Genomic DNA, 72,089 nt, shown 5'->3' with positions numbered 1-72,089 from the left:
TTACCACTCACGAAATTAAATCACCAAGAAATCACAATATAAATATATTTAAACATATTTTTCCTTAATAAACTTAATAATTCTATTTTAATTCAAATATACATCCGTATATTAAAATTTTTATCTTATTTTTTCGTAAAAAATAATCAACATAATGCATTCATTTTTCATTTACTGCTAAAATAATATACATATGCAGAAATTTTAGTTCTCAAGCAATCGTATCCTTCAATAAGATCCACTATTTCGCTCGAAAAAATAGTCACGAGTCGCTATTCGCGGTATCGCGTGAAAGCGATCGCAAGGTCGATTCTGTGAGGGCTAATCTGAGTAACGAATTTACGGCTTCGAAAATCCTCGAAGGGATAAGGGAGAATATATGAGCAATCGCGGAGGGTAAGGGGGCGGAGAAAGAGCAAGGAGGAGGTAGTGGCCGCTTCTTATTTCGTGGCCGAGGACACCCCGCTGCGCCTGGGGTGGAGGTGAGCCCTCTTTAGCGTCTCGCGAGGACCCTTACGGCAGCCTTCGGATGCCGTTATCAATTTGCGTGATTCTCAGGATTTATAATGAAGACGCAATACACGTTTCTTTCTTACTCCTTGCGAAACGCGCGTTCGTTCTTTCTCGCTCTTCCTCTTCCTCCCTCCCCCGCCTGTCCCTGCGCCGCGTCTCTCTCTCACCCTCTTCATCTCTCTCGCGCTTGGACGACACAGAGAGCACGCAGGTACCTTCGTCATCGTCGCTTCGATCGGCCAATCGGCGGATGAGCTGATGTCTCACGATGGTAATTATTGCCGTGCCACCCAGGACGATGTCCGCAGTTTTGCGAGGAAGGTGACAACAGCAACCGTAGTTTCGTACGTCACTATGAATCTGCACTTAGCGCATGATAAACGCAAATATGGAAAATGCGTATTCACGTATTATTTCAATATCAATCTGCCAACAAAATCAAATCATTCAAACATAAAAGCTGATAATGAAGAAATATCTGTTTTAAACTTACAGTAGAAAAGCTATTCTAAATAATTTTATTATTTCTTTGATATAATAAAATCAATCGTGTGAACTTCGTAAAGTATTTATCAAATTTGCTTGTCTTGATTTCAATTATATATAATATACTTTATGAGCAAAACTGCTTTTTTAAATAAACTTTGATGTAGGATATAAAAAAAGTTACCAATTTATTAAAATATAGCCACAACATAAAACTATTAGAATCTAATAAAATAATTATCAAAGTATACAGGAAACTATCAAATATATACCTAAAAGAATAAGCAGCTAAAGATTTCATGAGATTATAGCACGATAAGATAGGCAACTTGAGTTTCTTCGAACTATTCAAACATATACATAATACATTATTGGATGTCATTCCCGATAATTATATCGCACAACCAGATATACCGATCCTTAAGCTAGAAAGTACACAATCGAGGCGATAGGCACAAAGAATACACTCGCGAGTGTAAACGTCAGGCCACCGCTGCCCGGCTATTCCGGCTATTTCTCCACCAGACCAGATGCCGGGTTTGTGCCGGACGGCATTGTGTTAAGCGCGACCTAAGACAAGGTGTTTCGTTTTCTCGCCCGGCTCGACAAAAGGCGGCACAAAGAAGTCCTTCGCGTCAACCGTGAGGGAAAGACGTGGGGAGAGTTTAGGAGCCACCGCGCGGACCCGTCTTCCGCCCCCTGTCTCTTTCTCTTTCTGATTCCCGCCTCTCTCCGGGGTCCTCCTTTCCACCCCGCCGCCGCGCCGTCCTCGCTTCCGTCTCGTTCCCTCGGCACGGCGGCGTGCGCGTAAAACCTTTTTTTCCTCCATGAGATGTCACTTATTAATTCTTTCATTCTCTCAGAAGGCAAAATGAATAGCGGGAGTCGGCGCGGGAGTTGGCGCGACTCCGCCTCCCCTTGAATCGCCTCGTCTCGGAGGAATTCCTTCGGCGGAGAGAAAAGACAGAAGGTTCTCGACAGGAACGAGACGTATCCCGCGGGACAAGGCGGTGGATAGGTCAAAGGATCCGGCTACCTGAGCGTCCTTACTCGGTGCAGGTAGGCAGATAGGGAGTCGCGGTCATCTTCTCCTCTCATCATCCTCGTCGTAAGGTCTTTTCACGGGTCGCGCTGCGATTAATAACAGCCTCCTTTTTTTTCCCTCTTCACAAAGGGGTAAAAAGCGTGCGACGGAGATAATGCGAGGGAGCTGTTGTTTGAGGAAAACCACAAATTTCGGGCATCCGAAGCGGAGCGGTTAAAATATGGTAGCGCGCGGACCGCACCAACTTGCACGGGACCCCCTGGCGATTACTCTTGGGAAAACCCTCGAACGGGGCGTGGCGCCGGGAGACCGTGCGTCCGATCTGTCTATTTCAACGAAATTTCATTGGAAACGAAAGGCGCTTTATCCCATATAGATTTGGTTTCCCAGTAAAGGATATATAAGTCATTGTATTGTATATGTTACTTGGAAACGCACAAGAAAAGTATCGATTATTGCATTCTCAACGCCTTTGTTATACAAGAATATGATGACACAATTTGCTTATCATTAAATTTGTATTCGTGAGAAACTCTGTTTACTAATATCATTTCGCAAGTCAAGCCTTAAGTTTCCTTTTTTATTTTAATTAATTTTTTAGCCATACTCGGTTAAGACAATTGAAAAATCGTATAACAAATTGTTTTACTATCCAATCGTAATTTTGTAATCTAGCAATGTTGTAAATAACATATTGTGTAATTAATATGTAGAAAGGATCACAGGATAAATCCCCAAATTAGCAGACCGCGTGAGTTTTCGACATGGTATGCATTAGTTACTTACCATCAAATATTTGAGATAATTCATTTCATCGCGTACTTCAATTAGTCCTTGTGAGTACATTGGTATAATTGAAATAAATGACGATTATTTCAGTTCATTTGAATATAATGATTTCTTACGAAATGAGAGACCGCATGCGTAAAGAAGAAAGAGATATACTTCCCTCGGCACGTTTGCCGACGCATCTGAGATTAGCGGCGTATAATCAAGAAGCAGGTAGTTGTATATATCGGTGGTGGATGAGTAATTTCCAGGGTCTCGTGATCGTGTCCGGGAAGAGATGCATCCGCGCAGAGGATAAAAAGACGAGGCGCGGGAGGGTGGTGAACGAGAGAGGGAGGGAGGGCGAGGGTGTCGCGATTCCCCGCTGAGCGCTGATGGGGCCCTGGGTCCTAGGGGTCTCGGGTGCACGATTTTGGTAATTAGCTTTTTCGTTCAGTGCCAATTACGCGGCGACTGATTTACATAAGCCGGCCGACGGCGTCCGCTCTTAGATTGTGTAGAACAGGCTAATGAAGGCTGCAACTTTGCATCTCGAAGGAAACGCTACCTTTACGTATACGCATTGTGTGCTGCTACAAAGTTCGAGCGAGCTTGTGCGCCGCACATAAAGAACACGGCGAATTTTTTGCCGCGGGCGCGATATTATAATTCACGATAGTTAAATTTGTATCCGAATAATTTCGCGTTTGTCAGAGCTTCGTGAAGAAGTTTCGAGAAGTTTCGTATCCTTTTGTCTTGTCATTTGATGTGTTACAATTATACATGTAATAAGTCTTTATGAATACATTCAATTCTTTGAAGACTATAAGTTTCGATTGTATTTTATTTCTTTGGCATATAAATTTATATTATACATATTATTGCAAGAGATTAAGACGTAAAGCGTTAATAACGTTCCTGCCTTTCATTCGTGTTTTACTGCTATTAATAAAGAAGTTGTAGAAATTCAGGTCAGTTTATACATTGTACACTTCAATGACACTTCAAAGCGCCATTGATCTCAAAAAAATTAAAGGAGGATTATTCGAAAAGAAGCACACGTTTCTTCGAAATAACATATGGACGTATAAAGCAGACTAATGAATCGGGTTTGACCTTTGATGGATATCTTCCTGCGTCCAAGGTGACCAGTCAGGCCCGCAGCTGTCGATTCCGTGGGGCAAATAGTTACCAGAAAAGGAGGCTGCCACCGGATCGCCAGGGACGATGGTGTCCCGCTGCGTAAAATTGTCTTTTGCCTTCCGCTGACCGCGACTCTCTCGGGTCGAGACTGAACCGTGTAATTATTCGAAGGCTCGTAACTTATATCCATGTCATGCGGATAGTGAATAGCCGTGGAAGAATCGAACATAACGGATCGCCCGCTCTTTCCCCGCTTTCGAACAGAAATTATTTAGCGTATGATCGCGCGGTTATCTGCCTATTTCGTTCCCTTTGATACTTCCGAAAGAGTACCGAAATTTATCGATACTCCCTTCGCAGAGAGGAAAGATTGCTTAAGTGTAAAACTGCTTGTTGTAATTTCTAAATATTCTATTTACATCAAAATTTTGTGCATAATTTATTTATATAATTTTCTTTAAAAGATAAATCTTACTTATATAAATACATAAATCGAGATGTATATAACGTAAAATAAATAAATATTAATATTTTCATTGGGCAAAAAATTAATAATGTTTAGCTAATAATAATTTTTGTAAATTTTATAAATTGTTAATCAAAATTTGATGACGTGATATTATATTTCCAGCTTTGGTGACATCAAACTACATTTTAAGATCGAATAATTGGCGTGGATCAAAAGCAAATAAGACGATGTGTATAATTCACAAAAATTACTATCCAGACATAACATTCTGCCATCCCGATTCAAAGTGTCAATATTTATTTATTCTATAGAGGTTTTACTTATTGTTAAGCCTCTACAAATAATGCTCTGCTATAAGACAAATCTTCCATTAAGTCGCATATCGTTTGCGATACAATCCGGTAAACGCGCAGTAAAATAAAAGCTGTTAACAGCTTTGCATCTAAAGCGGAGTGTCCGAACAAAAAAAATGTATATCAGCGGACCAAACGACAGGGAAGAGTTCGACTCCCCACGGTGCATTAAAGGGCGCGTGGTTAATTTGCATGCGACACGATTTTCTCGGATTCGTCCATGTAACGTCAACAAAACGTTTCAGTAGCGAATAAAAGATTGCGGGTGTCCGGGACGGTCGGTGCACCATGAAACCTCGTTGGCGTCGATCTGAAGAAAAGGTAATTACCGATGAATTCTCGAGGACCTCTAGGCTAGATGAGGCCATCAACGCACAGCGGGGAATCGCGACACCCTCGTCTACCTCCTTGGCTCTTCGTCCTCGTAAGAGCCAGGGAGAGAGGAACCCATATTACTCATCCATATTTGCTTCCTCTCTTTTTATCCCCCCCGGTATCCTCTCTCCACCTATTCGCGCGATCGTTTTAAGCCCAATTTTCACAAAGCTTTTCAAAGCATGCTTGTTAATCGATTTAATTTTCAGCTATCATCTATTTATTTGTTGATAATAAATTAATAAAACTAAGTGTTAAAAAAATAAAGTTTGAAATCTAGAAATTCGTAACTTATTAGCATAAATCTACTTGTAGATTTACGTTTATATGATAGAGAAATATGTATGGTGTTTAATTAAGCGACGAAGTGGGAAAATTCTTTTCTTTATACGCTATGAAATGGACAACAAATGTTCACCGCGCGTTACAGGCGTATGTTAAGAGACATTTAACTATCACACCGTATTCAACCGGTGATTAATAAAACCGATTAGCACTTCCTCAAGGGCTCGCGCGACATAGGACTGTCTCACGACAGGCGTGTTAAGCATCAGCTGTCTCAGTGTGGATTAGCCTTTATAATGTTTCTAGCGAAGCTGTAAGGCCGCGGCGGAGAATCTGAGTGCCGTCCTAATTCTTCTGCCGTCACGCGCTTTTATGATACCGACATAAAATTTGGATTCCACCGCGAGAGACAGAGAGAGAGAGAGAGAGAGAGAGGAGAGACACAAGCCGGCGGCTTGCTGCAGGATGATCGTCTTCTTAATTATATCGGTGGGTCCCTCGATATCGCTCGTAATTCAGCGAACATCGTCGAGGCACCTACGTGAATCTCTCTCAGCGCTACGAGAAGTCGAGTTTTTCTCTTTAACTGATCTTTCCGTCAAACGTGATAGACTCGCGGGCCACCCAAATCTCATATTCTCTCAAATATAAGTTAAAAACCCCCTCGCTCGGATGTTGGAATTATATTACTGAACTCGGATATAAATAATATCTGGTTAAGTTTATAGGATTATTTATTCCGCTCTTACTTTTTTCTCCTTTCCTGTAGTATTTTTTCTTCTTCTTCCATCTCTCTTTCTTTCATTCTTTATTCGAAAACGATTTGATGCGAGATAGTTATAGGACAAAATAAGTTGTATACATATTTTTACAACTTATACTAAAAATAATTAAGAAAAATAAAAATTATTTCTATATGCATGTATGTTAAGTCGTTTTAAACTTTCTTATATTTATTACAATACTTTTATTTCCAAAATTAAAATCGTAATGTCATATTAATTTCTTATTTTAGAAATAAATAACGGCAAAAATAATCATAGTATAAGAAACTATTATTTCTTAAACTTGAGATATTTCATCGGTTATTTATCAAATCTCTTCATATTATGTATTCTATACACAATACATATTAAATGGATGTGTACTTCGAATTTAATAATTCGAGCTCACACATTATTGTTTTCCGGATTAACTATTAATTCGATTTTGCGTTTCTTAAATTATTGGATGAAGCAGTTATACCTCGTCCCGCTTGGTTGTCATAAGTATCGAATCTGTGTCTGACCATTTACTGACTATATCCCCTAGCTTATCGAAATTTCTTCGTGTCGAATTGTAACATGTAACAATTTTGTGCTTTTTTTCCGCTATCATGTTGCGGAAGAAAAGAATATAAAAACTGATTATTTATTATTTACATTTATTTAAATACATACGCTAATTTGCGAATGAACAAAAAAGAGTCACAATCGCTAGTTGTAGAAATTAAAATCAAGTCAGTAGGAAGTGATATTATTTAAAATTTTTAATGATATAAATATATACATATATAATTTAATAGAACGTAGGATTATAACTTTATTTTTTTCACACGTATTTCTTTCTTTTGTTTCTTATCAAAATTTCGCTTACTAGCCATCGTGATGTGTTCACTGCTTATGAACAAACTTAAATGAAGTAACAATTATTCTATAAATTATAAAATAATAAATGTCTCTCTCTCTCTCTCTCTCTCTCTCTCTCTCTGTGTGTGTTATCAAATAAATAAATGTAAATAGAATAAATATTTGTTAATAGGTAATATACTTTCATTATTAGAAATAATTTAAAAAATAAGATATTTGTAGTGCTTTTTAAAATGCATTTATAATATTTTTTGAAATAACATTTACGTCAATTTTAGAAAGTTATTTCTTTCTATCTTTCAATCAAGAGCCGCTATTATATCTCGCACTAACTAAGTACACTTTCCATAAAGTATTTTCTTTCATGTGAGACGCTACAGCATTATTACATACTACTTATTATTGCCTTTCTCGTAATTCGTTCTTGTGAATTAATCACATATGGAATGTCTTTATAAAATCTATCTTTTTATTTTATTATTTATAATTAATTTATTATAAAGTACGCAAAGTAATCTTTAATAGGCATCTAAACGGATGCGGACATCAGACCTGTGCAGATAGGTTCGTACAAAAGATCGCGTAGGCGCCGCATGGTGATCATTTGCGAAATAACACGTTACCAGCACGACAAACGTCCAACGGCGTCGATTCCACGGGACAATTTTATCTTCGATGAGTTGCTGCACGGTCTACCTCCTCCGCCCCCACGCGGTTACGTTCGACTTAACGCATCGAGGAAGGCAGGGAATCGAGCGAGGAGAAAAGAACGCGGCGCGGATGAAAAAGAAGCGACGACGGGAGAGAGAGAGGCGCGCATGAAGCGGGAGGGAGGGAGGGAGAGGGCGAGAGTCATATCCGCGGAGGTCATCGGGCCTCAAAGAGACAATTAATGTGCCGCGGACACAATGGCGGACGAATGGTCCATTGTCAGGGCTGCGCGAGGAGCGAGTGTCCCCGCAGCGTCTCGGTCTCTTCTCCACCTCGGGAGAGGGATATTCTTCGGCTTCGCCTCGTGTGCACAAAGAGTGCGTAGAGTCGATCTCGGGATGATACCTGCGGCAACTCGGGTGTCTATTGGCGGCGTTATTTGACCATACGGCGGCCCCTTCCTCCACGTGGCGCGTAGATTTGCGTAACAGGTGGAACGCGTGCCCCAAACATTACGATTCGCGTCCCCTGCTCGTCCCATTCAGACCCGTCGATTAACCGAGCGTGCGAGATGAATTAATTAGTCTAAGTATAATTTAATAAAAGTAAATCCAACTGTACCAGTCATATCATTCATATACCAGTGTATATTACTTTCCAGAGCATATTTATTTATTTATTTCTGTTCTGCATTATTATAGGGTAGGATTGAGTATTATGAGCACCCTTTGTATTTCTGTGACGGTTGGTACTTGTAGTGTAATCTGCTGTGAAAAGATATATCCCAGTCTTCACAATATACGTCTCACCATTAAGAAATCAAGTTCACATATATTTTAAGATAATTAAATTCTTAACATTTTGCAACATTTTTCGAATTGTATCCGAATGCGTATATTGTATAAGCCCTATTGACTCGATATTAAGTATAATACTGTCATTATATTACCATTGAGTATCGCGACAACGAGTATCGCGATCACGCGATTTCAGAATACCAATTAGGCGAAATAATTAGCGATCGTGATTACATTGCGATTCGCACATTTGCAAGGTTTCGACAAGAGACCAACCGGGAACCAGTTCGCTCGGTCACGCGATGAATCAAAAGCCAAAGACCCGAAACGTTAGCATGGTTCGTAAAGCCGTGAACCCCAACGACAATTGTTACCGACAAGCTCGCGAGTGGCGTGGAAAACGAAACTCTCGAAACTCTCTTACGCCGATACGGCGCGACGACACCCGGTATCCCCCGCCGTCCCGTCCGCGGCTCGTGACGCATCTAATAATTGGCTTCGTTGAAAATCGCGCTCCGCGACGAATCCTTCCTCCTCTATTTCTCCCCCTTCGCTCTCGTCCGGTCCTTTCTCGCCCCGCGTAGAAACCGCATCGCCGCCTCTTGACTCGTAGTCCTCGTAGCCCATCGTCCCGGGAGAAAGAGAGAGATAGAGAGAGAGAGAGAGTGAGTGAGTGAGTGAGAAAAGGAGACACGACTTCACCACTCCTTTTTTTCTTGTCTCCCTTTCGCGAGACGTCTTCCGAGCGCCGTCTTTCTCGCCGAGCGTTTCCCTTCACCCTCCCGCCTCCATCCCTCCCCCCTGCCGCCACCTCTCCCCCTCGGTCAGCGCGATCCATTGAGGCCGCCACGTGGGAACCCGGGTGATATTTTTACGTTTCGCCATTCACGTGGAACACTATAACAGATTGTTTCTCGGAAACGCGAGAGTGGGGAACTTCCCTTCTCGATGCGGTGTCCCCGTGAGTGTCGTGCTCGGGGAACGTGTGTCTTCCACCACGTGTGTGACCACGTATCCACCTACCGGCTAATGACGCGGGTGAGAGCGTGGAGAATGATCATAAAAGTCTCACAAGTGGGTCGTTTTGTCTCCACGCTGTCTCACAGTTCCTTTCTTTCCTTTCTTCCGCGCCACGAACCCACGGGCGTGCGTTACGTTCCCATCTCCGCGGTGACGATCTATTCGCGGTCGCCATCAAAGACACCGCGCTGCCGCCACACGATTCGATCGATCAGCCCGCACACGCTTTCTTCTTTTCTTCCGATACTTTATTGTCATGATAATGCGCGGTTACGTCTAATTGTACGGTCGTCCGTGTGGCCGCATAAAGAGGATACGATTAATCGCGGCAATGTCAAATCGGTCCCCCTCTCGATAGATATTATGTATTCCTCTTTATTTAAAAAAATATTTTGGCCGACACACATTTGAAGTGTGATCACCGAATCAAAGAAACATTCATATCTAATGATCTTTCGATAACCACAAACCTTATTGTTAGACCTATACATAGAGATATAATTTATTTATTAATTTATCGTAGGGAAAAGTAAATTACACAAAGTTTACGTACATTGAAATATATAGATTACAAAAATTTTAAATTGATTATGTTTGGATACTGTTTTTTAAATTTATATACAAAACACAAAGACAGAGCCAAACTAATCAAATACCTACTTATATCCAGCGCATGAATCGGTACTAAATAATGCACTATACGAAAAAAGCAGTGCTCGATCAGACAAACGGAAATCTCTCTTTTCGAGAAAACGAAATTATTTCTGCCAACTTTTTTCCCACTTAACAATCAAGTTACACGATCCGATATATTATGTACGCGATAGAGTAATCAAGGACTAGCTCATAGGGCACGCCAGCACCGCCTAGTCCATCAGTGGCTAACGACGGACCACGAAAATAATGATTGATCGAGCAATTAAATCCCGTTGTCGTGCGACGGACAGGGGCACGCTCGGGGCTGACCGTCGGCCGTCGGCCGTCGCCGGAGTCGGCGGGGGCTGGTGCAGCCGTGTACCACGCCACGGGGTGCCATTCGGCCACAATTGCTGGTAATGAGCCGGCCGGAGGCCTTCCGAGCGGCCCTCTTACGCCCCCTTCTTGCCTACGAAATCGCAGCCTCACGGCGTTAGCCTCCACGACGAGGCAGACACGATGACAACGGAAATCGACGAAGACGGATTTCGTCGGGTCCGGAGTGCGGCGCGAACGCCCACACGGATTGATTCCGAGGAATTATCGACGATTTCCTGGAATCCGCCGCGGTCGGAGGGGAGAGAGTGAGAGAGCTTCAGTGTTATGTAAATCGAGGGACATCCTTTGCCGTGCGCGCTCCGATCATCTCTCATCGTGGCGCTACAGAGTAAACGAGATGCCACAGATCGTGAACGTTAGTAGATTCAAATGCCGCTTAAAATGCACGGAAAGATGATGCATGTCGGAGGATCGAGGAAATGTCACAATTTTTTTAGGACGACTTCAAACTTTTTGAAGCGGTTTTTGATGCAGAGCGCAAATAGCGAATTTCTGCAATGCATAATAAATTTGTCAACACAACGTAAGTTTACGGAGAACAAAAATTTACATGATGACATTTAAAACTAAGATCTTCCTTTTCGCGGTAGCGTCTTCGTCAGATTATATCATATTTATATGCGATATTTAAATTATATTACGCCAACAAAATTCGCTCGAGAAATACGTGAATAGATACTTTTTGCTCATTTTTCTTCGTGCGATTTATGCTGTTAATCCACTCAACGAATGGCTCATTTATCTCGGGACGGAGACGGATGACGTCTTTGACACCTCGCACCGTATTTTCGATCGATTCGGGAAGTTTACCCAACCGCCACCATCATCGCCACCACCCTCCAAGCCGACCGGACGGCGGAGTATCGCGAGTTCTCGAACACCCCGTATGTATACACGCACGCACGTATGTACACATATCGATGATTAATCGAGTCAAAAGGCCGCGGTCGTTACAAAGTGTGCCGCCCGCCGCGACACGAAACCCATGCATTACCGCTGGAACGCCGCGCCGGCGAAGGAGGACCAGTTCGTGTTTCTAACGTTCATCTTGTCTCCGTCGATACACCCACGCTGTCCGCACGCTGCAACGGAGCCCCGCAAGAAGGGGACGTCGGTACGACGCGATTGTGCCGGCGCAAAGGAATATCGAGCCCCACGAAGGGAGTGCTTTATTGCACCTCCGTGGATGGCTACGAGGGGATAATCGTGTGGTGTGTGTGCCGTCAGAATCCTTTTCTCTCCCTCTTCCTTCTCTTTCCCCCTCTCGCCCCAACGTTGACGTTCCCATTCGGTTCCTCTTGATCCTCTTAACTTTGCAGGTTCCTCTTCCTCTCTCTCTCTCTCTCTCTCTCGCGTCTCCTTTGCTCTCGTCTCCCGCGACTCTTCGTTGTCGTCGTCGTTGTTGGCCGTTCGATTTCCTAAAAGGGGTGACTGATACTGTAATGTAGAAAGCCGTGCTCTAAACATGCACAACGAATAAAACTGTAAAAATAAAAGTATAAAAATAGAAGTTTAAATAGAAATTGAAGAGAAATTGAAGAGTTGACGTAATAATAAGTGATTATTTCAATATTTATAGTACTTAATACACTCGATTCTCTGAATAAAATTTCTATGTGTGCTGAAATACTGCTGAAGATTTTAATTTCTTCGTGCGAATTTTTAATGTAATAACGTAAAATCATATTTCTTTGAAAAAAAAGTAATAAATACGCTGAAGATGGCCCGAAATGAGGCCGTTCAAACTCAAAAGAAATTGGTAATTATTTATCGCAAATTGAATTTTGTGCAAATTGAATCGCGCGTTAACTCTCATCAATTCCCTCTTTTTATCATTTGATTTTGAAATAAAAAAATTATTTTTTATTACAGCATATCAAAAAATATAAATTTATGTAAGAAAATAAAACTTCTTGATCTCGAGATCCAAATGTTATTCAAAAGTATAACGTGAGATATACATTAATACTGTTCTTCACACACACACACACACACACACACACACACACACACACACACACACACACACACACACACACACACACACACACACACACACACACACACACACACACACACATATACATACATACAATGTGCGTTATTAATTTTCGGGGATCTTATAATGCACACAACGATACATAATGCATAACTGCCGCGTTATTGACCGCGCGGATATCAGCGAAGGCTCATATTGGCTCGGTTTCGCCGACACAAAGGGCCGCGGCTCCCGAAGAGAAATCGCCAATCGAATCCGTACGAAGGTGCTCTGAGTGCGTGAAAAATGGCGCTAGACAGAGGAGAGCGTAAGGTGGGTACCTTATGTGGAGGGAGGCGCGCGCGCGCACGCGAATCCACGTTCGTTAATGCGCGCCGCTTACCATAATCTAATATCCTTTAATATATGGGGTGAGGCGGTAGGGTGCCAAAGGCGCGCAAAGGTCGTAACACCGGGGGTCGACCGCAGATATTTACAATTTTAATCATCGTCTCTGCGTGGGACCCTTCGCTGCAGAGGACGAGGCACCTCGCGATTTCCCCTTCGATTCGGGCCGGCGCGGCGTCGGCCGATTTCCATTTCGCTTGACAAATAACGTGTCGAATAATTATTAAAATACATGAGGCCAGTGTCGTTAATGGCGCTACGATATCGACGGAATCGTGCGCGCAGCGCGTCATTTCGTGGTGTAAAATATGAAAAGCAAAAGAAAAAGAGAGACAGAAAGAGAGAAAAAATTATATCAAATATGGAATTATATAAATACTGTATTTTATAACGCCGCTCGAAAATATTTATTTCTTAATTACAGTTATGCTAATGACAATACTCTATATACAGTAAACGATCATCTCTCATGGAAAAGATAATTTTGCAAAAAGATTTGCTGAAAGGTCAAAAAATTTGAAACTGAAAATAATTTTGTTGGAAACTCAAAAATGATAAGAGTTGCTGTAAAACGTTTTGATAGTCTAGCAAGCAGTTTCCAACAAAATTATTTTGATGTTCCAACAAGAATTATTTTCAGATCTGTATCTAGCAAAATTTTTAGACCTTCCAGCAAAATCGTTCTTTCCGTGCTCTGCTTACGGTAGAAAAAATCTTAAATAATGCATTTTCTTTTCCGATATTACAACAGTTAATCTCACAGGAAACGACCGAGAAAATGAAAGAAAAATTCAAAATAAACATGCGTGTTGAAACGATTTACCGGGAAAATCGTCGGGTTTGGTTTTTTCCTATACTCGTTTTCTTTACACCTTGTTTTCTTTACACCTCCTTTTCTCGAATATTAAAAATCCATTTATCCCTTTATCCTTTTTATGCGAAATCCTATAATCACAAACTGCCATGTACTTCCTTTGAAAATAGACAAAGGGACGTAGTAAAAACTGGGGTCTAAGCAGTAGCCATGACTACCTGTAATTCCCGTTTTGTTATTTTTAGTTTTTACCTTAATAATCCTAAAAGAAACAGTCTACCGAAGTCTAATCCCGTTAGAAATTTCGTCGTCCCGTTAGGTTGCCATAAACATGTGTGTGTTACGACAGTTTCTTTACTTTATTTTATTAAATCTTTATTTCTAAAATGTCGGTATATGTTTTAAAATTTTATTGCTCTATAAATAGCATGAATGTCTACAGCATAAACTGTAACCGCTGTTAATGTAAGAAAAACGTATATATTTCAAATACATATTATTTTTGTAATAAAATCAAATTTATAATTAATGCAAATTATGACGAAATTCATCAATGTCTAAAAACATCATTCTTCAATTCGCAAAGGTATTTCCCCTTTTCTCTTATTTGCCGTTTTAATAGAAAAAAAAAGGTGGATATCACAAATATTTGCAGAATATTTTTGAATTTCATATTTGCCTGAAAACGAGAGTCAGCGAGAAGTAAGCAATTTAAAGTCAACTTCCTCTGTGGCGTCACAGGGAGATTTTTAAGTTGGTTACGATCACAATTTCTTCCGCAAATACGTCTAACGTGTCGTTCGTTAAATTGGCGCTATTTAAATAGCGCAGACGTTAAAAATCTTCGGAAAGAATTTGCAATCGCGCGAGCCGCGTTGTCTTTCTAAACGAATATTTCACGCTATCGCGCGTGTATAGTTGTTCTCCGCGAACGTTTTTCACGTAAGTCGCGCATACATTAAGCCGCTATTCGATAACGTGTAGCACCGGTGGTCAGATAGGGTAGCGACAACGCGTGGGTATACGTAATTAAAGCTGGGAGAGGCCTGATAATCCTGACGTGGCGCCGGTTTAACGCGTTAATTATCTCGTTCTCGCGGGTACAGTCCCGTTAATGAGGTATTCGCTTGTAACTCGCCACCTACGTTCTCAGCACGCGTTCCTCTACGTTGCGCGGAACAATTTTTACGTATCTCACGTAATCCAGCATTTTATAAGCCCCAGCGTGACAGATACGATACGCTAGAAATCGATGTTGCTATTGTTTACACTTTTAGTAATTTAAGGAACGATTAGCGCGACCGTAAAGTACAAATGGCGGCAACTTTTTTTACATGTGTACATGTAAATGAAGATTAAATTATGTGAGTGTGTGTAATTTATTTATTAATTAATATAATATAAATGGAATGTAACTTGATATTCAACAATTTAAACACATATTTTTCTTAAATTCATTATTTAATTAATTTGGTAAATTATCAAATCTAATTTATGATGCCGACAAAAGAAAAGAATCAATATAATTTATTCTATTGATAAAATATTATTTCATCTTTTCGAGAAATCGCGTAGTTTGGATAACGTTTAAGATCTAATCATGCCCATCAATTAACTTATACATGTTTCAAGTGGGAGTCAGGTCTTCTTCTTATGTCAAAATCAGAATTGGGAAATTATACGTCAACAAAACAAACAAAGATTTTTGTTGCACGAGTAAGTTGAAATTATTTGACGCGTTGTACGTAATTACGTCGCGTCGCGCAAATGATCGCTCCTATAATCCATTCGTAATTCGTTGATTGCAGGCGGTCGTGTTACTCGGTACGATCACCCTCTCGTCTTTTTTCTTCTCCAGTTAAACGCGAGCAAGTTAAATGTTACTTGCTGATCGTAAAACAACTAATTGGCTCGAGTCCCCCTCCTTCCTCTCTTTCTCTCTCTCTCTCTCTCTCTCTCTCTCTCTCTCTCTCTCGCTTTCCACGTCCGTTCCCTCGTCGTTTCCGCTTTTTGCCATCCACCGCTCTCTGTTTCTTGTTAGCACCGTGTAACGCGCGAGTAAGTACGATTATTACGGTCAGCAGTACACACCGGAGGCGTACTTGGGAATAATATAAATTACGACGCCGATGTATTTCCAGCGCGGTCGTACTTTGACTAGTCTTAACTTATCGCCGACACGCGCGAAATAACATCGGCGTCGGTCAGCGTGAAACGCTAGGAAACGATAAGCGCCCCGGAATGATTTTTATCGCGCGCCCTAAAGACCTATTCACGATAAGTAACCTTCGTTAAATTAAACAGAGAGAAGATTTTTATCGCGTCAATTTACTTAATAATTCTATCAAGGAATATATGTACTTTCTCTCGAAATATTTATACAAATGTTATCAAAGATCATATTACAATTTTCAACATAGCAGTTTTACGGTGTGTTTGTATAAATATAATCAGAGTAATTTATTTGAAATATAAAAATTATCTATTCTATCAAAATATCCTTCTCTATAGTTTCTAAATTTATTTGTCATCACTCGCGAATTTAAATCTCATGTCAGAAAAAAAGCGTTCCATTAAGAAAAATCTCTGTTTTTAAATTTTCATAAAATAACAGTAACGCGGATCGACAATCGCAGGCCGGCTCTGAGATCTCGTTAAACAAAACGCAAATTAATCTCCCCATCCTCCGACGCGCATCGCGGTATCACGATTTTCGTTAAGCCTTTAGCCGGTCCTGGACGGTAACTGCGCCTCGCGCTCACCGTCCGATGCAGCTCCATAAAGTCTTGTTTTTCGTTCCCGGGTGAACCGACGGGGGAGGCTATGCGGCGCCCGGGGGCCCTCCCACGAGGAGGAGTGACCTCGGTTGCGGGCTTTCGCTCTTGGGAATATCTTGCGCGAGCGGCGCGCCGCGCCGGCCGCGTCTTCTTTGGCGGCGCGGATGCCCCGTACGCCGCGCCGGAATGGACCCCCGCGCGTCGTGGTTCACAGGGGTACTCTCACTCCCTCTCCTTCTCTTTCTCTCTCTCTCTCTCTCTCTATCCGGCAATCTTCGCTTATTTCTGTCGTGCGCAGAAAAAATGCAAGACTGTTACCGTTGATTGAGCAAATGCGGAACTCGCTGTCGCATTTTGTAATCGTTCCTTTTCCTTCGCAAGAGCAAAATTGTTCTTTAAGATCGTTTGATCTCTCCAACGGCCACATACCGGTGTGCGCGCGTGTTTTCTTCCGCAAATTTTCTTTTTTAACTTTTTGAAAAACAGATATTTGAAAATATGCACTGTATTATGATTTTATTGTCGTTTCCTGCAATTCTTTTCTTCATAGATTTCAATTCTATCGACATTCGATTTTACGTGATTTGTATAATATATTTTCTTATGAAATATTAACTTTATAATTTCTTTCTCAATCTTTAAAATTTCATCATTAAAAATGTTGAGAATTTCGATCAACGATTCAAATTAATTGCTTTTCTTTGTGCAATGATTTCTTACTTTCTTTTTGCAAAATTATTTCCTTTCGTACTTTCCTCCACAATTTCTTTCTTCTCCATTTTTTTTGACTTAAAAAATGATACTGTCATTATTACAAAATAATTTTGCCTTAAAATGTGAAAAATACAACAAAACGCAGCTTGAAAGAATATAAATCTATTTGTGACATGAGCAAATATTTCAAATACATCTGCGAAAGTGTTGGATGTGTGCAGTTTAAAGGTATTTGCGGGGCTCCTTTCGGAACGCGGATAGATCAACGCACCGTGTTTCAGCGAATGGCGAAGAAGAGGAAGCCGTGTCGTTAACGCGAAGATACGATCCCTCGATGACGTCGCCGGTCGCCCCGTTTAACGCCCCCTTCGCCTCCGAGAAATGCTCCTAATGGTTTCGCCGGCCTACTTCAAATTGCCCCGGGAACGAGAAGAAGATGCGCCGCCGGTTGCTCCGCGAACGAACCTAATGACGGCGGACGGAGAGCGCGGATGTATCCCGACGGTGGAATATGCCAACATCTGCCGCAATAAACCATAGAATACTACCTTGCTGTCGTTACTTAAGTGATTGTTAAACATTTTCACGTCGCGCTCTCACCTCGCGTAATATCTTATTCACTCGGGTATCTCGTAAAACGCCTGCACTTGCAGCCGGCATTTCGCGTTCGCGGAACACTTGTGTGCTTTTCTTATTACCGTAAAGGTAATAACTGGTTAAAATCGATCCTCAAATTTCGCTTATTCTGATTTTATTGCGTTGCAGAACGTATAACGCTCTATACGCGGATCACCGCGTGGCTCTCGACAAACGATGTATAATTACGCGACGTTATAGGCCGGTGGTAATTTGGATATCACATGTGCAGACCCCTTTTATCACGGGGATATTGTTTCGGCATCTCCGAGGGAGAATTCTGAGAGAGAGAGAGAGAGAGAGCTCTTTGACTCGCGGCCGCTTTTTCGCGGAGTGGTAGTCAAATACATGGGAGGGTTAACCGCGGCAGACGTGGGCCCCACAATCCGGGGATTATATTCGAGCGCGCGGGACCCCGGTGCCGTACACGTCTACATCGATATAGAGATACCGGCGTGTACCGTACGCGAGCCTGCATGCGCGCGAGGGAGTCAAGTCGCCGGTCGGTCGAGCCGGTAATGGGAGGTCAGAGGTCGGCGCGCCGCCAACGCTAGCGAGGAGGAAGGACGACGTGGTGGCGGCGGCGGCGGCGGGCGGCGGCGACGGCGGCGGCGGCGGCGGCGGCGACGGCGACGGCGGTGATGCTGACGGAATTATATATATATATATAATATATATATATATATTTATTTTTTTCAAACATACACGTCTATATGTGCGCGCGAGTTGTCGGAACTCGCTACGGAACCACGCGCATGCATACACTTAAGCGCATAACGTTGTACAACCATCCTCTCTGCTGCTCTCTCTCTCTCTCCTCTCTCGCGCTCGCAATGAAGAGGAGGGGACGCGCGCTTTACGCGGAGAGAGAAGCGAAACCTCGCGGAGAGGGCTGGCGCGATATGCAGCTCTCTCGAAACCGTGGGAACGCACGTGGCCCCACGCGCCTAACTAACCCCCTTCACCGTGCAACGTCTTGCCGAACACACGCGTTCGCTCGTTCGCTCGCTCGCTCGATCGCTCGGGCCCGTCTTGCCACCAAACCCTCCCTTGCCCGTATTCTTCCTTCCCCTTCCCCTCGCCGGAGAGAAACGCTCCTCTGCACTCTCTTCTGACTTTCCGCCATTCCACCCACATTCTCCTCCTTCCTACGATCCTCTCTTGCCTCCTTCCTGCCCGTCCCTCCTCCCTTCCTTCCCTTCGTCCTCCATTCACCCCGTGCGCTTCCTCCGCGCGCTCGATGCATTCTTTCCACCTTTCCCTCTTCCACAATCCACCCACCACCGTATATTCATCTTCCGCTACTCCTTCTTTCCCCGTCCCTTCTTCCTCGTCTGTTATTTTGCCTATGTCCACCACTCTATGCTCCGCGCGATCTCCTCCCCTTGCTCCCATCGAATACCATCCCTCCCAGCGCGCGAGGTCCATCCTCCCGCAACCTCCGCTGCGGCCTCGCTTATTTCTCCGTCTGCGAAACACTATAAGGCCATCTTCATCAGTTGCACACGCGCGGCTGGAATGTTCCTGCCATCTTTGCTACCGAATCACGCCTGGATTATTCCGTTTCCCACAGGGAGTTTCGCCCGATGTAAAAATAGAGATATTATAAGGGATCTTAGAAGAGTATTCTTGAAAAAAAAAAAAGAATAAGAATAAGGAAACAAAGTTATCAAATGCGCGATTATTTATAAACTTGTTCCGGAACGCGAACGTATACCTAAATGTTGAAATCGTAGAAAGACACGTATTTGCAACAGTTCTGTCGTAAATTTAATAAAGTTCAGTACCACAATTCGGATTTTTTCATTGTAAAAGAACAATAAATTCCGGGACCTCGTTCTAAAGAAGGAACACGCGTTCTGTTCTATAAAAAGAAAAACTTTATGCGCTATCCTTCTTGCCGAAGCTCAGCTCCGAGTGACCCCGATTGTTTTCAACAGTATACGATAAATGAAAGGCATATTAAAAGAGATTTATCAAACGCGCGCGAAAGACTCGGGCGGAGAAAATACAGTGACGAAATGGGCACAAAGCGTACAAATGCTACTCGTTTCGAGAAAAAAAAAAGGAAACACTTTTACCGGGCTCGTGACCTTTCGGCATAATCGATTCAATTGTAACCAGAAGCATACCACGGACAGGAAAGCTTGAGTTACGTGTACCGCGCCAAACCCTTCTCTCTCTCTCTCTCTCTCTCTCTCTCTCTCTTTCTCTCTCTCGCCGCCCTCGTTCACGGCGCTCCGGGATCGTTCACGGCGCGGCACCAGCGGCCGGCACTTCGAAAATTGATTATCGCTCGACGTGTAATGATCCATTACGCGGACTCGAAGTGCGGCCGAACGGATGTAACGGCGGGGCAAACTGACAATCACTGTCCGGGGCGGTCGTGAATTATGAACCGATAATCCACGGTTGCCGACGACGCCCCAGCAATGGGATTTACGCGTTTATCGTCCACCGCGAGATCTTGTGCTAGCGCGAATGTCGAATCGGATCTGGAGCGAGTTCTATTCGAGACGCGTCCCGGCCACTGAAAAAAGGTAATTTATCTGTAAATAAAAATCCTGCTCGAGACGGAAATGCTTATTTACGTTACGATCTACATTGCAATCTTATACTCTTGTATAATGACATGTATTTTTATTTTTAACTCATTTGAAAATGTACGAGGGTGCAGAACATTTGGAGTTTTATTTAGATTAGATTCATCATTCGATAGAATAGAATGATCTTTCTTGAAAGCGGAACGAAATCAGACAGACGAAAATTTTTCAAACATTCTGTACATAATGTACGATTAAAAAATTAACAAATGTATGTTTTCGAACAAAACTACTTCGTGAATTCTCTACCAGAGTTCAAATTACGATTTATACTATTATATTCATATCCCATTTATATAGTATTTAAACGCTTAATTTTCATCACAATCAAATAAGATCGTGTATGATCTTCACAGAGCAATATTTATAGATCGATTTTATATATTTTAAGATCATTTTAAATACTGTTGATCTTAAAATACTATATGATCACTTCATTGGCTGGATAGACTCTTAAGATTCCAAAGACCAGACTTATCAGATGATCTCAAATGTAACATTGGACTTTGAACATCACTTATAGATAAGAGATTTTTAGCGAATTTTACATACGATTTTGACGAATCCTCGAGACACAAGCTCGTGTGTAAAGTTCAAAGATAACCGCTCGTTGCAAGGCTCTCCGTTAGAGGGTAGCAGCTGGTGGATGCGCTCGTCGGCAGCCGCTAACTACAAAGGGCCGGAACGCGCCAATCGGAAGGCAGCGATGATCTTCGAGGAAGGTGGGGTACGCGCGTTTGCATCCGCGCGGGTGACACAGGCGACGACTTTGGAAGAGCAAACTGTGTGAGAAACTACGTCGGGCTGATGCGCGCTGCACCGTCGATAATGGACCGTGTATCGGTACCGCGACCACGGCAATAATTTCGAGGGTGAGAATAACGGAGGAAGAAAAACGAGGGTTGCCCTCTCCCTTCCGCCCGCTCTCCTCGTCCGCCAAAAAAAAAAAGAGTTGCACGAGCGGAGAAAATGAGAGCGATCACGGCTCGACGGCGCGGGAAGCACGCGGGAAGAACGGGAGAGGAGGAGCAGCGAGGGTAGACGATCGATTATCGCCGAAGGAATCCAGGAGTCCGAGACCCTTTATTTCGGTAGAGCCCTGGTGGTGCCGGTAAGACCCCCCCGCGTTGGCCCGTTTTCCTAACTTCCGTCGTCGTTTTTTGCGTCGGCTCGTATATATAGGGGGGTTGCGACGCCGACGGAGTCCATCGCGAATTAGCGACGTTTAAAAGGGTGGAGTCGGCTCGCTCCCTATTCCTCCGGCTTTTCGTCCTCTTCTGCGGCGCGGCGCGGCGCGACGCAACCCCGGCGCGATTCCGGCGCGCGATGTGTCCCGAGTTTAAACTATACTACTAACTAATAGCATAGCCGGGGAGTGAGTTCCGACAATGTTGGGCACACACCGCGCGCCGTGGGCAGACAGTTTACCTAATCGTCGGGGCCTGAAAAAAGAGCGGTCGCCGTACCGCCCTAACCACAGGCCCGGGGCCCGCGGCGGGTCAGCTCCTACGCGTTCCTTCCTGAACCTTACCCGTACCGGTTCCACCCGGCCGGCAGCGGAGTTCTTAATTTTCCGAAAATTTATCGCCCGACTTTTAATCGTTCCCTCTGACGCGACGGTCGACGCGAAAATCGGGAACCGTTACTTACGTGTGGAAATTACGTAGAAAGTGGAGATGCTTCCGCGAAGTATATAAATATATATACATATATATGGCTATATAATAATATATATTTTATTTTATACATTATTATTCAATTTTGCGGAATTTATATACGTACACAATGCATTCATTCTGACAATTTACTCTGACAAAGAGCCTCGTATACACATTCCTATAACGTTAAACATATTTGACGGTAAGGATTTGTAAATGTATATGTGTATTATACGCTATTTTTAGGAAATATACTCTCAATTATAGATGGAAAAGAGAATAAATTATAAATCGTACAGTATATAAATAAAATATAATATATTCGTTGATAAGTAACGATTGTATTGGGCGAGAGGTGGAAGAATAATGTTATAAGCCGCAAAGCATCGTGATTGCACGAAGATTTCTGCAAGAATGTTAATCACTTTAAATATACACGTTATACATAAACTCGATAAATATATATTAGGTATAAATTTCGTAATTTCCTTGTGGCAACTTGTCTTTAATACCTTCCTGATTTCTCACGACATTCGCCTAATTTTCGATCGATCTCTGCGGAACCGCAGATATATCTCGCCCCTCACCCCTTTCTCGCTGGTAATTACTTCACGGTTCATCCTCATCATTATTATCTTAAAGGTGACCGAAATTAGTGTTCAGAAGCCTGAAAGAAGAACTCAGCGGTGCCCCGCTTGTCTGTGGCTTGTGCGTAGCGGTCGCAACAACTCCTGGAATTCTGGACGGACCTCGTGGTCCCTGTGGGACCCACGAGGTCGCCCGGGCCCTGTGACCCTTAGATAAGGCTCACGCCCTAATAAGAGGGTACACGCGGAGCACCGTGAGGGGACCGTGGCAGCTTCTCTTCCTTCTCCCCGTCCTCTTTTTGCCCTGCAATCGTAGCTCGAGGCCTCGCCCGACTGAGCGATCTAATCCACCGGGTAATCTGTGGTTAACGTTTTAGAGCTTCAAAGGTGGACCTGAAAGAAGAAGGGGAAGGGTGGGAGGGAAGAGGGAGAGAGAGAGAGACTTCATGACATTCCATGGTGCTAACTCCCACAATTGCGAAGTCGCTTGCCCCAACTCGCTACCTCGAATTCATCTCGAGACTTCGCCCCTTTCACACGCCGCGCCCGCCTTCCTTCTTCCATATTCTATTTGCAGAATATAATATATATGTAATATCACAATTACATAATATCCAATTCACACGCAATATGCCGTTAAAAACTATGAAAAAACTTACAAAAATGTTCATCACACAATATAAATGTACCTATGTACAATTGAATAATGTCACGCGAATTTTCTCTACTACCAAAGAATATTTTGTAATATTGTATTATGTAATAGAAAATGTATATAAGATTAATGGAGAATGTAATATGCAAAAGAAAAATCTAGCATTTAAATGAAGAACTGTATTATTATTTAGAACACAATTAGATTAGTGTGATACATTTCAAAGAACAATCCATAAAGGTATTTTGACTTCTCAAAGGAAATTGAAATAAAAAACTTTTTATTGGAAAAAAGAGAAAGGGTCAGATCGGTATCTGAACGGAGAGCAACACCATCCTGTTTTTATTAGGCAAAATAAAAAAAGGATCGCCCACGATACCATAAAATAGCACCGGAGAGCTGTGCGAAATACTATCCTCGATTTAGGAAAACGATTAGCCTCTTTCGTGAGACAAGTCGCTGTGCTCTGGGCAGAATACCGGGAACCGTAACATTGTGATTATTGTAATTAAATCGTCCCACCCCCCTCCCCGGAGAGAAACAGTAAAGGGTACACCAGCCGCGGACGGTCCTTCTCCATTCGTCTTCCTTCTCCCACGAAATTCATTTCCACTCATCATTCTCTTTTCCATTCCACCTTTTCTCTCCCACGTTTCCTTGGCCTACCTATTAGATTCTAAAATGTATCTTCGAATCAATCTTATCGACGATTATTGGGATTGCCCGGATTATTGTTTACACTTTTCATGTCGATTAAGTTTTCGAATCCTAAAATTGTACAGACGATTAGTGCGATTGCTGAAATTTAGAAGCATGCATTTGATGATTATTCAAGATTATTCAAAAACAATTTGAGTTTTAAATTTATGAGTTTTTTTCTCAATGCTAATTATAATAATATTTATTTATTTGAAAATAATCATGTATAAGTCTGAATTCTCCCAGTCCCTCATATTGAATTGTGCCGAGGTGGTGCTTGCTTAAATTTTGCAACAACACTTGTTACAACAAACAACGCAATAAGGAAGAATTTAGAACTTTGTATACATGATTATTTTCAAATAAATAAATATTGTTATCGTAAGCATTGAGGAAAAACTGTTATAAATTCAAGATAAGATTTTCTGAAAGTTAAACGATTTGTAATAGTCTCTGCTCATAATCGATATAAATCATACAGACTCAACAATGGCGATCGCTATCGTGTTTTGTGTTTTATTGCATCGGATTTGTCAATATTGAACCAGCAAATTTAATTTAAAATTATACGTGGCGCGTTATCGACGCGTCTTTATAAGCGGAAAACGAACAAACAATGTGACGACAAGGTTCGGAATTAGCTCGATGATGAAGGAGCAAAGGGAGACGCAACGTCTTGTTTGCACGGCGTTTCATCACGCTTTATTGTCCGTGGAAGGCGAAGGGAATTAATTAAAGTTAAACAGTACTAACTGACCGGCAAGCGCGTTAACTGCCGGCTATTGTCGGGAAAGTCGGGAATGATGGTTGGCCTCGTTCCCGTGGATTCACATAACGACTCGCGTCGAAAAGGGATCGCCGAGGCACCTACTTCGTGTTTACCCTCGCGAGATTGAATCGAACCTGCAACACGTTCGTCGAACATTCTTTCTTTTTCTTTCCCTCTCCTCTCTGAGCGAGTCATACTCGCGCAATTACTCCGTAAGTCTTTAATCGGAACAACGTGCGAATTGCATACCGCAAAAAGTATGTAAAATTACATAAGCAAGTTTAAAATTTGTACGATTTATATTGGAAATACATACATTTCTATCACAAGTCGTATAATTAAAAAAAAAAGTATGTAAAATTACGTGAACAAATCGATAAATTATGCTAAATTAGATTAGAGCTACAAGATGACGGAGAATTTTTCGAAGCTATGGGATCGTCGCTATACGTCAACGAGCCATTTCGTTTGGAATAATTTTTATTTTCAATTAATAACAACAACATTTAAATATACATTACGATCGACTAGCGTGAGGTATTCCCTTGTTCCTCTCGTTCTATTTGGTATGATCGTACAATAACAGATAACCGCGCTGTGAGTCCGATAATATTCCGAGTCGCTTTAATGCGCTTTTATACATTCAGCGCGCCGATAAGAGCACAAGCGACTTCATCGGACCGTAGAACGACGAAAACTACACAGAAGAAGACAGTTCACACCTACAGACTATCTACACGAATATATAAATATTTACAACGATCTTAAATTACTGGTAACTCAACGTGCGAGCCGAAACTGGGAAACACGCGCTTTAAATGAAAGTCAGAAAGAAAGAAAGAAGTCGAAAACAAATATACAGGGTGTGTCAAGTATCTTCTCATAGCTAGATTTCTTAATGCATTTAGACTCTTTTAGGTAAAATTGAACTGAATATTAATTACTATCGGTCACATGTTTTTAACCTTCTAAATTAAAAGTCTTAATTTATGTATTATAAATTATAATGTAATATAATAATTATGTTAAAAGTTTTTAATGTAATAACTGAATAATCAATTTATCATAAAATTATATATATCCATATATTCATGAAATCTTAATCTTTTTAGAAAAAACTAATTATTGATATTAGATATTAAAAAGATTATTCTTTCGAGTTTCATAACATCTATAAAATTGACTGTAAATCTATCACGAAAATTTCATACCTATGTAAGAAAAATTATGAAAGTTTTGTATCCACCCTGTGCGTGAAAGACGTGGGTGGTCCACGGATAGCTGCAGTATCTTTTCCTAGATGGAAAGAAAAAGAAATCTGTGGGACCGCGTTCGCACGGGTCCGCCGGTGGCGGATCGAAGGGAAAGGTGACGCGGTTAACCGGCCAGGAAATGTTCCCTTACTCCCTTTCTCTCGCTCTTATCTGATCTAAATTTCTAATTTTACGGGAAACGGAGATATCTAACGGCCGAAGAGGCTCGATTAACACCGTCGATATACACGACGGGCATGCTAACGTCGCACCCTCCCGGACACAGATCGTTGTCTCGTCGAGGAACAATTAATTATCTCGACGCCTCGTGACCGAATCGTGCACTTTAGGAACTGGACACCGTACGCTTTTGAAATCCGTTAAAACTCTCGGGAAACGGACATTCCTGTCGTGCGGCACGATTGCAATTTGCGCTTAATTAATCGTTTGTCACGCGCGTATTCCTCGAACCTGTAATCTCACACGCGTGACGTATCGTGCGTCCAACAGTAAGGCATATAACACGAAATATTTACGAAATTTTGTAACAGATTACGTTGTGCTTAAATTTATGAACACGTTACGTTCAGCCTCGAACGCTCTCTCATTTTCGTCCGCCATGCAGTTCACGGCGCTTAATTAAGATTTCTTTTGTACGACGCTCACGCGTCGTGATTGAAGCGACGCGCCTTAAGATTTCCTCTGATATACGACGAGAATAAATTATGTCGACAAACATAATTTAACGGAAATCGGGAGTATCCTCGACTGTGACAACGATCGTACACGTGAAGTCTGTGCGGTATCTAATGGGGAAAGGTGGAATGCTGCAGCTGCAGTAACTCGTAAGTCAGAGAAAAAAGTAATTGAAATGCGCGATAAAAGTTCGACTCGCGACGTGCAGCGAATACTGTTTTTGTGTGAACTATGAGCTTACAGGATCTAAATATAATAATAATATAACGTACTTCTAACTAATAAACATATACAGGCTGTCCCATTTGTCACAAACATTTTAAATATTTTCGTTGTTTCATGACAAAATGTCTCGTCAAGGTGCAACCGTTTGCACCTCAGATATTTCGTCGTGCCTTCGCAAAAGATAGTCGAAGGCATATATCGTGGGACATTGCGCGTATAAACGCACACTCAATTCTTAATTATAAGAATCAAAAGATTCACTGAATATTCACAAGACTTACTCTTAAACTTAATAATATAAATATTTGTGATATAAATATACGTAAGATAAATATAATTAATTCTATATCTATAATATAAATATAATATTAATTATACATTTAAAATATAATATAAATATAATTAATAATAATAATTATATGCCTTTAAGATGTAATATAAATATTTTGCAAAGAATATTTACACGAAAATCTGCGTGCACACAATAAAATAAAATCTGTCTTTTGTACATGTTAAAGTATAAAATTTACACTCAATGCGCGCATCAACAATTCTCTTGAGAAACAATCTTGTATCACGTAATCTCTCTGTAGAAAAACAAGATAGATATATGTGAGGACAATAATTTTAGAAAAATGTTAACTCTCTGACTAGACATAGCAGACTATTACGAGCAAATTATATCGAGTTAATATCTTTTAATTGTACTTGATAGCAGTCTGCAACGTCTCTATATTGCGCATAAAACTTCAAGCAAGAATCTATGCCTGCTAGTTTTGTGTAATTACTAACGTCAATAGTAGCTATTTCATTGCAATTTGTGTTTGTTTAAAGTGCAAAGTTGTAATTTCGCTCTTTGTAACTATAATGTCATTCTGTAGTCGCGTCTCCATTTTCAATTTCAAAGTCTTGAGAATACTGATCTATCAAACAAATGCGGTTTGCGTACATGCTCACGAGTTTGCTCACGAAGAAAAAAAGAATGCGCGTAAAAAAATGAAGTAATATAGATAGGAATCGAAACTAACTTGAAACTCAAGCAACGTCTATGAATTCCGCCCTAGCGTGATAATTGTTCTATTATTATGTTTCTAGAGATTAATAGTAAGAACAAAAATCGATAAACTTCAGTTGAAATTTAAGATTTAAACAATGTTTTGCTTTATTATGCAGTATTAAAACATAAATTAGCGTGATAATTTCGTAATTATATGAAATCAAATTAATGGATCAAATTGTTATAGTCGTAATTTTTAAACTGATTTTCATGTTGATGCCAACTTTCCCATACTATTCACACTTAACATGCACGGATAAATAAAGACTTGCGATACTCTGCCTCAGGAGTCGTAATATATAATGTTATAATTATAATAATAATCATAATTATATAATTTTCTATACTATATATATATACAGGGTGTCCCATAATAACCGCCTAATTTCTCGTGGGCTGGTAGAGCAGATTAAACTAAACAGAAAAGTCCTCTACCATTTTACAAAATTCGCAATCGTTAACAAGATATTAATTTTTGAAGATTGGCAAATAAACGCGTATTCGTCCGACCCATCGCTGAATACCAGCGGTGGGACGGCCATATCTCGCCGCGTTGCTAAGCGTGTGGGGATAGAGTCTATCCCCACATGCCTAGCAGCGCGGCGAGATACGACTGGCACGACCGCCCTACCTCTGGTATTCAGCGGTGGGCCGGACGGATTCGCGTTTATTCGCCAATCTTCAAAAATTAATATCTCGTTAACGATTGCGAATTTTGCAAAATGGTAAAGGACTTTTCTGTTCAGTTTAATCTGCTCTACCAGCCCACGAGAAATTAGGCGGTTATTATGGGACACCCTGTATAATCAAATCCAATATGATTATGATTAGCGAGCCAAGAACTATAAGCATAATTATTAGAAATCTTTTTGTTCTTATAGAAAATTTAAATTTTATCTCATTATTAAAAAAGTAAAAATTTCAACAATAATTTGGCATTAATAAGATACGATCCCGTCGTATTTATTATACGTTTTTGAAGCAGAACGTCGTATATCTTAGCAACAGCTTATTAAGATTACGAACGGCATAGGGAGAACGGAAATACGGTGAGAAATAATAAAATTAAATTGCAACTACATTCGGTCAACTACTCTCTAAATTTTCTGGAGTGACTTTTTACTCTTTTGGAGAGAATTCCACTCCAAATGAGTGAAAATACTGCCACTCAAGTAGCCGAGTGACAGTATTTTCAATCTGGAGATTCACTCCAGAAAATTTAGAGAGATATATTAAATTAATAGCAGTCATATAAAAAAATAAAAATTATTACCGGCACAAATTTTTCTCGGCACTCTTGAAGCCAATCCAGCTGGTGCTAGAAGAGCGCACAAATTAAAATATATAATTGATAATAATAATGAAGTAATCAACTGAGGTATGTGTATAATAATATACTAAAATGTATAATAATAATAATGTAATAATAATTCGTAGATAATGAATTTGTAGATAATGCGTAGAAAATGAGAAAAACTATAATACAGAGCAAACAAAAGATGAGATGCACGCAGATTAAAGAAATTGCGATCTTATGAACGCCTCATAATGTCCTCTATAGTGAAGCCAAGTTTGTGCGTACTGCTCTTCGGTATTGGCAGGAGACCGCTCACCCGCTCTGTCATTTGTCTAACCTCCGACGACATGATCCTCGTGTTCGACGGCACCGAGGTCTCGATTCTGAGGTCCTGCGGAACGTCCGTGTGCGTGAGAAGGTGCGTCTTGAGATTGCTTCTCTGATTGAAGCTCCGGCCGCACACCTGACACTTGTGCGGCGACTCCTCCATATGCATGACTTTATGAACCGCCAGAGTCCTACTTTGGCAAAACCCTTTGCCGCACTCGTTACATTTGAACGGCTTCTCCTTGCTGTGTATATATCTAAAATGTAAAAAAAAATTCGTCAGCCCGATGATTGACGGACCCGAGCTGGCGAATCTCTTCCCTTTAATACTTTTGCGTAGGCGAACTATATAGGTATAACGTGAGTTTTACGTCTGCACACGTATACGTGTTCTGATAAATAATAATTATATAAATATTGCAATAATTTAACTAATTTCTAGTAAACTAATTTCTTTTATGATACTTGATAATTCTTGCTTTCTTCTCGGTAATTTTAATTAATTCCATTTTTTCTCTTTCATCTCCAATCAATATATATAATTGCACATTGCTTCTGTCATCAATATATTAATGACAGAAGCAAATTGATATTTCCTATTTTCACAGGAATATGGACAATACAAAGCACATCGATAAACAGTAAATACGCGATATTTTTATGCGCGATTCTCATGCGGAACAAAAATAAAATTTTTGTGGACGCAAGAAACTTAATTTTTAACAAAAATTTTATATACAATTAGTATAAAATCACCGAAATTATAGTAGCTTTCATTTGACGGTTGTATGCTGATACATACTCTTAATTGGCTTTGTTTTAATTAATTCTTATGTGTAATCTCACACACACGCAGAGGACATGTGATCCAGAAATACTTGAGAAGCAGTCTCGTAAAAAGTAAATTTGTGAAAAATTATTCAATCTATACACGGAGAGAATTTTTTTTTAAATTTATCCTGCAAATCATGTTAATTATAAGACAATATAGTATTTAGGCAAATTTTACTGTGCGCTACAATAAATTTTACTGCGAAATCTTATTGTAGTGCACAGTAAAATTTACCTAAATATTATATTGTCTCACAATTAACGTGATTTTCAGGGTAAATTTTAAAAGAAAATTCTCTCCGTGTAGATTGAATATTTTTGTGCGCCAGATTATAATAGCCAGATGGTAATGATACTCAATTGATAATTATATCAGTCTAGAATCTAGATAAATATATTAACACAATGAAATTTTACGCTGACGCTCAATGACGATTATAATGAAAAATAAATATTTCCGGATTATTAACTGACAATATCAAACATAAGTGAGAACAGAAACATCAGAGAAAAATTTTATAAAAATATTAAACAATTTACAAAAAGAATTAAATTATTAAATTTCCTAAAATCTATTTCCTAAGTTTTTCTATATCTATATCATTTATCAAAAAAATTATTAGAATTAAATATATATTTTCAAAAATGTAGAATTATATAAAATCGTCATTGATCCGTAAAATCAGTGTTTCGAAAAAGCCATGAAATATTCGTTTTGTATGGTACTTCTGTATGTCTAATATTTTTTGAAGGTTACAAGAAGAATTATGAGGGCTCTTCACAGATGCTATCTTAACACGTCAAGGATAAGATATACAAAAAATTAAAGAATAGACGTTCACGAGAAATTACCTGAGAGCATTCAAGGGAAACTATGAAGTTTCGACGTTTCCATAAGAGAATTTTAAGAGAATTTCTTCTCTTGTACGATGTATATGACATTCATTGTGCTTTATTGTATTCTTTCCATTCCATTATTTTAATACATTAATGTGAATTTAATCAACGTCATTTTAATTTGATTTATTCTTATTTTGTAAAATCTCGTACTAATATTCCGATATAATTTTACTTATTTTTAATTTCAGTTGTGAAAAAAATCAGTAAAATCAGTATTCAAATTTATCCAAGTTCACTGCCGAAGCATTATTATCGTAGAAGTTAATAAATCACCATTTATATTGTTACCACTATCATATTAAAACCACGCGTTTTTTTCCACGATTTATGTATGTATATATATGTAATCTACCTATCTAAATTATTTTACAACTTTCATGTCATAAACGTCATAATTGTGTGCCACGCCGGTATACAATATATATTATCGGACCATCAGAATTGAGGAGTGTATTTCGAAAATGAATACTTACCGATGATCTCGCAGATGATCCTGCCTGCGGAAAGCCTTCCCGCATATGTCACACGAGTATGGTCGCTCGTCGGTGTGGGTCCTTTCGTGAATCAGCAGGTTGTAGCTCTTCGTAAACTGTCGATTGCAGAACTTGCAGATAAACTGTTTCTTGGGTCTCTGACCCGTCGATCTGCGGGCGAGGAACGACGGCGGCTGCGGCGGCGGTGGTACCGGAAACATGGTGCCCGGATGACCCTGATAGTACTGCAGATAAGGACGTTGGGGGCAGCAACCCCTGAACGTCAGCAGGGCCGCGTCCTTTAACCAGTTACTGATGAGGGTAGTTTGATAGTTGCTGTGTTGCGTTGGCTGAACGTGTTGCGGCTGGTGCTGCTGCTGTATGTATCTGCCGTTGAGGAAGTTCGATTTGGCCCATTTCGCTGAGAAAACTACATGCTGCTGCGGCTGATTTTGCGGTTGATGCTGCTGCTGCTGCTGCTGCTGATGTTGATGCATCGATCTGTCGATCGTCGGCGGTGTTTGCGGCGGCGTCAGCGGCTCCGTTTTCGTCTCCATCTGTGTGTGTATGTGTGCGTGTGCGCACGCGCGCCCTCCTCCCCGCACTACCCCGAGCGTCAAAAGCGGCAAAGTAAAAAACCGATCGACGCCGAAAACGACCGTCACTTCAGGAATGATCGATCGTGAGCGATCGACGCCTCGCTCGCGAGATCCACATAGGTTCAAATCGAGGTAACGAAAGGCGTGCGGTGAGCCGAACAGCGAGAGGGAGAGAAAGGGGACTCCGGGGGGAAAAAAAAGGAACAAGAAGATATTTACTCGAGAGTCGGCGCGATACTAAGGTCTAAGCGACCGAGTGCCACAGCCGGGACCAGGATCGCCGTTTACCTGGCGCCAACGACGACGACACGGTGGCTCCTCCTACCGTGTCCCGGACGCTGGATACGCCGGTTGGCGGCCCGACTTCCACAGGGGCGGAGCTTCCGGGTTGGGGTGACCCCGCGGGGCGTCGCGACGCTACCCACCCGTGGACAACCGTGCGTTCTCCCGCCGCCGTCGTCGCCACGCGTCCGCAAGACGCGCCGGAGGGGGTGGAAAAGGAGAGAGAGGGAGAGAGAGAGAGAGAGAGAGAGAGAGAGAAAGAGAGAGAGAGGGAAGGAAGGAGATTTGCCGCTATACGACGTAAGTTGAAAATGTTACCGCTGATGAGAGATGGAATGCGCACACGAGACGCACACACGTATACACGCGTATGTACGTTAGCTCGTCGGTAAAATTTACACGTAATCTCGTGTAAATTAACGTAAGTTCATTAAGTTCGGGTGCCACGGACTGTAAATCTGACAATAATTAATTTACGTCAAAGAAACATAACATAGGCTCACAGATGAAAAAGCTCGTATATCTATTTGCATTTTAAAATTTGAATGAAATTTGAATGAATTCTTTTTGTTGACGTTTTGAAAAAAGGGTTGTACTTGTGTGAGAACTACCAAGGGCTCTTTCTCATCTTAGGGAGATATGCCAATATATCTTATCTTAGAAAGTAAAAACTTTCGATTTCTCTCGACTACGATAAAATTGTGCAATGAAGAAAAATGTGTTTCAATGAATAAATGACAATTTTTCATTCGCGAAAGCAAAACCCCGAACGTGCGTTGCATGTATACATATAACCGACATATATGTATATATGTATACACACACACATACAACACACACATATACACGTGAAAAAAAATCGAGGCAATTCTGTTATTACAAACTCCATTGCAGTGAACGGACGAGCATGTTTCCAGCATGGTGCATCGGGTAATCGACTCACGCAAGTTTTCATGCGAGCCAACCACAGGGTCGACAGGCGAAACTACCCCTACCGTAGATAGGGATTACATATCACGAACCATTAGTATATAAAACAACATGGCGCCACTGGTATATTTCGTGAAACGACGCGAATTTGTCATCGTGTCCCAGTCGAATAGGTCTGGGCTCTTTATTGTTAATATTTTATGATATAATGCCGATAAAAAAAACGTAGAAAATAAAATGTGTAAATATTTGTCTTTTATTATTTAAAGTAAGTCAATAGATAAAACAAATTTATTTTTTTGAAATTCGTAATGATTTTTGACATACATATTTTTCTGTAAAAATTTTCGTACGAATTGTATACTTTTCAATGAAAATTTCATATCGATCATAAAATTTTCTATAAAGTAGATATGCTGAAAATTTACGATTTCTTAATTTTTCAGATTTTCAAAAGCCAGCGACAACAGATTAATCATCCTGAATAACGCGTCGATACATTGTTTCGTCATATAGTGTTACTAATTGGGACAAGCATTTGTTTTACTCTTAACAGCATAATCCATCTTCCTCGTCCTCGCCCAATACTCTTTCCGACGTATGGTCCAGTAATCTCATTATACGTTAACGATGCAGCACAGCATGATATTTGGGATATCGATGCTACCGATACATTCGCCACGAATTTACATCAACGTCAGGGAAGATGAATCTTTACTTTAAGCTGTATTAATGAGAACAAACTGATGGAACCTGTTTGGTAAACGATTGATTTTTACGATATTTACAGCATCAAGTCGTCAATATCATACGCATTTTGATCAAAAGTCGCTGAAGCGATGTTGAAATTAAAAGAATTTTTATTAAGATAACGGCACGTATATCTGTTTTTTTTTTTTATTTTTATCCCGTTAAATCTCTGTTTTTGTATTCGACATTTAGCATTAAACTTGAAAACTCAGTAAAAAATAACTGTACTCTTATATAAGGTATAAATAAAATCCAAAATGAGAGAGAGAGAGAAAGATCATATGCTAAAGCTAAATGCGAAAGATACAATTTTGCAAGCTTAATTTTGGAAATGATTTATCTAATAAGGATAATCTGGCGATGATTAATTTAAAAATACCGTTTCGTCGGAACAAACACATCAGAGAAAGTCGACAGTCGACAACTAACGCGCGGCAAGATATCGTGGCCAATACCATTATCGGTAACAATACGTGGTAAAGATTATCTTATCCACTTATCGATTTATAACAGCACAGACAGCGTGACACCGACGTAAAAGCACGTCGACGTCGCGCGAATTGAGAAGGAGCTCTTGTTGATCGCGCGGAATGACAAACGCGAGCTATTTACAAAGATATTTCGAATGTTTCGCCGCTTCTCCCACTTTGCGAGCTCTTTGAACAATTTGATGCCCGATCTTGTTATAATGTATTATAATAATTAAAGTTTATGTGTAATCTTCAATAACTTCGATCAAAAATTATTGAAAATTAATAAATTTTTTCATTGTTCATTTTTCAATGCGTAAAATTCGTGGAAAGTAAACGAAAACACCTTCAGTAAACAGATACACAACTTCATAGACACCTCGAAAGAATAATTCGTTATCCGTAGATAGAAAATCGGCATAAAAAAACCTTTTTTGTAAACTGTGTAACACACGAAACATGTCACAATGATACTTCGATAATTAGTGTATTAAATAATGCTTGTTTTCAATCAGAATATTTTTCCGAACTTTGTGAACTTTGAACGCGAGTTCTGCGTTCTCGTTATCCGTAAATTCTTTCGACGTGCATAAAAAAAAGTGCATGGGAAACTGACGGTATTTCACTGATCGCTTTTCGCCTGGAAAGTAATCTTGCACAAGGGAGGAATGCCCTGTAATCGTTATCGTTTCTCGATCACGCTGCGTGCAGAGATAGGATGAGGGGAGGATTGAGAGAGAAAGAAGGAGTGAAAGGGAGAGAGGGAGAGACGACTCTTCGAAACCTGTCTCGTATAATTCCACAAAATGTTTAGCATACAAAGACAAATATAATGGTCGCCGAGATGAGGTTGCGACGAGATCACGGGCCCCGGGCGGGGATGGTTAATTCAGTTTCAAGCTCCATCAGGCAGGCAGATCCCCTCGCCGCCCGTTCACCCCCTTCGCACGCTCTCGTCACCCCTGAAGCGTCTTTGTACGTCGCCGTCATCCCTCTATCTCCCTCGTTTCCTCTATTTCTCTCTCTCTCTCTCTCTCTCTCTCTCTCTCTCTCTCTCTCTTTCGTTTGCGCTTTGCCACTCCTTGCAAAACTGTACAGATACTGGAACTACCAAATTGAACATGTACTTGCTACACAACACACATCCTTCCTCTCTCTAATGTCGGATTAAAGCTCCTTTGAAACGGCAGTACATATTTATACGTTATCCTGAGATTTTTATTTTACTGTTTTTTTTTTTTAAAGAAACGTTAACAAATTCAAAACCACTTTTATTCTTCTAGAAGATACATCGTTCGTGTTTAATGTTGCGAGTATGGGAGGTAGCATAGAATTAAAAAAATCGTGTAAAAGCGCGCGTAAAAACGTATAATTACTAGAATATATTTAAAAGAACTGGAACTTACTTATGTGAAAGAAAAATTTCTGAGTTAAATATCTCTCAAATAATTAATGTTGGTAAAATATTTGGGAAAGAGATTAATGTGTGATTAAAGGAATTTTCAACGATTTTCGAGAGTCTCGGGTGAAAAATTGAAATATTACCAAATATTCGATTCTACAGAAAAGCACGTTGACTGAATTTTCTTTCTATCTTCTTCCCATATCTTTCATAGATTATCTATGTAGGTTCTCTCGAAGTCAAAGAACACTCGAGACACTGACATCTTCACCAGGCGGTGACAGTTTGTTTATAGCTAACTTTCAAAATGAATTGCCCTCGTAGCAAAGGGTGAAAAGTTTGTCACAACCTGACCTAGGTTGTGATTTAAACGGGTCCCTCTTATGGTAGAGTAAACTGTTACAAGAGGAGACTTACATTCCATAAGAAAACGTTTCGAATTATTTATAAATAACAGCTACGAAAATAATGCAAAATAGTACAAATAATTTAGTATTTAATCGACTTAAATATTAATAATTAAATACGAATTCGAAATTTTTAGATTCGGAATTATAGTGATAAGAATTTGACAATTTGACAAATATTTCGTAATTAGGTATATCGAGTGGTTTAAAAAATTGGTATATTAATTATTTCATATTATCAAAATTACATTATGAAAAATGCTTACAATGTAATTACACAATAAAATAATTTTTATATTTATAGTTTTCTCGTATACAATATAAAAAAGTTATCTAAATCAGTAAACATATTTATTTGGAGAGACATACAGATTTATTATAAATAATTTATTAAATTCCTACATTTAATTAAGTTACCATATATTTTTTATATTGTGTTTAATAACAAAGTATTTTAGCAAAATAAAATTATTTTAAAATCGTTAAAAATAAATTGTATGTTATTGGGAATAGTGTCATTCCATTTCAAGTTCCGTGTGTTTTTAAAAAAGGTGAAACGTCGTATTTAATTCGACACTATTCAAGTGGCATTCTAGAAGCCTGTCGAAACCACTGCCACTTGAAAAACAGGCACAGCGATTTTCTGATTTTCCGCTTTCCTATTCTCGACCACAGATGTCAAATACTGTTTCAGGACTCAGGTTACGCTGGAAAAAAGAAAAACTTTCTTATTCTGTTTTAGTTAGTATTAGTTAATATTCTATTAGATCCAATTTGTGTCACTCTTGGGATAACCATCCTTGAATATTTTTTTCATAAATCACGTAAAAATTGTTCTGTTTTGAACGTAGATTTTTCACGTAGAAATCGCTCTTTCGCTAGTCTCTTTGAGGGAAATAGACAAGACAAAATTAAAGAAAAAAGCATTAAGAAACTAACAATAAATTAATAATTATCTCTATCAATAATATTAGATCAGATTTTAAACGTTTTCAATATGTGTTATAACAAACTGCAATACTTGTAATAGACATACTTTCTAATTAATCATATTAGTCTAAGCTGCAATTGTATTTCATATTCGAAAAAATTTTGCAAATTTTTATCTGATATTTAAAATATTACCTACACCACACGTATTAAAAAAGAATTGACATTGTTGATTAAATATCTAAATTAATATCAAATATAGACAAGGTACGTTTGTTAATAAAACCCTAAATGTTATTTCAGTAATATAAAAAAATAGAATCGACCAATGGTTAACGTTTATCTAATTTTATTCTGAAAATCTGAATAAAAATTTTTGATCTTCTCGTTATTAAGTATCTATCTATTTCATTCACACTTTTAAGTCTTAACAATAATACAGATTATTAGACCCTCTGTCAGATTAGTCGATCCCTGATGGTGACAATGATTTAAGCTAGATTAGATCTTACCTTTCTCAGAACATCTTTATAATCCGGATAACGTGTTTTTTTGTTTCTTTATTTTGCACCAGCACGAAGGTGTCAAAACGATTATTGACATGACGTCGAAAAAAGGCCTGGTCATCCGAATCCTGTTGATTCAAAACTTCAGTTTCACCAATACGAATCTCCATTCAGGTGCATTTAGATCTTTTTTCAAAGATTTTTCTTCAATTTTGGATTTTCTATATTTTTACATCTGTTATAATACCAATTTTCCGTTGAAGATGTAAGACTACTTCCTTTTACGTGTGTAATATCTTCTATATGTACAGCTTTGATATACTAACTAAATTTTCATCTAAACTATTGCATAAGCAAAATTTACTTGTCAAAGCTTATGGCAGAAAAATCTCGATTATATATCTAAAAATTTTGCAGGACCTCAGAAAGTCCGATGAGCCACGTTTGCTGACTCCGATCATCCCCTTTGAACCTACACGGCACTTTAATATATATTTTCCCGTTATTAAAGCTTCAAATCGTTTATAGGCGATATCATCTGCTTAGTCTCAATGGCTCGAACAGACGCCCATCGCTTCTGCCAGTCTCTCAGCTCGGGGTGTCATATGCTCCGTTCAGATAATATCTACGCGGCCGTAAGATGTCACATACTTAACTCCCATGTGTGGAACGATACGCGAAGCCGGGTGGAGGGGGTGCGTGAACTTAAAACAGAGACCTTAATCCTCCCTCTGAACTACCGAACAGTTTTCACGTAGCTCCATTATTGCTCTTTCATTTGATGCGTGTCGCAAATACTCTTATAACTGCACGTACGATTCTTGCACAGCCGAATAAGAGAAGCTGCTCCTATTCTACATGCGCGCGAATGTTTCTCTTACGTAAAAACGCTAATTTCTTCAATAATATAAATTTTCTACAAATATTGCTCCTTTTTTTCCTCTCCCTCACTTCATTAACTTCATTAACTCCCAATCACTTCATTAACTATGCGTTAATTTATTTGATTGTGCGCGTGGCACGTCGCTCATGTTACTTATTTTTCCTTTTTCTTTGTAATCCAATTATTTTTTATATATACATTATTTTTCATCATCTTTTCATCATTTTATCTTTCTATATATGCTTAAATTTATAAGTGTTTATATTTTGTAGAAACTTATACATGTCTAAGGTTTAATAAAATTACTCTACGAGCGATCATAAAATATTTCTCTTCGAAGTTTTAAGAAACTATACTTATTTTTAAGAAATATATTTCGAAAAATATCGACAATACTTTTTTGAAATATTCGCTGAGACATTCTCTTTGTGTATCGTCAGGCAGAGCTTACATAATCGCCGGTGCAACGCGCAAACGCGACCAACCACGCGACTTTCGCGGCAGCGATAATACGCGCAGCGATCATATAGCGCGATTAATCTCTTTGATATCCTTTTTCTTTCGCCGACAGAGCACAGATGCATATATATTGTTTTCGATAGTGTTTCCTCGTCGGCAGCTTGTACCCGGGACCCGTGGCCACACCCACTCCATTAAATCGAGCATCGATACCGTGTAACTTTCTTATCGGCCGTTATCTGGCCTTTGCTGATTCAGCATTTGCCCAACCGTGCTACCGTGCCGATAATAATTCTATTTTAATGTCAACGGGGACGCGCACTGATCTCCGTCACGCATCGACGCGACCTTCACAGGTATATATATATATATACAGCGAAACGAAATGTTACACGAAAGATTATATGTGTTACGCAAAAGGCTAAATACTGCGTAACAGAAAAGAGAAGTAAATAGAACGAAAGGAAGAAGAAGAAGAACGCGAATGCGTCTCTGACCACTCTTATCAGCTGTCTTTCAAGTTTCCGCTCGCAGAAATCTTTTCGCCTCTCTCCGCATACCGAGTCCATCCAGAATCTGCATTATTCATGTACCTACATCCACGGTGTCGAAATGATTTTAAATAGAGCTCTGCTTAGAACGCGATCGGGAAAATTAGCAATCTCGCCGAGGGAGAGAACGGAGCGATCATCGTTACGCCCGTCAAAGGCGGATCACCGCTTTCCGCGGCGCGGCGCAGCGCTGTACGTCAGCGCGCGTTTCAGAATTTTACGGCGGAGGTAGTCGGGGACGAGAGCACATCAAAGGCGCCGCTATCAGCGCAAAGCTGTTTTATACTCGCGTGGCGCGTTCGCACGTGTGTGTACCTACGCACACCGCGGCGTGTACACAGCGCGCGACTTCCTTGGAGCAGGGCCGTGATTAGCGGGGCAAGGTGGTCGGAAAACTTTTAGGAATCGAACTTTCGAAGTACGTGCCGTGTGTACGCAAAAAAAATCTCGAGCTTGACCACAATATTCATTTAACGAAACTAAACCATTTCTCTCGAAATCCCGATCGCCTCGGTCTCACAAGCGATTGATAGCGAGGAAACTTTCATGATTTTTTAATGCGTTTTTTTTTTTAAGAAACAACTGTTTTTCAAAAATACAAAAAATTGTATTGTATTTTTTTCATAGCAGATACCTTTAATGACGCGTTTGAAAATACCTGGAAAGCAACATTTGTGTTAGCATGTTTATATTCTCAGTCATGTCCTTTTTCATTTCCGTTTATTATTCTAAAACACAACGCGTGTGGATGCGATAATTGTTAAAATTTCATTGAATTCGATGACACGTTGGGAAGATAATTTTTCAATATATCTCGTTTCTCGAGCTGAAAGATTCCTGCTCACAGCCCTGTCTTTGAACGTACTCCGAGTACTCTGAAGAGTGTCTGCGATACATCGTGCCGCCAGATATTGAGTCATATAAATTCTTGCGTTTTCAATAGGTGGAGGATAAGTTCGACACACCGGTGTTCTAAATTACACGTGAATGTGAGGAATATAGCCGCGCATTGATGCTCACAGTGAATTCTTTCTACGTTCAAATTGAGACCTAAAAATTTTATGCGGAGTTTGTAAGCGACATATTTTAAATCAAATATAATTAGAGACACTCCACAATTTTGACATTAAATAACACAAATTATTTTATGCTCATGACACTAGCTTCTCCAAGAAATAAAATAAATACATTAAATAAATGCACGACGCGCGCATTACATATTTTATTCATTGCAATTATAAATTTAAATATATAGTAAAATATATAATTATACATGGAATGTAAGTCATAAAATCACTGCAATTATAAGAGGTACATTAATATTTTGCCGTACTCGAATTATCTCTGTCGAGTATTTGATTTTTATGTTTGAGACGACAAAGAACTTGAGAGAAGCGGAGGCTTTCTCGTTCACGATCAATTCTCGTTTACGCTATCGAAGAAATCTTATCGCTGTGCAAAGCGCACGAAGACCAGCAATCGTGTCTACGATGCTTTGATAGAGGCGCGTTCAATATTGCGAGAAATCTCCACTTCCGAGAAGCCCCCGCTTCTACAAACCTCCCGAAAAAGACGGACGCGGCGATCCTTTATTTCTCTAAGGCGTGTACCGAACAGAGCAACCGACGGGTACAGTCCGGCTTGTGTTTTCCGGCAATTCAACTCGAGTGCTTCGTCTTTCGTAAATTCTTGCAATTATCGTTCGTGACGTGATGGGGAAAGCGTCCTCTCGGGCCACGTTTAACATTTAACTCTTGCTTTTATTACACAATGGCAAAGTGAACTTTTATATATAAAGGAAGTCTCCTTACTGGAAAAAATTCACTTTCCAGCAAGGCGACTTTTTTTATACATAAAATACTTTTATATGTATATAAAGGAAGTCTCCTTGCTAGAAAGTGAATTTTTTCCAGCAAGGAGACTTCTTCTACATACAAAAGTAGTTTATATATAAAGAAAGTCGCTTTGTTGGAAAGTGAACTTTTTCCAATTCACTTTTTTCCAGAAAAAAATCACTTTTCAGCAAGGCGACTTTTTTATATATAAAAGTAATTTATATATATAAAAAAAATCGCCTTGCTGGAAAGTGAATTCTTTCCTGCAGCAAGGAGACTTCCTTTATATGTAAAAGTAATATTTATATAAAGGAAATCGCCTTGCTGGAAAGAATTCACTTTATGTATTAAATATATAAATACATTTAATTTGTACATATAAATATATTAATAAATATATTTATATAATAATATATACATATAAATAGATTTTTATGCGTGAGCTTTACAATGCTGAAGAAGCAAAATATCCTTTTAAAGATTACATTTTGTTCATTGAATTATCACAATAATCAGAAGCACGTAACTGGAGAAAGAAGTGGAAATAATATTAATGATGAGAAAGGTAAATTGAGTAGTTATCACTAAACTCGGTAATATGATTTGTAAATTGCGAGCAAGTATTTACAAGTTACACGAATAAAAATTGCCTTAATAAATTTCCAATTCTCCCGATCTCCTTCCCGCTTCTCCCGTTGCGCTTCTGCGATTATCGCGATGACTCAAACAGCAAAGAGTGAAATTCAGAAGCGCGTTTGACGGCACGCCCGCTCTAGCGCTTCATTATCCTCCCTGTGTAATTACGTGAGAGTGTGATGAGCGTAATATCGCATAAACAGTCATCGTGCCGTGCGATTAACAGCCCGTGTATAATCGTGTATTTCTATCATCGTCAAATTGCGTCAAATTTCGATGGCTTCGATTACACGTCACGTAAATGCAGAGAGCCGGTCGTCGCATTTTGCGCGGCCGAGCATAAATAATGGACGTAAAAAGCAAAATGGAATAACGATGATTCTCATTATCCTTTAATTTTCTATATCGCAGCGACATGTGATAAATAATAAAAAGGTAAAAGTAATGACGATATTTGACGATATAATCCTGGAAACGGCTATGGAGCTTCAATTTTCGCAGTTTTAATTAATAACTCGTAACGTAATCCTTTTATTGTACATTATTATGACATCACACGGTTATTTAAAATTTTTTCTCGGAATTTCGTTACGCAAATCTGTAAATTATTGGCGCATTTCGCCTGTGTGCGTTTTAAAAATCTGGTTATCGTAAATAAAACGGGAAAAAAAACTGTCATAACGGTAGCTATAGATCGCGTAACACTTGGGACCGGCACGCCGCTAAAGAGCACAGCTATTGCGTGACAGTGTTAAAAGGTTTATACGGCAGTCGGCGGCTGCGATGACACTCTCTCTACGCGACGTCTGCTTTCCGTCATTCAACGATCGGGCTAATAAGATCGCGCACCCGGTGAGCGGACTTCAAACAATTACGTTATGCCTTATTTTTTTCCGATCGGACGTTACTTTACAATGACATTCTTTGTCAATCCCGCAAAATTTATCTTATATACGATTTAGGTTTGAGATTTATATAGAGAACTTGTCGCCTGATCGCCAATATTATCGCTAAGAGAAAATCGAAGAAAACGTTTCAGTTTCAGAATTAGAATAGATAAATTGTTTCTCTGTTCTTCTTTTAAATATACAAAGAATATACGAAATGACAATATTAAAATTTCATAAAATTGCAGAAGTTCGCAAATTATTGAAAAACAATCACAGAGAAGTAAATTACGCAATAATATCTTTATATGAATTTTTATGATAAAGTTTTTGCATGTGTGATCATTGTGTAGTGATGTAAAACACTATTTAATATAATAAAATACTATATAATATAATAATAATCCAGAAATAACAAAGTAATGTTAATGCGAGCTGACACGGATGTTGGTGTGTATAATAATTTTTATTGTTGACAATATCTAAAATTATTATATATACCAACATCCGTGTCGGTCCGCATTGACATTACTTTGTTATTTTTTATTTATTCTTGGGATAAAAATCTTTCAATTTAAATAATAATAATAATAATAATAATAATCGTTAAGAGTTACTATAATTTCATAAATATTGAAGAAATAATACCCGAACAAGTGATTATGTGACACAGAGGGTGATGGGACATTCTGGTGATAAAATTAAAAATCTTATTCATTTTGCCAATAATCTCATTAAAATTCGACAATTCATATTATTATTTTATGCATAATTGCCGTTCTCGTTAGTCGTTATATAAGAGAGGATATCTGTATATTATGCGTTCGAAGGACAGAGATTGCCGTCGCTTACCTCCTAATGACTGACCGGCTGTCTTGACAACCGCACAAATTGCGTCGCAGCGTACCAGTGTGAGATAAATATTTCCTAAAATATATCGTCCTCCGGGTCGCCACGAAGTCTGCACGGACCTCCCTGGAAGAATGTCGACGATGACTCGCAATGGGTGGAGCAGCCCTCTCGAAAAATTTTATGTACGTAGGTGGTTGTGCGGTCACGGGTCTGCCGTCTGCGTAGTGTCACTTGGCGCACTGCACGCGCACACACACACACACATGCGCGCATTGAACGACCTCCGTTTGGAAACGACAAAATGTTCCCTGTAAGTTAACACCATTGACAGAGAGGCGCACCGCACCGAGCGTGCCGTGATCCCTTCCGTTTACATTTTCGAGCAAAACGCGTCTGAACGTGAGAACTTGTTCGTTGATTTAGATACATCTATTAAACAACAAAACAGAAGATAGAAAGTAGAATTTTTTTGGGAATGTTGATTAATAAAACAATGAACAATTTTCAATTCTTTGAGGAGAAATGTAAAAATTTGAAAATAGAAAAATATGCTTTACATATATAATATTACAAAAAATAATTGAACATAATGCAGACGTTATTGTTATATATTTAATTTTATAAATATATATGCATGGAAAAAAATTAAAAGAAAAACAATTTAATTATAAAGCAACACAACAGAACATAATAGAATACGAGGATTAGTGAATAATAAGAGCAACGTTCCCACAATGGCCACAATGCGCCCGAAAGCCACGCTAGACTTGCTCAGATTTCAAGATATTATATTCTTTCTTTATCTAACAATCCTAGAAACAATCCTCTTGCTTCATATTAATCGCACTGATCGCAAGCATAACGGATTACAAATAGAGAAAATAGAATAAATAAGAATAAAATGTGAACGTTTATAGCTTATTTAAAATTCTTTAAGTCTTTGTTGCGCAGGACGTTTATTATATACATCCGTTTATGGTAAGATATCTGATGTCCATTTCTTTACGCTTTCTCTATTTAACAATTTACTAACAATTTAAATTTATTCTAAAATTATCTTTTTGCTCTGTAGGAATTTAAATTTATTCTAAAATGATCTTTTGCTCTGTACGATCGTTCCGTATCGAGCAGGTATATTCAGTGAATTACAAATATTCCATTGTAGCAACAGAAAGAGAATAAATAATAAAACATGAATACGTAAATGTAAACGTATGGAATGTTACATGGAAGCTAGGAAACGTATGGAGTGTCACATGGAAGTTAGGAAAATTTACAACTTAATCTTCAAGTCTTTTGTTAGCGCACGATAGTCTATCTGGTTTATGGCATTTGCATGCTTTCTCAGTCGAATTCAATGCAATGTCTCGTCCGAATACCGGAAGCACCGAGTTTTTATGACAAAGGCACTTAAGTACAAGCTCCTTTTAACCGTTCTCGCATGTGACGGATCGTCGACAATTGCTTCAGATAAGTAACGGCGATTTTAAGTTTGGGATTGTCCCATTGTAAACAGATAAATAGTGCTCTCACAAACATTCAAATTTTCGAATTTGTGTATGATATTGAATTTTTCTTTTTTGCTTGCATCACATTGCAGTAGGACGTAACACGGCAATATGGAAAAGGAATGAAATGCATGAGCAAAAGCAGGATACACATTTCACAGAGAAACGGACCCCAGTTATGTCCAGAAAACATATAAATTGCTTCGAGGCGCGTGGCCTCGAGACCGCACTTCATCTTTCTCTCCATTTTATCCCTTATTCTTATTCGTCATCATGTTCTTCACCAAAGAGATCTTACTAGAATGATGTTACAATTTTAATATATGCAGACCTCTTAACCCGTCATACCGCTTCACTTATAAGACGCGTCAACTGAAAATTATATAATTCGTATATGTATATTGCAAAAAGGTTTGCTAAAAACCATGATTCGAACAATCACGAATCGTCTTACTTTCCAAGACTCAATTTAACTAGCGACTTGCAGTAATATTTTAATCGATGCTTACTGGTGTAATGAATAATATTAAATATATCTTATAGTAAATATATGTTTTTAATATTAAATAAAAATTAAATTTATAAGAAATTATTATTGAGCATAAAATTCCGAAATACGAGAATCTAAAATCAAATATCAAAATATTATTTAGTCTGTGATTTTATTGAAACAAGCTATAATAAATGCATTTGTATAGCATTTGGTTTTATTTTTTTGAAGATCATTATGGGGGTTAATACCTTGCACAATCATTTTTTAATACTCTTTTCAGGTTTTCTATTGTGTATACCTGCATGGTACATTTGCACGCATTTAAATGGAGCTTCCGAGTTTTTTTGAGAATTTTCCGTTTCACAGTTATTTCGAAAGATGTGGTGAGGTATTATAGCTTGACAAAGAATCGATAGTCACGCACCATGCTCCCAGTAAAGCTTTCGTCTTCGAAAATCTTGTCCTTGCGTTGAATGCATGTATTGTGCTATATAATCTTGCATGCCATCCTGTGATTTTCCGCATAATGCAACAAACAACTACAGACAGCTTCCTGTATTAGTTTCCTCATTTCTAAACAGACTTAAGAGAACAAGAAAAATTTTTGTAAGTTGTAAGCTATAAGTGAAGAATGACAGTCGACATGGCGGGGCTTCTTTTCTAGATATTCGGACAAAAGGAATAGATAATAAGAAAGAAAAGATAACATATTACTGCAGTTAATTATACAAAAAATATACGCAACATATGTTGCAATATCTTGTTTTAAAGCCGAAATGTAACAATGTACAGTATTCGTACTATGAATATTGATAATAAAGTACATATTTGTGTTTTTACTAATCATATTAATGGAAAATACAATATAGGTGAAAACAATATCTACAAATTATATATATATTTTTTTAATTATTTTGTGTATATAATCGTGTATAATGTAAACGTGCTATCAATCAATTTTTTATTAGGACAAAAAATTAATATATTAATATTGTAATGTTTGCTATAAACGTAATAAACTGTATAACTTATATACATATAAAAGCAACTGCACTCAAATTGTAAGATTTCTTTCTTGTTAAATACGTTAAATAAACTAAAATATAAAAACCTAAAAATGGATTTGGAACTAATTACAAGTTAAATGTACTAGAAATATGCATACTATGCAGTTCGCCAAGATTATCGCACACGCGACTACGTGAAGGTGTCGTTTCCATCGAAATTCAACGAGAGAAGCAGTCTTTCTCGCGGCGCGGAGAAGCGACAGGGGCGGAGGGGAGGGAGGACGCAAGATGAAGGATGGGGCAGACGAGGACGCTGCCGCCTCTGATCTCGGCGATTCCATCATCAGCGACTCGGAGCCCAGAATAGCAGATAAAAGGCAATTGAATTTAAATCATGAATACGAACGAAGCGAGCGAGGAAGAGGAGATGCGCGCGAGAGAGGTAGGGAGCCGGAGCGAGAGCCGGAGACAGAGAGTAAGCGAGAGAGAGAGAGAGAGAGAGAGAGAGAGAACGGGCGGTGGAGAGGGAGAGAGCGAAAACGACAGACACGCGAAGAGAGGCAGCCCGAGCCCCGACGGCAATCTGATGGTAGCTTTGTGACGGTAATGGCTTCAACCCCTGGCCTCCAACCCCCGCGGGGCCTGCACCCCTTCTCGTTTACCGATGAACACGCGGAGACACAAACACCGACGCGGCGCGGGGCCGCCGCCGCGTGCATGTGTGTCACCACCCGTGTGCTGCAGCCTCACGTCGAATCTGTGACTGCGGCGCGCAAATACGCGCGCGTAGGCAAATGCGACGGTAAATTGGCATGTGCTCCGCGCGCGCGGCATGGTCGGCCGGAAATATTCCATTAATTACAGGTACAAAAGTGCGTTACGAAAATATCGTTTGCGGATTAAGCGGCGCATTTTACGCTGATGACAAAGCGCGCGACGCCATCGGAGGCAAATTGATTCTTATCTATCGTTTGGTTTTCTCTAACGCAGCAACACGTTAAAAAAAAAGAAGCGATTTTATTAATTATTGTACACATTAGTGTATATAAATCCCGAAGAAAAGGTAAGAAAAAGAAGATAATGGAAACTAAATAAACGAATATACTTTATATTAATTTGCCGTCATATTACAATACGCACCTCTAATATTTTTCTTAACACACGTTGGACGATCAACGAGTAGCTTCTACGGGAATAAAATTAAATGTAGCTCTCTCTCTCTCTCTCTCTCTCTCTCTGATAGCTGTGAAATTATTATCATATATATTAATCACATGCAAAACAGAGGGCCGTACAATAAATACAGTTTCTAGCAGGATAAAGGTAATTTAATATATTCTCGACGTTATCAATAAATAACGTCGCGAGCATTCGTCGTTGGCGACGCTACTGATGAGAGCGAATGGATTTTGTTGCTCTCTGAATCGATATCGATCGGTTATTGGTACGACAATCGGAATAAGTGTCTGTCGTTGAAGCGTTGGCTAAATATATGTGCCGGATAAACATCGGGAGTGCGCGTGTGTGCGTCGAATAAACGTCAAATAAGTCGCGCTGTCCGAATAAATAACGAGTCGTTGGCTTCGACAAGTGTGCGGCGGGACGAGGGAGGGAGGGAGGGAGGGAGAGAGAGAGAGAGAGAGAAAGAGAGAGAGCACCGCGCTTCCTGGAGAGACTCTCCCCCTGATCGATCCTCTCCGCAACCCCGGGTTCAGACACTCGCGATGGAAGCCCCGGACGTCGACACCGCGACGCCCGTTCACGAGCTCCACCCACGGCAGCGTCGCCGTCGTACATGCGCAAGCCAGACGGCCCGCGAGATGACATGTTCGCCAAACATCGTAAAACGGCCGCCCCGTAATCAATTAGCCCCGGCTGCAATTAGCAGCCATACACGCCCGCTTTGCGAGAGTATATATATATGTGTCTGAATTCACGCGCCGGCCTTCGCCGGAGACGAGGCTCCTATTCTCTCAGGAGACGGCTGGACCGTCACGTCGTATAAACGGATTGATAACGTCCGCGTACGCGGTGGCACGCGCGTAAAGTGCGTATAAAGTCGAGGAAGATTCATAAGTCGTATATTATTTTTATCGCGACAACAATCCATGAGGACACGCGCATTCGTGTGTTATATTTTTTTCATGTTTCATATGCTACATCTCCTTGAAATACAACGTGATTGCGTAAGAATTTAAGTTGTGCTTCTGGCAATGAATGAAATAATGAAATGTAGCATTTGAATGTTGAAGAAGCAATAATCCGCCTCTTTTCTTATCGGTATTTTGTTCTTCTTTATTTATATATTTCTTTATTGAATGTCGTTTCTTTAGAACTTTCTCTTTTCAGTAAATCTGCTTTTTCAAAACAAAGAGATAAGCTATCGCTGCACAGACACCGCGTAAAGGCCTATTCGATACGCCTGTGCAAAGACGTAAGAATGGCCGATGCCATTTTATGAGATCATGTTTGTTAAATCCGTCCGTCGCAAGCGTGTTTACCTGCAGTTAAGTATCACGTATCCTTTGTCCGCGCACGATTAACACACAAACAAGAAAAACTGTAGGCTACTCTAAAAGGCCTGCATTGTAAAAAAAAGTCTTCATAAATACAAGCATTTTAATATCTGGTCCCTTATTGATGCAATAGTTAAAAAAACGAATTTACATTTTTCACCGCATCACACATCACAACTAATCCTAGATCTACAAATCTATCTTACAATACAGTCAGGTCGCGATGCAAATTTTGAATTTATGTAATAAATTGCTCTTATTCATAAAATATTATATAAATATTTAATTTTTTGACATTCTTCTAACTTTAATAAAAATGCTTACTTGTTATTTTAATATAATATTTTATTTCCACAAATCTAAAAATAGCGTAAATACTTCGTATTCTTAAATATACCACGTATTAATTTTAAAGTATCGCATTGCATTAGATACTCTAAATATGACGATCGTTTGCCCTTTTTGACAATTTATAAAATTTTATAAAAATAAAAATTTACGAAAAATGCTGGCAGGAAAAGCATCTTATGTGATATTCAGTACTGATAAAAAATTAATAATCCCAAAATTTTTATTAAAATTCATTTAAAATTTAATAAAAAAAATTTAATTAGTTTTCAATAATTATTAATTCTATTTAATATGAAGTACGTATACTATATGTATATTTAGGATTAATTTTCGCTATGAAACATTTCGAAATGTTTCGTGTTCCATTTATTTTTCAAATAATGTTTTCAAATAATGAATTGATAATCGCTTATGTAAATGTGTATGTAATAATTCTTTTAAGAAAATGTGTGTTGACAAAATAGAGATCGTATTACATTTGTAAAATATCGGTAACGTAGTACTGTAATCACTCTTCGAGACAGAATAATTTCTATTTGTTTTTAAATAAAAAATTTAATCGAATAAATACAGTGTTTTCAATTCTGCTGAATCCACACATGTATAAAATTTGTGATCTTGATAAACAAATGAAAAAACGTTTTGCTCATCTGATAATCTGAAACCAATCGAGCGCACAACGTGAGAACGAGAATTCCGATTGGAAAAATATCGCGACACAACTATGGAGCAAGTGGCGACATCTATGAGGAAATATTTAGAACACTTCGATATATTTCATATTTCGTAAGATGTTTGTCACATTAGATTGAAAAAAATCAGTAAAAAAAAAACGGCGATAATTTTAGATAGACTCTGATGAAATGATGATAAATTAATAATATTCGAATACTCAATTATTTGAAGATAAAGATTTATCATATTAAATCAAGTCAACAATTAAATATATATAACTTAAATTCGATTGTAAGCTTCGAAAGCGAATAACGTCGAAACAAAAATTTTCATTCATAAGATTATTAATTAAATTCATCATTCGTGTATATTTCAATATAATTATATTAATATAAATTATATTATTTATAATATAAATAATATTAATGTGATATAACTTATATCAGAACATATAAGAAAAATATTACAAATAGAAACTTACGAAATAATTATTGATTGTTAAAGTTACAGTTACTCATTTAAAATTACATTTCAAAAGTTAGCAGGTTTCAAAGCGGATTTCTTTCCTCGGAGGCAGTGCCTCTTAGGATTTACGAGACATTTCCGTAAGGTGACAGGAAATGAAACAACGATGTATATTGCGAGTTTATTAATTATTATTATACTTAATATTTATAACATATATATATATATATATATATTTATATTTATATATATATATTTATATATATATATATATTTATATATGTATGTGTATGTGTGTGTACATATATGTATACGTACACGCATGTCCGTCACGTATATACTTCCACATACACACCACACAAAAAAAAGATACGTCACACAGCGTGACGCACGTACGTACGTACGCACGCACGCACGCACGCACACGCGCTCGCAACTCACGCGAAAAAACTCGTCGGACATACGTGTACATATACAAGACACCCTGTACGTTACGATACAACCGCAATATGTTTTTAAATAAGATACATGCAAAGAATGTATATATATTTATTTATTTATTTTTTTAGCTCAAACGAGATAAGCCGTACTATTGATAAGGATCGATTCGTTACACATAGGCATCTTTATCTTCCCCCTTTTTTCCCTTTTCCTCTTGTTTTTTTTTTCCCTTAAATATTCCTCTTATCAAATATTACTCTAGATCTTTCTTTTGTACCGCCCTCCCGGCACGACGCCGCGCCGGTTGTACCGTTTTTCACAGAATATCCTGCAGCACGAATATGCATATATGTATACGCGTCATGCGACCGTAATGTTTTTTTTTTTTTTTTTTACGTGTACGTGTTGTATACGAGGCCGAATTAACTCTCTCGAGACGCTCCGGCCCGTCATAATTTATATGAAAAGCGTTATAACACATGTATACTGCCATTGTGTACGGAACATCTATTTTGTCTGCAATACGAATTCTATGAGAAATATGTCGATCTAACATTGGCGGGTAACATTCCTTCGCGAGGAGGATTAAGTCGGACTAAAATTCGGCGCAGAAGAGACACAGAAGCGGGAGCACAACAGCGGGATGTGCATCTCCGGTACATCGAATGGTCGGGTTTCGCTCTGCGGAATTTCGTTCCGGCTCGCAGTTAAATCATTACGAAGACCAGGTCCATCACGTTTTTTTTTCCTCTTTCAGTACTTATGTTTCTGGTAGTGTACTGTTAACACACCACCGTATTCTATGCGATAATCTTCCTAAAGCTTATACGATATACCTCAATTTCGTTTAAATTAATTGGCCAATTTGCGCTGATATCAACGGGTTAGTCGCAACGTCTAAAAGCAGGGTTTCGTTGGCGTCGTGAGAAAATTTCTTTTTTTTTTTCTTTGTCCGTGTCGACGAGTGTCTTCGTCGGCACGCATTCCTGCGCAAGAATAGGCTTAGAAACAATCCTTTTCGAGAGTTATAAAAATTGCAAATCCATGATTTCACATTTGTTCCCTTACATCTAAAAGACCTCGCAGATTCCGTTATTTAAGGTTCTCAATTGAATGTCCAGAGATTTTTCGGATAAAGATAAAAACCGTTTAAAATAGAAGCCGATACCTTATGTCACGCAATGTTTTCGCGCAAGTTTATACACATATATGTATACGATTTTTTTTTTCTCTTTTAAATTAAAAACAACACACAAATATACTCGAATCCGACATTATGCAACGTCCGGATGGACATATTATCCGTCGCATTATTGGAATCGAACTTCACGGCAAGTTCGTTCAATTAATCAAATTTGGCTGTTATAAAACGTTAGGGTAAGTAAGCGAACATGTAAGATAGAATAACATGCCATTCCCTGTACAGAACAATAATGATTCTTTTTTTTTCGAAGAATCGAATTTTCAATAGAATTTACAATGAGCAAATAAAAACATCGTTAAAACTTATGACGCGTACTGAAAAGTAATAGAATTTATATTATTTACGAGCACAGCTGCGCGTAAATCAATATAAATAAATTTCATCGTCATATATATTAAGACATTATTATAAATATACAAGTTAAATTTGGGATGTGTGTGTGTGTGTGTGTGTGTGTGTGTGTGCGTGTGTGTGTGTGTGCGTGCGTGCGTGTGTCTATATATCTCACAAAAAAAGAATTGACTTATACGTATTTGGCTTGTCAGCATCTGGAAATATAATACAAAACAAAATAAATTTTGATAAGAGATTAACACGCACAAATCCACTAACAAAATTAAAATTTAAAAAGATTTATACATTTTTACAAGCGACTCTCATTCAACTAAGTAATATATCTAATACCAAGAAAAATTCCTTCTACTGACCAATTATAGAAATACATTATTTTAACTAAATAAAAGATAACGTTTCCGTAGTTTTTTTTTGCTCTTTTCCGTTAAATCTTACCGATAGTTTTAATATTAGAAATAGCATATATGTGGACAGATTCGAGGACTCTCTGCGGAATCAGCGACACAAAAGAAAAGTATACTTCGCATATATTAAAAAATTTCACATCATTCCGATAAAATACGATAATTAATGCAGTACAACCAGAACTATAGGTACCAACGACGCTTATCTCTCAAACAATTTAAAATAGGCTGCCAATCCGTTACGTTAGAAAGATCGACGAGCCACAATGCCATTAGGCTGGAGAGAGAAAAAGAAATGAATTATATGTACAGTTCCTACCCGGCGCCTTGTTCGGTTAGACCAGCCGAGCCAATGTCAGAACGATCGATTATACCCTGCCTACTCGTTGCTATCGTGGGGAACACAAGAGGCGTCAGCCAAGCCACCCCCTTCTCCCCCCCCGTCACGCACGGTCTCGTGCGCGACAACGGGAGGGGGGCGGCAAAATATGCGCATATTAGGATAGCGCATATTTTAGGTCTGCTTGAGTTTCGCGAAGTCGATCTCGGCGTAGGTGAAATTCTCCTGCGTGGACGCCGGCGACACGGGCGCTGGATTATCGATCTCCGGTAGATCGAGACTAGCGTAGTGCAGTATTGTCGCGCCCGGTTGAAGCTTCTCGTAGCCCTCGCTGTCCAACGGGCTCGGCGTAGGCGTGGGCGTGGGTGTAGACGTGGGCGTAGGCGTGGGTGTCTCGTCGATGAACTTTGGCGAGGGTGGCTTGGGCTGTTGCACGGTCGACGGCTTGAAACCCGTCAGGGTGGGACTGGTGTTTGGCGAGGCCGTGACGAGACGCGGTTTCGACACCGTCAGATCCGACAGCTTTTTCGTTATTATGTTAATGGGCTTACCGTGCTCCTGCGACGACGAAGACTTGAATATAACCCGGACATTCTGCTCTACAGGACTAGGTGGCTTCTCGCTATTCGCCTTCGACGAGGACACCGTCTCCGTCAGCGGGGTGGAACACGACGTGCAGATCCTCTTCGCGGGTTCCATCACCGCGTAGTCATTGTTCGTATTCTGGTTGGAGAAACCTTCACCCTCTCGCGTCGTGGAGAACTCGTCGTTTTTCTTCGTGAAAGGTTTCACGGGTGACTGAGGACTGTTCAGAGAGAAGGGAAAGATCGTGGCCGATGAGCCCGTCGGCGTCGCCCGCGGCGGCGAGGCAGGCGTGCTCGCCAGACTCTCGGACGTCGGACTCCCGTTCAAAGGTAGAAAGTTTGGAGTTTTCGACGGCTTGCTGCCCGCCTGAATCGCGATTGGTTGCGATCGCGATTTCTCCTTGCGACTGCCCGTCCGTGTTTTGCGATTGTTCCGATTGTTCCCACCCATGCTCATGTTTATGTAGTCTTGCTCTAAACTCGGCCGCGCTTTGAAGGACATCTCGACGTATCCCTCCGGGGGACGCCTCGGTTGCGGAAGATCTACCGGTGCCGTTCTTGTGCTACCTAAACATTTATTGTAATTACCACAAATATTATTTTTATTATATTATTATATAAAGGATTATATATTAAGGATTTATCTGCAACATATGTTTGCAGACTAATACCTGGTGGCCCATTCGTTTGGTAGGTATCCTCCTGAATGGGCGACGACACTTGTTTCGGGCTCGCTTCCGAATGCGTCCAATCCATATCTATCGTACCGTCCATTTTCATGTAAGGTCCCTCCGCTTCCTCTACCGGCTTTAAAGTTGTAATTACAGGTTTATGGGCGAAAGTTAACGATGATATATGCATGTGGCTATGATTGTGGTTGGCAGTGATTGTATTATTATTGTTATTGCGATTGATCTGCAAGAAAAGTTCATTGTTGTTTAGCCAACGGCCATGCGATAATTTTATCAACAAGATAAACACCATCAATATATCGACAATACCTTATTTATGCCACTCATATCGACGTATGGGGCAGTGGTCGATATGGGAGCTTGTCCGGGCGACATGTCGACGTAGGAACTAGTGTCGGTGGCAGTAGAGTAAGTAGAGTACGGTTGCGGTTGCGACTGAGGTGGGGGACAGGATGACGGGGGCGAGGAGAGAGCGGTTGGAATACTGGGCCTCGTGAAGTCCAACTCCATGAGATCCTCCATGCGATCGGACGCACCGGAGCAACCCGAGTTGTGTCCCCACGAGCTCGACAGCAACGGCGCGGAACTCGACTTCGAATTCGCGGTGTCCACGCCAGTTGGTAACGGCGTCGTGATCACATTGGCTAGCCTTCCGATCTCGGGCCTCTTAGACCGACTGCCTACGGAAAATGCTCGTACTCTATTGGCATCTTGCGGAGTGATGTCCAACCTGCATAAAGAGTGACATTGGCAAAATTAAAGATCTCGTTCGTATCATTATTTCCTATCGATAGTATATTTAGAATAACGTTCAAAACTCATTTAGTTAAAACGTTCTCTCAAATCACGCATGCAACCGTCGTAGAGTTTTTTGCGGAACTTAATATTTTGTCCGATCAAAATAATAATGTACATAGTACTTAAAATCTAAATAAAGCTCATACCTGTTTTTACGATGCCTGTTGGCTTGTTCCGGCCTGGATCCAACGGAGTAAGCTCTGGTTGGTCTGGCTTGCAGATCTTCCCCAGGCGTCAAAAAGCTGGTTACTTTGTCCAAATGATACTCGGAAAACCGCAGATCCGTACTAGGCGTGCCGGATGTGACAGAACAGCTACTACCGTCGTTCTGCGACATGTCGTCCGGAAAGTGACCGTTATGACTATTTACAGGATCCATATCGACGTAACCGTCATCGCCGACCGGTGCCATCGGCACGTAGCCGTCCACGTTGCTTTCCTCCACAAGGGATGATCCACGGGAATGCGAATGAGCCGTTGTCGCCGGGCTCATGGGCATATACGCGCCTCCGCGGCCCGGACTCGAACCGCAGGGACTGTACATTTCACTCTGGTAGGAACTCTGCCAATCAAAATGATAAACAGTTTACTCTGGCTGTGTGATTAAAGTACGAAACAGTATTTTGTACTTTAAACTAAACATAATATTATCTGAACAAAATGTAGATAATACGAGCCAGTAAAAATAAATATTTAATTTTAATTTATTATAAATTTTAAATTATAAAAAAAATTACCACACAAAAGATTTGTAGATTTTATTGAATACTAAGGCTACATCCTGAAACGTCATCCGAGTGTATCATTTTATCCTTCAACATTCGGTGAACGAGGAAGATAAAATGATATACAGGGACATTCGAATAATATTTAAGTAACTTAATATTTAAGTAACTCGAGTAACGCAACTTAGAAGATGATTTATACTATCCTGCTATGTTTTATAAAAGCTTTTTTATTATATTAAAAAATTCAAAAGCGATAACACGAGTGGACTCTCACCTGAGAGGGCGAATGAGATTTAAAGTTTGGCGAGTATTTCAGGTGTGGATGCGACGTCGACCACAGGGTATAGTCGTCACCTTTCTTCTCTAAGATTACGGGCTCGTCGGGTGTCAAGGAATGCCCGTACCTCGAGACAGTGCTTTCTTCCATAATATTGTCACCGCAGTCGTCCATCGAGGGTGACGATCCGGCCGAATCCGACGAGCAGACGTCGGAAGACGGGCTGATAGGCATCGACGCGACTGGCGGAGAATACGAGAGGCCTCGGCCACACATGGAATGCGGTCGCGGTACGTGCGACATGATATGGGCCCCTCTAGGATGGCTCAGCACGACCGTGGCCGGTTGTCCCTCGCTGGCGGTGCGAGCCCTCGACGGCAAACTGTCGCATCGATCGCGCCCGGTGGCACCTGCAAAGATACTCGTCAGAAATCTCCTCGTGGCGTTTGCTCGCATACAGTAGAAAGAAGCCAGTCCCATCGTCCCAGCATAGCAACAGCGGTTAGTTTTATGTTCGCATATATAAATTATTATATATGTACATAACATGTTGTGTTCATTTTTAAATATATATACATATATTTTTTTTTCTCAAGTTAAGCAATCAACAGTAAATCACGGTCACTTCGTCAAATATTCTGCGCATTTGCAGAACTCGGGTTAAATATTTAAAAAAAAAATTAAATAAAGCAAAATAAAAATTACGGTAATCATTTTGCAGTATCAGATTATTGTATAAGTATCAACACTATTTGTGGAGCATCCAGGAGAGATAATGTACAAAATAGATTCATTCCTTATGTTCAATAACGAATAAATAGAAGATACGAACTAAAGCTTTTGTTTCATAATATATCGTGCACTCAATAGCATGCTTAATTAGCAAAACTTTACAGTTGTAATTACTATGATCTCTTATTAGATTAACATAACATTGATGGGCTTTGTACAGGTTTTTGGTAGAGCCGAATGCGTAAACAGAAAAAAAAGAGCATAACAAGCGTACTGCAGAATACACTAAAGGATAAAAAACAGAGATTCCGATCGATTAAACAAATATGACGGAACGAAATACATACACCGTAAAACGGATCTTTTAGATGGTTGCGTTTGATTGATAATAACGGCAGCTAAGGGCAGCGACAGGGTTCTCTGATGGGATATTGTCGCGGTTGTGGTGGTAGTGATCGTGGCGGTGACGGTCGCAGTAATGGTGGTGGTGATGGTAGTGGTGGTAGCAGTAATGGTAGTGGTAGTGACAGTGGTGGTAGTCATAGTTGCATTTGTTGCATTTGTTGTGATGTGAACGGATTGGGAATTATTGACGGAATGAGGATGACTCGCTACCGAATGACGACGTCTAGCGGTACCGGCACTGTTGGCATTAGTCGTGGCAATCCCAGTAGTCCAAACCCCGGTACCAGCAACGGCTGCAAACCACACACCTCTCACTATCGCACAACTGTCCTTGTCTCTTTATACGTGCATCTTGTGCCGGATACGACAGATACGGCACGGATAGTGTACCAATCGTGCTGTTAAAGACATGGCCGCAGAGACTCTAGACTCTTATATCTCGCGATGAGTTAACTGACAAGTCTGACACACGAGAACCTATTTTACAAATATCGTTTTCAACTAACAAAACTGTTCTCTCAAGTTTGATTTCCCCATGTGACACGATAACTTTGATGTGATGAGAGAGAATTACGATAAAACACATAACATCAAAATGACAATAAAGCGTACCAATTCAGTTTCCTGATCGTTCGTCATTATTTTAGCAAGATGCATTATATATAATACCTGACATGAGATAATTTATAAGATTTCAGATAACTTGATTGTATTGATCATGCTATTTACATGAAACTATAAACACTCAGAAAACGATGCATTACTGTGTTCCAAACTTTTCTTTTCAGCACAATTGATCATTGCATTCGTGTAAAAGTTTCAGCTCCAGCTTTTCAAACTATGCTCAAATTAATTTATCATAATCGAAATTTATTTTGACATATTTAACGTCGATATTAATTGTAATAATCTCTGACTTTATGTATACTTTTAACATTGAGAAAATATTTCTCACTTCATTCAATATTTATTATATTTTTCACAAAATAATATATAACAGACGAAATAAAAATAACGCAGCAATTCTTTTTAAACTTATTTTTTCTGAACAAATTTTATGTAAAGTATATGATTCATGTGTCGTATATACGTATACATGAATAGCACAATGTTGCTAAATAAAGCTGGTGCATCAATCTATGAAGAATAAAAGAAAAATGCAATGACCAAGTCTTGAGATAAAGTCTATAACTTCATGAAATGAAAAACTGAGGAGAAATAAATGACATGTTCACACTGCTCTTGTGTGCCCTATTCTTTTTTGCCATTCAAAATCCATAGAACGCGAAAGAAGAAAAGCAAATAGCTATTGTGACAGAGAACAGACCCGTGACTGTATTGGTGGAGGAAGTATTCCGAGATTGACTACACTGTGTGAGAACAGAGGGAGTAGCAGTCTGCTCTTGCAATGGTTCCACTTGCTCCTTGTGTGTCTTCTGTTCCTCTGTAAACCCCGTAAACCCACTTGTGTTACTCTAAAGCTGCGCTCTAATGCGTACACATACAACGATTCACCTGGTTTCTCTTAGGGTATACAACTTAATGTGCGTGTGCAATTGGCGGTAACTTATGTGTAAAAGGAACGGTGTATTAGGCAAGAAAGTTTTTCCAAGTCCGGAGTTTAAAAGGAATTTGTATAAAAAGGATTATTTTAAAATACACAAATGTGACGTATATTGAAGCAAACCGAGACGCAGTATCTCTGCCGAGCTCTGATTATAGACACGTGATAACCGATGTGTCCCAAGTTACATATATATGTGAACGTAACATTTCGATAAGTAGTACGAAACACTCTGAAAAAACCGATAACACACATCCTGGTGTAAATCACAACGGGTGAATGAATATGTACAAGAAGCAGATTTGCGAAAATTGCGGCTTACCCAGGGGCGAAAAGCCATGAAGCTTCTGACCCGTATGCCGTCTCTGGAGAACGGATATAGGTTTGCTGGCTTCATTGGCGGAGGAACTACGTGTTCTCTGACGAGGGCCCACCTCGTCTTTGTTACTTTTCGAATTCCTCATCGCGGTCGTTATTACATCGTACATATTGAGCGCGATATTGTTGTCCTCGACTGCCATCCAAAACTCGCCATCCCCAGTCACGGCGGAGCGGCCAACTTCTATGTAGAATATATCATTCGCGAATCCACATCGTCTAATGTAATTTAGCTGCAAGAGAGAAAAAAAATTAGAAACTTAGAGACCGTATTGATTCTTAAGCATACCTTAAGAATTCTTAAGAATGTTAAGTCTCGTTGACTTTCGAATTGACGATAACAAAAAAAAATGAGATACATTTTTTTTTAAATAATAATGCGCATAATTTGCGATAAGCTTCACGGTAAGCTTTCCGAACAGACAGTGACTTGTCGAGGCGTTGAAACGTCGCCGTGTGCAATTGCGTGTGGCGGCGCTTAGTCTAAACAAAATCTTTCATCCACACTATTATTCAGTTGACAGCTGATCCGTCTAAATACATCTCGGACCATCCCGAATAAAATCGCACACAGCAGGCTATTGCGTTCTTTTACCATTAAATGAGCAAAACTCATATAAAAAATACAAAATTATAGCTACAAGCGCCAGTTTATACTACAATTGTATTATTTTTAACTATGTTTCGCATAAACTTACAGAAATCTCGATAGAATCGGAGTTATCCTGTGCCCCAATCTTCACTAAACTTAAAGTTTGATCGGTGAGGCATAATCTATACGGTCCGTGAATGTTCTTCCGTGCACCCAGACCTCTTTTTTGCATTGTAACTTGCCATACGTGTTCTGAAATAAGACAAAAAAAAATGTAAAACACTAATCTTATATTTGAAATAATAAAATTATGAATTTAACATTTTATTGATAAACTATATTTAATTTTAATAAATAAGCTTTGTATTATAAGTATATATAAAATAAGTAATACATTTAAAATATTTAAAAAATAACTAAATGATACATTTATATTAAGTTTATATAAAATTCAAATTGATATATATATATATGTAGAAAATTTAAAAACATCTATTGCATTTTTATTTACTGCAAATTATTATGGTAACAAGCATCTGTTTACGTAATGCTAGTAAATATTCATTTTCATTACTATATGTTTGAATATGCTTATAGTTCAAATGCATTACAGTGAATAATGTTCGAAAGTATATGTAAAACAATAACATAAGTACTGACTCTTGTATAAAAATAATTTAAGTTTATATCAAGACAATCGTGCTAACAATCAAGATAATGGATATTTTTTTTATATATAAAAACAGAAATCCTAAGTGATATGCAAAATTTGAAACAAAGGCGTTTTGTATTCGACATCACTCTTGTTTTCTTTGTTTCTGCAAGGAACACAAGAGCACAAACAATTGCCAATGTTATTTTTATTCCAAGGCTGTATAACTCGTTCAAAATGTGGAAGTCACAAAACAGAAAGCAGCGAGGCATTTTCTTCATTGTACGCCTTCGCATTCGTCCCGTCAGTTCCACACAAATTTAGATTTATCAAAAAAAAAAAAAAAAAAACCCGTGTACAGAATTATAACGTCCGATACACGTGGACAAAAACTCGCGACTTTCTTCGAACCGACTACGAGAAAAAAAATCTCACGTTCGAAAACAAAAAAAACCTGAGAAAGTGAAACGTATAAAATTCCCCGAAGAGACAAGCGGATACCAAAAGTCGTCGATTCATTCTATCGGAGACGTAAACAAACGTGTGCACGCGCGACGTGCAAGGCTCCGACCTCCGCTTGCAGGCCCCTACGTCGCCGCGCCGGTCGATATAGGCGCGCGGGCGATCTCGTCATCGTGAAAAAAAAAAATTGATTACCATCCGCGGAAAACGAGACGACTCATATTTTCCGAGACGTGACAGAAATGCGTATCAAGGTCGTTCGTAGAGCACACTTATTCGCGGAAGAACGCGAATGTCTTTATCAGACAACTCTATACCACGCGAGAATTTTTTCGAGTGTCAATCTATAGATTTCCGTCTGCGGACGCGGTGGTTGATTTTGATAACGCGCGATTTTTTTTCTCGTTCTTACGACATCACGGGGGGGAGGGGGGAGGGGGGAGACGAGGAATGTCGAACGAGAAACGTGTACCGATCGGCGCGACGATTAAGTACCTGCGCAGGAACCTGGTTAAACAGCGTTCTCTCCCGCGTTCGTCGTTTCGGGCGGGAATTCGAAAAGCGGCGCAATATCAGAGGGGAGGAGGAGGAGGAGGAGGAGAAAGGGAAGAGGTGGAGGGACGGGGGCGCAATTTACCGAATGTAGGCCGCGGCTGCTCCCCGTCGGGCACGTCCCCGCTCTGCAGCCTCAGCATCGCCTTGAGCCACTCGTCCAGCTCCTTCTCGTTGTCGAGGATCAGACAGAAGCACTCGTCCTTCGTGTAGAGCGCGATCACGTGCTTGTGCTTGGTGTCGCCGCGCTTGTTGATGTTGAAGCAGCTGTGCAGCAGTATGCTGCGCTTCGGCGGCTGCCTGTTCTCGAATTTCTTCTTGCTGTCGTAATACTCGAGGCAGGCGAGGCAGCCGGGCCCCTCGCCGCGCAGCACGAAGTATTTCTTCTTCATCGTCTTGAGCTTCTTCAGGTGGCCGCAGCGGATCACGGGCCCGCCCGAGGGCGACGCCGGGCCCCTGCCCGAGGACATCGTCGGGATGACGATCGAGACGATCGCCGTCGTCGTCGTCGTCGTCGTTTGTCGCACGGTTTACGGAACGAATATCCCCCTCCCCTCCTCCCCCGCCCAACGACTACGCGCGCACAAGCGTTTCGGCCCTTCGCGTTCTCTCCGTATCATTCACATGGTATCCCTGCTATTATCGTCCTCGCTCGCTTCCCGCCGCCCGTTCCTTTCTCCACGAGCATGCGAGTCGGCGTGCGCCTCGTTTCGCCACTCGCCGCGCGAATCCGCCAGGAGCACAAGGCACGTCGTCGCACGTGCGCCTCGTCCTCAGCGAGAGACGACCGCGTGACGCGCTACAACAGCGCGGTAGTTCATTGTGGAGGCCCGAGAACGACGAGGATTCTCACACTCGCGCCAAATGTCCTCTTCTATCTCTCTTTCTCTCTCTCCCTCTCTCTTTCTCTCGCTCGCTCGCTCCACCTCCCGTCGATTAACGTCGTCGCTCGATCGCCACGGTGGAGCGCGATCCGCGCACTTTCGCGGGCATAACAACAACGGCCCCGTCAACGTGTCAGCGAACCGCCTTCGGAGCGCCGCGCCGTCGCGTCGATCCGATCGTCGCCGCTGAGCCGAGCTCCACAATGCCTCTCCCCTGCAACGAGGCAACGCGCGCCGTCCTCTTCGCCGTCGTCGTCGTCGTCGTCGCTCTCTTATCGCGCACTCAGATTCCGTCGCACATTGACAGTCACGCCGACGGAAACGGTATACCGGGAGCGGCCCTCCGCGGACGCGCGCGGGAGCACGTTTCGGGGACGTAAATATACAACGGCGATGCGCGCGAGCAACAGCACCGCAGCCGGGTGTGCATGTGCGCGCTCGTCGCTGCGAGCGGCGTTCTCGCGGTCCGCGCCGAGGTCCGAGGGCGTGCTGCGTCGCGTCGCGTCGCCTAGCGTCGCGTCGCGTCCCGCTGCGCCACCTCTTTCTCTCTCTCACTCTCTCTTCCTCTCCGCGGTGGCGATCGCGGACGTCTACCTTCTCGTAGGTTAGGAGGCACGACAACAATAACAATGGCGAGCCATGGGAGCCGCCACGAGACGGATGACGACGATGGCTACGGCGACACAACGGTCACAATCTCACAAACACCCTCCCTCCTCTTCTTCACTCCCGCCTCGCTCCACCTCCACGTCGTCGTCGAAAAACCCAAGTTAGGGGGCGATCACGCCGAACGCGCCCGATGACTCCGAGATGTTGCGACGGCACTCTCTCACACTCTCGCTTCGCTCCCTCCTTCACCGCCGTCCACCCCGTCTTCCTTCCCTTTCTCGCTCTCGCACTCTCTCACTCTCTCTCTCTCTCTCTACGTCTCGGCACGCCTCGATCCACCTGTCACGCGGTTTCGTCTAATTTCGCCCGCCACCGATCTCGGGGCCGCGTCTCGGGCGCGCCGAGAGGAGCCGCCGTCCCCCGCGCGCGCACTCGCGATCCGTCGGACGACGTGCTCGGATCAGACGTGCCACCGCCGCTCGCGCATTCCTCGCGCGAACAATTCGCGCGCGCGGTCCGCGATCAGGGTCCGCGTACGGTTTTGACGGCGAGAGGAGTCCCGTTCGGCCCGTGGCGACACGAGCGGAGCCGTCAGCGCACAAACGCGCCACGAGGTGCGGCCGTTTGTGCCGAGCGTTGCCGAGCGCGCGTATACACGGGGCCACCACCTCCTGCACCTGTTTGTCTCTCCGAATAACACAATTTACTGCGTGGTCCACGACGGTGACGTGTATACACACGGGTGTGCGCGCGCGCCCCGTGTTCTCATGCGCGCAAGTTCTCAAACGAATAAACACTCCGCGACACTCACACACGCACGCGCAGAGGAACAGAGACAGAGACGGGCGAGGGGGCGGGGGGGGGGAGAGGGATCGCGGACAGTCAGCCAGCCAGACAGACAGACGGAGAGCGCGCGATACGCGCGGGTATTAGCGCGCGCGGCACGCACACGATTCACGACGCGACGCGACGGGTAGGGAGGCGGGCGAGGGAGAAGGGCGCAAGGGAGAGACGTGGCGGCAACGAGGGCAGGAAGGGGACCACTCACGACACACACACACGCACAAACAGCAAGACGACTTCTCTCTTTCTCTCTCCTTTTTCCGCTGCTTGCGAGCAAGCGAGCGAGCGCGCGCGCGCGCGTCCCGTCCCCGAGACTCTTTCGTGGAAAACGTGTTACGGCGCGGCGGCGAGGAAACGCGACCGACCGACGTACGTATGTATGTATGTACGTATAGACCGGACGGACGGACGGCAGCAAGCGGAGACGGTTGGCGGTGGGTGCTCTCCTCGCAGGTGGGCGGCTGGCCGAAATTCGTCCCTTATCGGCGCGGCCCCGCGGCGACGACACGGTCGCGCGCTCCTCTCGATAAATAGGCTACTGCCAAGGGCAACGCGATTTTTTTTCATGCGCAATAGCGGCGGCCGACATCAAAACAACCGTGGCAGCGGCAGCGGCAGCGGCGGCGGCGGCGGCGGTGGCATTCCAGGTCGATGCGGGGGAAACGCGCCGCGCGGTTCCTTTTCCTCTCCCCTCCCTTTTCCTTTTTCTTCCTCTCCCGCACCGTCGCGACTGACTTCTTCGCTTCGCGCTTCTACTCCGCAGCTGCTCCTCGTGCTCCTCTTCCGCTCCTCCTCCTTCTCCGCCACGTAGGAGAGGGAACACCCGGGACACCCGATTAACGACGCACTATCGCACCGCGCTCGAAAATACACGCGGGGATATCAACGTCCGTCTCTCTCTCTCTCCGCCCCCGCCGTCGGGTCGACTCGATCCGACGGAGACGACGAAATTTCGGGCTTCCTTCCCAGGGGGGTCGTCCTTCCCGGAGTGGACCTTCCTCGACCACCTTCGTCGTTAGGCGTGCGCTCTGACCGCGCGCGCGCGCGCGCGGTAAACCCCTCGCTGCCGTAGTACTTACCAGAGTACTCCGGACGCGCGCGACAAACAACACACACACACACGCGCGCGCGCGCGCGAGCGAGCGAGCCGTCGGGACCGAGCGACGTCGCCCGTCGCTGTCGTTCGAAAAACCTGTCGATCGTCGGCGATCCCTCGACGATCGTCGCGCGACGTAAACGTAATAGCACAAGTAACGCGACACACGGCTCGTTTCGACGCGCGTGAAATTCGTGTCCCCGCGATCGCCGGGTACGTGGCCACCGGATGTTCCAGCAAAAGGCGATGGGACTCTCGCCACGACACGCAACACACTCGCGCGCGACACCTCTCTTTCTCTCTTTCTCTCTCTCTCTCTCTCTCTATCCCTATCTCTCCGTTTCTCGGCTCTCTTTCTCTGTCCTTCTCGCGCGCGGGCCGCGCGCGGGTTCACGCCTAGCCAACCGAACAGACGATCGTGTCTATCTTGTAAAGGTCATGTGTACGCCGAGCTCCGCAGTTGTAAACAAGATGTACGCAGGCGCTGAGCGCGCGCGCTCGCGCGAATGGCGGCGACTCCGATATACGCGATACGCGATTGTAAATACGAGCCGGAGCGCGCGCGCGCCCGCTCGCCCGCCCGTCGCGCATGTGTGTGCACGTGCAGTGCGTCGTGTTTATTACGTACCACACGAGCGCGACGGCGGCGACGGCGACGGCGGCGACGTCGGTGCGGCGCAGTGGCGTAACTATCGTGTCAACGGACGGACGGACGTCGCCGCAATGCGGAAGAACCTTGCCGGGGAACCGATCTCCAGGAATTAACGCGCGCGCGACGGCGCCGAGAGCGAAAGCGCGCGAGACTCCTCCGCCGACGGCGATCCACGTCCCGTCGGGACAGTGGAGCGTCACGGCATGTCGATCAGAGTCGGCCGGAGCGAGAATCCGGTCGAGTTGAACGCCGCCGACGACAAACTTCGCGCGCGCGCGAATAATTACGGCGCCTCGTGACAACCCTGGGTCGCGCGGCGGGTGCGCTAATCACGCGGGGCGAGATGATTAGCGCAGTTGCGCGCCCACGGTTCTCTCTCTCTCTCTCTCTCTCTCGGAGTGTCGGAGACGCGAGGGACGCAACGCCGAAATGCACTCGTCACGTATCGTCGGGCAGGCGCAACTTGATATTTTACATATGGGATTTCAGCTATTTTTTTTTTCAATCTTTCCCAAGATAAAATGAGCGCTTCGTGGATGAGTTTGTAAATCGCATATTTATAATATATGAGTGAATACGTTACGTGTATTTTTATACACTAAATTGCATGTATCTTTGAAAATGTTGACGTGTGAAAATTTTACTTTCAGATAAAAATTTCGTAAACTGCCGTAAATTTAACTTTGCTGAGATTCGTTTCCCTCCAGTCGCTTCTATCTCGGGAAAGAGAATCCAGTTATACTTTTGATCGACTTCAATGTGCGGGTGCAAATCATTGATCAATGAATAATGTACGAGAGCCAATCTCGCACACTTGGATTATTATTATGAATTCTTCAAAACAAGCGATGCGATGCAAGAAATCTTGAAGTGATGAAATTCTTCGGTGGAATGGGAAATTTTATTTGGTTTTATTTTATCTTAATTTTTTTTGGAACATTTGCCAAACTTTTAGAAATTTGTGGGAATAATTACGAACTTAGATTTTATGTGAATATACATGTATAGATTTGTATGTAATAAATGTAAAACGTAATAATTTTTGTAAAATCTATAAATTGATTCGTTCCATAAATAAAAAATATATTTAAAGTTTTATCAGAAATATTTCTAATTTTAACATTTTGTTAATTCTTTGGCTTATATTACCACCCTTTTCAAAAAAATGAAATAAATTGTGCTTTCTACTTATAACAAAGACTGTATATATGACAAATTAAATAATATACGAACATGTCATATATATCGTGTTTACTTTTTTTAGCTGAATTTTGTGTCTATTTTAATAGTAAAATAAATTAAAAATTTTTTCGATACTTTGATGATCATATGCCAATACCTATGACAAATTCTATCATTCATTCAATTTGTATTTTTCAATGAAACAATTTAATCCAGAATACAGCTTATGAATAAATATTACAACACAAAATAATTTGCCTAATTTCCATATTGTTTGAAGCTTAAATTCTTATACAAGAAATTTTTGTTTAGACTGGCAGCAGATGCACATGATAAAATGAGAAGTCAAGAATGATAGTGAAAAAATTGCATGCAAAAAGCAAATATGTAAAGGGAAATGTACAAAAGCTGTTAAACAGACTGATACAGGAATAGTGTACAGATTAATTATTTCGAAAATATGGACAGTTGTTTCTTTTCTTTACATATTAATATCACATAACACAGTAGATTGTAGACAATTTCGTAGAAAAATGTTAGATTATTCTACATTATTTTTCTAAGAAATATACATTCAGAATATAATTATACCCTATTACCTAGTTGATAGATAATCATTAAAATTATTTGTAATAGCCTAATGTGCGCAAACAACCATCTTCAAGAAAATGAAATAATTATAATATTGCATGTGACGAAATAAAATATGAAAATGAATGACACTAAAAGCCATTTTCACCATATCAAAAATATCACATTTTTTGCAATAAACAATACAAGATCTCTGTATAAAAAATACATAACAGCTGTTAGGTTTCTCTTACAATGAAATATATTCAACTGTGCAAACATAAAGCTTGGAAATTAATTAAAACATGACATTTATTTTGATTATAAAATAAAATTAGTTTGTTATAAAATCATATACGTTTTATTGCCTGAAAATAAAAGAAATAACGGAAAATATATTTTTTGTAGGTATAGGCTATCCTTTTGCACAATTTTCATTTTGCAATATTATCGGTTAATAATAATTTTGATTAGACTACGAAAATAAGAAAAGCGAGAAGTCTTTTAATTCTCTTCTTAACGCTACGTAAATTATATTGTTATAAGTAATACAAAAAAATCTAAATATTTTCAAGTATTTAAAGCACAGTTGTTAAAGCATTGGCAACAAAAAAAAAGACCTGAGTTGTATGTACAGTTAACAAGATTCTGTTTAAAAATAACAAACTTGCATTGGTATTTTCCCGAGTGCTACAGTAACCATTACTTTCCAGGTTAATACAAATGCAAGCGTCAACTGTATAACATAAAAAAAGTACGTATATAAGAGACGCATTCCAAGTGCTTTGTATATCACAGTATACTTGGTAGTAATCTCTTATCTTTCTCTACATAATCTTTGGCTATTTTAACTACGATACATACTTTCATACGAATGTCATTCATGATCGATAATTTGGCGATCGAATTCTGCAAAAATACAATCAAATCATATCAATTATACTTGGTCATATTTAGTTCTTTCAACGTTTTCTTAACGATATTTGCATGTCATTTGCACGAAGAAAAAAAAAGAATAAAAAAAGAGAAAGACAAAGTAATAACGAATGATGAAGAAGTTACAAATAGAATAAAATGTTTGAAAGGGCTTGGTGTGGCTCAGCCATGAGATTTTGTCCAACCAGGTACACAAGTTTGTGTGCGTATTGACAAGGAGCTGGTACACGGATCGTACCGGGCCAATTGTAGTACAAGTGACAAAGTTTATACGTGAGTCGTTGCATGTGGTCCGTTTCCATGTTGGACGAATCGTGAATAACGATGTAGTGAGTCGGAGTTACTGTGCCCTGTCGTACATTTTGCGGCACGAGGAAGAAGTCGTAATAATTTCGCCTGGTTACGCAAGAATCAACAACGGTTCCTGGGTCAGGATTGATCAAACTATCCTTCGGCTAATCAAAAAATGTCATTGTCAATTTAAAAAAAACCTATTGTTAACCCAACGTATTTCACGATTGTATCATATAAATTCTAACGCGATACTCACTCCTCTGACGAATACCCGCGTATTGATACGTTTCTGAACGATGATCACACTTAGTTTCGGCTTATAATTTGGCGCAATGCGACCGAACGTCGACAAAAGTTGCTTCACCTCATATTTTTCGACATAATCCAAATCTCCGTCGCCGACTCCATCGCGATATATAATTATGCGCTCTGGATTACATCCATTATGCTGACAACATAATATTATTGTCACTTTCATGAAATCAATGAAAGTTCAAACATTTGGAAGACGCATTAATTACCTTGTGATATGCATTAATTGCTGAAGTAAGGCACACTTGCAGCATGTCAACCAACTCTTGCTTTGAGGCCTGCATACAAATTCTACTGTGCCATTTGGTCAATTGATTATCTAAACTGGCAATAAATCCTGCAACGCTCTTTTTTGAGCCTCCTCCTACACCGGCGTGATAAACGTCTATTCCACATATCATGCTGTTTTGCTGTGAAATAAACAGAATTTATGGAATGAGAATGACAAATACATAAATAAAAGTATATGATGAAATATAAATTTTCTATGTACTAATGGCATCGCGACAGTCCACAATGCTCCTCCTAGTTTGCAATTCATTTGAAGTGCTATTTTTTCTGTGACACTCTTCAACTTATTAGCCTTAGAAATTGTTTTCCCAATGATGACTTGTGATGGTATAGCTTTCTGTACACAGCACAGTCTGAAAATGTAACAAAGACAATAAGACATACTTTTTCACATTTTATTTTCAATGATCATTATATGAATTTCCAAAATATATGTCGTTCATATATCAAGACAATTGATTTTTACTATATCTATATACTTGTACAATATACTGTTATACAGTATATTCTTAGAGTGAAAGAAATTAAATAATAAGATCATTAAATCGCAAAAAAATTGTCTTACTTTTTTACTGCAGAATAACGATCAGTGCGATTGGTCGGAAATACAACAACTACTAATTCGGGCTCATTGTTGATAGCTTTTTGAATTTCTCGCAGATAAGTCTCGGTTCTGTCATCCTTTAAACATATCTGTTCTGGTTTTTGAATTTGCATATGGATCGCATTTGCAACGTTTGCCAAACACTTTACAAAATCGTTTACATAACGTTGGTCATTCGGAGAGTGAAAAATATACCACCTGTTCAAATGAGGCTGAAATGCAAAGGAAGCAAGTGAGATAACAAGTGTTGTTATACAAAATCATTCATTTTTTCAATTCCCAAGTAATTGTTATTCGATATACTTACAGTGCGTAACACAGGATTTCTTACTGCAGCACCGCTCCAATCTGCAGGTCTATCTCTCGAAAGATATGTTCTGTTGTTCCCAAACTTTATCTGTTCAGGTTCGAGACGTCTTGCGGTAAATCGAACTAGATCCTTGTTCAAACGCAAACCCCATGCGGATAGTAATTCCCGAGTGACTTTAGTTTTCTCCACTTCCTCTATAAATCGCCTGATTGTCTCTCGACGTTGTTCAGGCGACATTTTCGTAACTTCACTCAAATCTCTCATCATAGTATGATTATTGCGTATACTGTCAGTGAGACCTGCAGCATAGCTCAATTCTGGCACCAAAAGAATTACTCTTTCCTCCTTCTATTGTAAAATTCAAATGTTTTTTTTTGTAGTAATAACGAATTTTAAGTAACATAATCAACAGTATTGTATCAGTAGTAATATCATATGATATTACTATTGATGTAATACTGTTGGCATGAATATCATATAAAACCACAAACCTCGCCAGATGGTGTTCTAACTGTAGCACGATGCACTAAAAGCGGTTGCTGCAGATCACTAATCTCAATATTCCAATGTGACTTGTAATAATCGACCAAAGATGTTGGTTGGCCGCCTCTAGAGAACATATATTTTGGTGTTTTATCCCAATCGATGTCATCTATGCGATATGTCTGATTATTATATCGCGTTAATACACTTGTACCGACGATTTCGTTTACTACCGCCTCTTTGTAATTGCCTCGGGATTTGTGATAAATCTCTCTTCTGCAAATTAGACGAAATAAATTTGGCTCATTGTAAATCTTCTTCAATTGTGATTTCGTGATATTTCAAATGTTGAAAAGAAGTCTTACATTAAATCTCGTATAGTTTCCGTCCGCATCGCACGATGTTTAGCATCCAAACACAATTTTAAACCACCCTCGTATTCATTTATAGCAGTTACGTAACCAGGCCACATTTCCAATTTATACTGAGGAAAGGGGTGCGCGCATTTTGGATTAAAATTTTGTCGACCAATGGGAACTAAACCA

The 72,089-nt window shown here is 40.5% G+C and overlaps 3 protein-coding genes and 2 long non-coding RNA genes across 7 annotated transcripts in view; 2 read left to right on the top strand and 3 right to left on the bottom strand.

The window, feature by feature from the left end:
• Positions 1–28,904: 28,904 nt before the first annotated feature.
• On the bottom strand, positions 28,905–32,755 carry LOC105455550 (protein odd-skipped). The gene is made up of 2 exons (XM_011698951.1): positions 31,926–32,755; positions 28,905–29,978 (listed from the first exon to the last, which is right to left on the bottom strand). Exons 1-2 carry the CDS (start codon positions 32,480–32,482, stop codon positions 29,630–29,632), a joined length of 906 nt encoding a protein of 301 aa, XP_011697253.1. The 5' UTR covers positions 32,483–32,755; the 3' UTR covers positions 28,905–29,629.
• Positions 29,742–31,552, top strand: LOC105455549. The gene is made up of 2 exons (XR_975126.1): positions 29,742–29,812; positions 31,305–31,552. It is a non-coding gene; the product is annotated as an uncharacterized LOC105455549 (long non-coding RNA).
• Positions 32,756–53,411: 20,656 nt separating the features above from the next.
• On the bottom strand, positions 53,412–63,351 carry LOC105455548 (insulin receptor substrate 1). Of its 2 annotated transcripts, XM_011698949.1 has the most exons (9): positions 62,564–63,351; positions 60,919–61,064; positions 60,165–60,453; positions 59,606–59,722; positions 57,139–57,551; positions 56,283–56,698; positions 55,648–56,068; positions 55,318–55,561; positions 53,412–55,213 (listed from the first exon to the last, which is right to left on the bottom strand). In XM_011698949.1, exons 1-9 carry the CDS (start codon positions 62,946–62,948, stop codon positions 54,237–54,239), a joined length of 3,408 nt encoding a protein of 1,135 aa, XP_011697251.1. In that variant the 5' UTR covers positions 62,949–63,351; the 3' UTR covers positions 53,412–54,236. The 2 variants fall into 2 exon arrangements, with proteins under 2 accessions (XP_011697251.1, XP_011697252.1); XM_011698950.1 differs by lacking the exon at positions 59,606–59,722.
• A 3,653-nt stretch (positions 63,352–67,004) lies between these two features.
• LOC105455546 lies at positions 67,005–69,327 on the top strand. The gene is made up of 2 exons (XR_975125.1): positions 67,005–67,106; positions 67,213–69,327. It is a non-coding gene; the product is annotated as an uncharacterized LOC105455546 (long non-coding RNA).
• The window catches only part of LOC105455547 (protein argonaute-3), a 9,695-nt gene continuing 5,871 nt past the window's right edge, over positions 68,266–72,089 (bottom strand). For both annotated transcript variants that reach the window (XM_011698946.1, XM_011698947.1), the window contains exons 5-12: positions 71,910–72,089; positions 71,553–71,820; positions 71,059–71,409; positions 70,713–70,963; positions 70,350–70,500; positions 70,066–70,266; positions 69,801–69,992; positions 68,266–69,705 (exon numbers count right to left, since the gene is read on the bottom strand). The exon at positions 71,910–72,089 is cut by the window's right edge and continues 134 nt beyond it. In XM_011698946.1, coding sequence (XP_011697248.1) covers positions 69,373–69,705; positions 69,801–69,992; positions 70,066–70,266; positions 70,350–70,500; positions 70,713–70,963; positions 71,059–71,409; positions 71,553–71,820; positions 71,910–72,089 — 1,927 coding nt within the window. In that variant the 3' untranslated portion in view covers positions 68,266–69,372. The remainder of the gene's footprint in view (positions 69,706–69,800; positions 69,993–70,065; positions 70,267–70,349; positions 70,501–70,712; positions 70,964–71,058; positions 71,410–71,552; positions 71,821–71,909) is intronic.

This window comes from Wasmannia auropunctata, unplaced genomic scaffold (genome assembly GCF_000956235.1).
Source record: "Wasmannia auropunctata unplaced genomic scaffold, wasmannia.A_1.0 LD335898.1, whole genome shotgun sequence".
Taxonomy (NCBI): domain Eukaryota; kingdom Metazoa; phylum Arthropoda; class Insecta; order Hymenoptera; family Formicidae; genus Wasmannia; species Wasmannia auropunctata.
This window is presented reverse-complemented; position numbering and strand designations above follow the sequence as displayed.

What these genes read in the sequence shown, in the direction of transcription:
- LOC105455550 (XM_011698951.1), bottom strand. Translation starts at nt 32,482, where the DNA reads ATGGAGACGAAAACGGAGCCGCTGACGCCGCCGCAAACACCGCCGACG. An exon ending in GATCATCTGCGAGATCATCG is followed by an intron (nt 29,979 to 31,925) that starts GTAAGTATTCAT and finishes TTTACATTTTAG; the next exon opens with ATATATACACAGCAAGGAGA.
- LOC105455548 (XM_011698949.1), bottom strand. Translation starts at nt 62,948, where the DNA reads ATGTCCTCGGGCAGGGGCCCGGCGTCGCCCTCGGGCGGGCCCGTGATC. An exon ending in CTCCACCAATACAGTCACGG is followed by an intron (nt 57,552 to 59,605) that starts GTCTGTTCTCTG and finishes GTATCTTTGCAG; the next exon opens with GTGCCACCGGGCGCGATCGA. An exon ending in AATCTCATTCGCCCTCTCAG is followed by an intron (nt 56,699 to 57,138) that starts GTGAGAGTCCAC and finishes TTTGATTGGCAG; the next exon opens with AGTTCCTACCAGAGTGAAAT.